The sequence below is a fragment of the Homo sapiens genome, chromosome X, assembly GCF_000001405.40.
Source record: "Homo sapiens chromosome X, GRCh38.p14 Primary Assembly".
Classification (NCBI taxonomy): Eukaryota; Metazoa; Chordata; class Mammalia; order Primates; family Hominidae; genus Homo; species Homo sapiens.
In genome coordinates, this window is record NC_000023.11 from 68,880,630 (window position 1) to 68,950,559 (window position 69,930).

Consider the following 69,930-nt stretch of genomic DNA (forward strand, 5'->3'; position numbering starts at 1 on the left):
GTGCCTACTTCTGCTAGTGCAGGGCACAAAGCAAGAAAGTAAGTTCCTTTCCCAGTTCCCAAGAACCACTGGCCTCTAAAGCTGATCCCTCTGAAGCTTCCATTTCTCCCAGGGCTCCGAACAAAAAGTCCCCACAGAGCCCCACTGTTCTGCACCTTGCCCCTCCCTGCCGCCTGCCCCCGGCGACCCCCAGCCACCTTCCAGCTCCCCCTGAACCCTCTCCCCATTTTGAAGGCTGCATTATCCTGGCTGCAGGGAAATTAGTTGTTCCCTTGAAACCCCCTGCCCCGCCCTCCCTGCCCCCCCTTCCCAGGGCTGGTGACAAGTATGTGGGACTTAATTGGCTGGCATGAAAGGCAGCACTGACATTAATTGGCTACATTTGGCAGGCAGGCCCCCAGCCTTCCCCTCCTCTCTCCAAACCCCTACCGCTTCCCAGGAACCTTATCAATCCCACCACAGGGACCAAGAGCTTCGAGGCCCCTGCCAATTAGGCACTTTTTGCTCCTTTTCTTCCCCTGATGGGGTTTCGTTAGAATTTATGACACTCTATAGGGCTGGGGCTGAGGGGGGTGGGAAGCAGGAGATGGGAAGGCTGGGGGGCCCATTCCTATGGAGAACAGGCTGGGGGAGGGGAGGGGAGGGTGCGGACGTGAAAAGGACACTTGGGATTAGGCCCTGAGGCTGGAGGGGAGGGGGTCTGAGATGCAGGATGTAGGGCTGTGGGGGAAGGGGAAGGCGCTTTGGCCAGGCCAAGCAGACTGATTTAACAGGCACTGCGTGCACATTTGGAAGAAGGTTTGTACAAGTTTGAGGCCATCCTGTAACAGGGCTCCGGGCTAGAGCCAGGAGCCCTTTGCTTCCCACCTCTCCCTGCTTACCCTTAGGTCAGTCACTGGCCCTTTCTGGAACCTAAAGGGGTGAGGCAAGGTCTGTGGTTCCCATCTCAAGCTCATGCCATGAAAACAGCTGGAGAGGCATCTGAGAGTCGGCACAGCACTTCCAAAGGGTTTGGACTGTTGTGCCTGTAGCAGCTCAGTGTGTCCTGGCCAATCTCAAGCTGGCCAGAAGTGTTGACTGGCAGCCGAATCAAACTGTTGTCGACTGTACAATCAAATTGGGAAGATAAATGAATTGTTACTCCATGAATTCTGTGTGTTTGGAAGAATAAATCTTTCAAAGCCCAAAGCAGTTGGTGAAGGAGGTTCCCAATGATGCTAAGGGGGACCCAGTGGCCCAGATGGGCTGGCACAGGTCCGGAAGGAGGCAGGGACCAGGGACCACCTCTTGTCACCTTCTGAAATCACCCTTGCAGCCATCCTAGCTGCGCTGGTGGGCAATGGGAAACATACAGTGGATGTGGGACTTCCAAGTACATCTGGATACAGATGTGCTCTTTTGGCAAAGGAAGGCCTTGGGCATTTCGAATCTGTACTAGCATTTTGGTGCTGAGAAGAGGATCAGATACTATTCTTATAGGCCTGTGTCATTCACTGCTTTCACATTTACGTATGTGTCTCTTCTTCCTTGTTCTTTAAAAATATGCCTGCTTCTATTTTTGTTTTCCCTTCTTTCAGGCCACATATGAACCTCCCATTCTCCTTAGTCTCGGAATTACCTCTTCTCACGTGGGTACTGTCCCTCATTCTTTTCTTTGGCTTCTCTGAAGTCTAAGTTCCAGGTCCCCAGAGTCCATGCCCTCGGGGGCCCAGCCCTCCCTCTTAGTGAGAAGTGGCCCTGGGCAGACACGCTTATTCCTCCTAGGGGACCAGTTCCTCCCTCTCCTCAGCTGGGTCTCTCTTGTGGGCCAGAATTAGGTCCAGACAAACCACTGACCTCCCCCTCCTTCTGCCCTCTGAGAGACCCATGGTCACCAAAGGCCACCAAGAATGGCACAGCCATTTCCTCTCCAGCAGCAGGGGCCTGATACCCACTGCAGTCTGGAGAGAACATGCCCGCTCCCAACCACCCATTGCTGCTCCGTTTTCACAAGGGACAGCTTTCACCTAGGAGAAGAGATGGAAACAGCCCATGTCCCCAAGGTGTGCAGTTTCATCACCAGGATTTTTTGGTCACTCAGGACCCATTCTGGTTCTTGTCTGATGGTCTCACTGGCCCCATGCATGACTTGGCTAGACTGGGCAGTGGTGGGTGGGGCTGAAGAATCTTAACAGGCACATCTTGCACACAACTCACCTCTCACCTGTGCCCTTTGCCTCCTTGGACAGAGGTTTCCCAGTTCCCAAACTCATCTCTGTTTCTACTGAAATGCTGTTATTACTATGACTGTGACTGCTATTAGATAATTATGACAATCACCAGTTTTGAAGGTATATGATGTTCCAGGCATTATTCTAAGCACTTTATATTAACCAAATTAGTTCTTATGACAATGCTCTAAGACAGACACTTTTATCGTTCTCATTTTACAGATAAAGAAACCAAGAACAGAAATGTTGCTAGTCCCAGGCCATACAGCTAAGCAGAGGTAGAGATGGGTTTCAAATGCAGGCTGGTGTGTGTGACTTGGATTCCTGTGCCCCCGACCTTTGGGAGGGGCTGAGGGTGTCCTCCTTACCTGCTGGTTCAGATGTGTGCTGGCAGGGAGCGTCCATGGGGAACATGTCCCCTCTCTTTGTTCCCTTGATTTCATGACATTGACACTGATGCCCCTCAAGTCCTGTGAACCCTCATTATTCTTGTATGACACTCCATCTAAGAGCTCTGAACTCCCTTAGATGATGACGTGTATTCCATCTAATAAGATGGAACCTCCTCTGCACACCCTGGGATTGGCAGGGGAGAACCAGCAGAACACAAACTTGGCCACAACCTCAGGCCTCAAAGCTCACGGACAAAGACATCAGTGGCCACCAGGATTGGGTTTTAGGACCTTTAGAAGCCTTAAGCCCTAAACAGACTGCAGAGCCCTCCCCCTCTCCCACCCACTGGCCATATATAATTAAAATTAAAAACAATACTAGCTCATAAAATACATGTAAGGAAGTCCAACAAAGTTTTGATTTTTCCCAGGATACTACTTTGATGCTTGAAAAAATATATCAAATTCTTTTAAGATATTTTGTTCTCTCTTTTATGCGTGCACACATACTGCTATGCTAGGGCCTTCAACGCAGGCTGTCTGCCTATCCCAGAATCCAGCGCTGCTGTCCTCACTGTTGTCTTCGTTTTGCTGGTAAAGTGCTATCTTCTCACCTCTCCCCTGATACTGCCTTCTTGCTGAATTCCTGCCTCCAGAGCCCCATGCTCCCCTCCCCTGGTCTGCTTACCACTGCTCACCTGCCAACCTGTTGGTCAGGGTTGATAATTAACAATATATCAACCACTCCTCTAAGCCTTGTTACCCAAAGTCTGGTCAGTGGAGCAACAGTAGCACCTGGAGTCTTATTAGAAATGCAGAGTCCCAGGGCCCATCCAAGACCTACTCAACCAGAATCCAGAGTTTAACAATTTCACCAGGTGTTCTGCATGCAAGTTAAAGTTGCTGCTCCAAGGCAGTTGTTCTCCGTGTGTGGTCCCCAGACCAGCAGCTTCAACACCCCTGGGAACTTGTTAGAAATGCAAATTCTTGGGCTCCACCCTAGTCTGGACTCTAGAGTTGGAGAAATATTGCCTCTCTAAGATACACAAAGCAGGACACCCTCCTGGAAAAGTCTCAGGCCTTTGGGTCACACCCCTCCACCTCCATGAAGACGGACACCAGGCTGACTGAAGTGTCTGCGAGAGATCCTGGACTGCCTGATGATTGTTTAAGCATCTGAGGTCATGGTGCCAGCTCTGGAAAGTGGTGACAGATGTTCGGGGGATTTTTGTGGGCTGTCATTTATTGAGCACCTACTATACGCTAGGGATGACCAGACATATTCACAGATATATTCTTCATCTAATCTATAGGCCACCCTATGGGTTAAGAGTTTAAAGATGAGGAATCTGAGAGCTCGCATGAAGAATGGAAGGTTTACGCCAAGATCTGCTGGTGTCCAAGTCTAATGCCTTTTCATAGAACTTCTGCTGCCCAGGGTGTAGTGTTCTAGAAATAATAAGAATGCTTACTACATGCCAGGCACTATTTTAACTGCTTTACCAATATTAGGTCATTTAATCCCACAACAACCCCATTTTACAGATGAGGACGTTGAGTCACATAGAGGATAACTTACCCACTCAAGCTCTCACCGATACTTAAGTGGGAGAGTTGGGATTCCAACCCAGGCAGAGTGACACTAGAGGTCTTGCCTACAAACCAGAGTTATTTTGCTGTCCCTTTAGAAGCCAAGCACAGGTCAGGGAATGAGAACAAAAGAGGGAGTTTGCTGGCCTTGATAGGTTTATTGAGGTGGTTTATGTTTGATTTCCCCAATTTGCAGCTCAGCTGTTTAACTGGAATCTCCTCTCTAGCTGTTTAACTGGATACTCCCAGGCAGTATCAGCTCGGGGCTGCAGACTCCTCTCCTATTCAGTCCAGTGCTTCTCTCACTCCACTCTCTAGTCTCCTTAGAGTCCCCTGTGGCAATCACCTGCAGCTCAGGCTTATCCTCTGGGCTTCCCAGCCAGCATCCAGTTGGCCAGCCCAGGGGCCCCAATCAGCCAAGAAGGCAAGAAATAGGAATCATACTGGTCCTGGAGTCCCCAGGGGCAAAGCTTAGGTAGGATCCTGATGGATGCCTCCTCTTGGATATGTTCCATGCATCCTTCTCCTCAGCGGTCAGATTTCCCACCCCTTTCTCCGTTGGACTCCTACCTGCCCAGGAGTCAGCAGGTTCCCAGCCTGGCACAGATAGTTGGCTGCTAGCTTCCTGTGCTGACAGGTGGAAAGATAGGCAGCTGGACAGCTAGGCAAGCCGCTGGGTCAGCTGGCCTTCATCAGGGTGCCTCAGGGCCACAGCGCTCCTTCCAGTCATAATGAGATGCTCCCAGCTGACAGCTCTACAGCAACTGATGGTTTACTAAGACTCAGTGCATTCTCCCAGTGAATCCCCACAACCATCCTGTGAGGGAGGCTTTCTTACACTCATTTTTCAGGTGAGGAAACTGAAGCAGTTCAGAGAGGCAAAGCAACCAGACAGAACATACACAGACCTGCTTACACAGTCCTATGCCAATCTGGTACTCTGTAAATGCCACCAAAACCCCAACCTCAATTCCGTTTGGGAGATATTAGGGCCAATTTCTTGGCAGAAATGGAGTGGCTGGTAGAGCTGAGAAATCTCCAGGCAAAGGTGGTGGAAGGCCAACTATGCTTTATGCTGGTCAGATATGGGGATCCAGGAAGCCCTACTCTCTTGTGTCTCTCCTGTATCTGGCTCTGATGGGAAGGGAATGAACCAGTTGCTGTGGCCATGCTCCCATAGATCAACCTTACCTCCCTGATGGCCTCCTTCCCTCACTCCTGGTCCAGACACCTGCAGTGACTGCTCCAAGCACAGAGGGCTCTCAGGAACTGCCACATGCCCTGTCCTTCTCTCCCAGGTCTGGTCTTACCCTGTGAGTGCCCTGGCTATTCTATCAGAAACAAAGCCACAAACTTCTATCTTTTCACCAAAACTATCCTCCCTTTAACTCCAGATTACAAACAGAACGTCGAGTCCACTTTTAACAACTTTCTTCAATGGATGCCCTGCTTTTTGCCTTTGTCCAGCTTGGCTTCTGTCCTATGTCCAATGCCCCCTCTTTCACAGAAAGTCATGCTAATGACTCGAAGCCTCCTTCTCCTTTCTCAGCTCCACTGCCCTCCAGAATATTGGCTGGCCTTCTCCAGTTGCCATAGCCCCAGGCCCTCAGGCCTTTCCCTCCACCCCATTGTCTTCCTCACTCGCTTCGGCACCCTCATACATGTCCCCTGAGACTGATACCCAGTCATCCTACAACCTCCATGACCTACATATCCTCTCTACTGGAGCTGCCCACTGGCTTGAGCGCATCTTGGGCCTTGTCATTACTTGGGATGGCTCCAGCACCATGATTTCCAATCCCCAGTCCCCCTACCCCCAGCCTTCAGATGACTGGCTCCCTCATTCTTCTCAAACCTGGTCTTGGTCCCGGTCCTTGGCACTGGGCTATTAAGCAACGGCTTGTTTAAAAAAGAATGGTCTTCCCACCCTCAAGCATTCCAGTCCTTCTTCCCCACCCACAACCTCATTTTCCCAGCCCCTAGCTATCTCTAGGCCTTCCCCACCTCCCTGCTTCATATATTCTTAACCCTGCCACCAATTGTGACCTTCATGACTCGAAGTCATTCAAGCTTTGCACACCTTCTGCTGGTCCTGCCTTCTGTTGTCCCAGGCTTGGCCAGTTAGCTCCTGGCAATTATAAGCTTGCCAGCCTCAGTGTGAGGTCCTTGCCAATGTTCCACAATCCTTGAACTCATCCCATGGGGGCTGGCATTCCCATCTTCTACTTTTCTTACATTCCAGCCCCACAACTACGCTCTCCTAATGCTTGGCTTCCAATTTTGCTAAGATTAAGGCTGTCCATCTTGGAATCTCTCTGTATGTGTGCTCTCTTCCTTCCTCCCTCCTTCTTTCCCTCCCTCTCTGTCTCCCTCCTTCTCCCCCTCTCCCTTTTGTCTCCTAGGAAGACTTATCTATCCTCCTCTCCATAACTAACCTCTAACTCCATCAATTATCCCCTTTCTCTTGTATCTCCATCTCTGCCCCTCCTTTCAGTGCTATTTCCTCCTCAGCCTACAAGGATTTTCAGCTCTCCCCCATCCTTCAAAGAAACCCTCCCTTAACCCTGCCTCCCTCTTAAGCTATTTGCCTTCTCTCTTCCATTCCATTTTCAGTCAAACTGCTTGGAAAAGGGTTGTCTGCTCTCACTGTCTCTGCTTCCTCACCTCCCACTCTCTCCTCAGTCGACTGCAATATGTCCTCTCCCCCTCTTGCCTGAAATTGCTCTCTTAAAGGTCACTGATGACTTCTTTGTCACCAGCATAAGTGGCTTTTTCCCATCCTCACATCTGACCCTGCCAACTCTCCCTTCCTGCTTGCCATTCTCTCCTTCCTTGGCTTCGGAGTCACTGAGTGTCCTCTTCCTTCTCTTGCCTATCTCACCGCACCTTGTGGCTCTTTACTCTCCTCTCTTGCCATACAAGTGTCGGTTTGGCTCTAGCTTCTGTCTTTTGACGTCTTCTCCCTCTACACTCCTTCAATTATCCCCTCATTACTGCTTTCTTCAGAGTAATAGACAGTAATGTCCACTCTCCAGCTTTCAGTCATTGTCATGATGTCCCATTCTTTATTGTTAGCTATGATCATTCTTCAGTTCCAGACCCAGGTCCCAGGGACATGTCCATTTTATGTCATACAGGGACTTTGAATTCAATGCATCAAGCTGAACTCATCATCTTTCCCCCCAAACTGGTCCCTTCCCATACTGTTTAGTTTCATAAGTGGTTCCACTAGCTAATAAGGCCAGGAAATTGGGAGTCATCACTGCTCTTTTCCTTCCCCTCTTCCCCTACATCTACTCCATCACCAAGTCTCAACATGTCTATTTTCTCAATATCTCCCCAATTTGTTCCCTTCTCTCCAGTCCCACTTTCTTTGATTCATTTATTCATTCATTCATTCAACAGTTATTGAATTCTTTGTAACAGTCACTGGGCCAGACTCTGGAGCAACCATGGTGAACAAGACAGTAAAGGTATCTCCCTCATGACACATTCTAGTGAGGGAAATAGACAAAAAAGAAACAAATAAATACATAAAGAGACACAAAGGGAATAAATAGATCATCCTGATAGAGGATGATGGGTGTACCAATTTTATATATGACTTTCAGGAAAGGCTTTTGTTAGGATACAATACTTAAGCTAAGACCTGAAGGTTGACAAAGAGCCAGTAGTGTGAAGAGCTGAGGAGAGAACTTTTCAGCAGAGGGAACAACAACTGCAAAGACCCTGAAGCCAGAAAGAGCTCAAGTGGGCTAAGGACCAGAAAAGATGCCAGTGTGGCTGGAGTGAAGAGAACGAGGGGGGCAGTGGGACAAGATGTGGTCAGAGAGGGAGGCAGGGACCACACATCCTGGGGAACATTGTAAGCCAGTGTAAGAAACTTGCATTTTAGTCTAAGCACAGTTAAAACCCACCGCAAGGTTTTAAGTTAGGGACAATAGTCTAATATGCATTTTGATAAAAAATTACTCTGATGATTGTGAGGAGACAAGACTAGCAGGGTAAGAAAGGAAGCAGGGAGAGTGGTGAGGAGGCCTGTGCAGTTGGCTGTGAGAGAAATGATGGCGGCAGTGCAGGTGAAGATGGGGATGGACAAGATACACTGGAGACAGAACAGAGCGGGCTGATCGATTGAACATGGGGAGTGAAGGAAGGAAACAATCAAGGATGACTCCTGGGGTTTGGGCTTGGGCAACTGGTAAATAGTGGCATTTACTAAGAAAGGAAAACTGCGGGAGGAGCCGGCTTCAGGGTGAATCAATACTTTCTCTTTGGATTTGTTAAGTTTGGATGGTTCTTGAAGCATTCAAGTGAAGATATCAAGGAGGTAGCTGGTTAAATGAGGTTGGAGATCAGAGAAGCTTGGGATGGACATGGACATTTTGGAGTTGCAAACACTTCAATGGCATTTGAAGTCATGGGAGTGGCTGAGCTCACCTAGGAAAAGAGTGCAGAGAGGAAAAGAGAGAGCCCAGGATGGGTCTCTGAGGAATTCCAGTATATAGAGGTTGGGCAGAGGAGGGATGAGTGGAGGGGCCAGTGAGATAGGTAGGAGGCACACTAGAAGAGTGTGTTGTCACGGGGTTGAGAGAAGAGACTTTTTACAGAAGGAGGAAGTTGGTCAGCACTGCGGAAGTCTGCTGAGATGTCAAGTCAGACAGAAGCCACTGATGGAGCTGGCTGATTTGGAGCACCTGCTGTGCGCCAAGCACTGTGCTGATGGGCATAGCATCTATTAACTCATTTAATCCTCATCCCAATCCTACAAGGTAGGTGCTGTTAGTATCATCTCTACTTTACAGATTAGAAAGTTCGGTCTCAGAGAGGTTAAGTATCTTTCTCAAGGTCATGCAGTTGGTTAGTGGTACAACTGGGGTTCAAACCCAGGCAGGCTGGCTCCAGAAGCCCTGCTCTTAGCCACTCCACTGGCCCACCTCTCATAATTTCAGCTCCTAGAAGTGTCCACTGGATTTGGCTTTCTGGTAGTTGTTGGCAATCTTCACAAGGGTAATTTTAGTGGAGAGGTGAGGGTAGAAGTTAGAAAGCATTGGTTGATGGATGAATGAGAGGGGAGGAAGAGGAAATGGAGTTTAGATGGCTCTTTTGAGAAGTTTCCCCATGAAGGAATGCAGAGAAATGGGGCCACATCTGGAGGAAGAAACTCGTCAAAGGAAAGACTCATTTTCCTTTCCTTTCCTTTTTCTTCCCTTCCTTTTCCTTCCCTTTCCTTGTTCTATTTTTTCCCTTCTTTTCCCTGCCTCGTCTTGTCCAGAAGGAAGATACTGAACTAGTGTCTTTCTTAAAGGGAATGATTCAACACAGAGGAAGAGGAGCTACCTGAAAAAAGCCTTGGGAAGGTGAGAGGAGCGGGCTCTAGAGTACAGTGTGAAGGACTGGTCTGAGAAAAGAGAAAGGTGTCATCCTCCATGGTCACAGAAGGCAAGAAGGGACAATGCGGCAGATGACAGGCAGTAGGACTGTAAAATTTGTGGGCATAAAGGGAAGTTCCTGCCTGATGGCACCTGTTTTCTTAATGAGGTGAGGTTATCAGTGGTGAAAGGTGGGGATTGAGGAAAGAACAGATGATTGAGAGTCAGGTCCCCATCAATTTCCCCCTGAGTTATTGCAATAGCTTCCAGCAGGCCTCCCTCCTTTGACCCTTCCCTCCATCCTCTATAGAAAAGCCAGGGTACTCCATAAAGATTAGAAAGGTAACTCCTCGGCCGGGCGTGGTGGCTAATGCCTGTAATCCCAGCACTTTGGGAGGCTGAGGCGGGTGGATCACGAGGTCAGGAGATCGAGACCATCCTGGCTAACACGGTGAAACCCCATCTCTACTAAAAATAGAAAAAATTAGCCAGGCGTGGTGGTGGACGCCTGTAGTCCCAGCTACTCGGGAGGCTGAGGCGGGAGAATGGTGTGAACCTGGGAGGCGGAGCTTGCAGTGAGCCAAGATTGTGCCACTGCACTCCAGCCTGGGCAACAGATGAGACTCCATCTCAAAAAAAAAAAAAAGAAAAAGAAAGAAAGGTAACTCCTCCAAAACCTCCAATGTCTTTACCCATGTCTCCTCCTTTGCTTGGAATACCTTCTCCCTGACCCACCTCAGCCTGTTGGAGCCTCTGGTGCTCTCCAAGTGGATATCAACTTTCCGTCCAGGTGGAATGATCATTACCTCTCCTTTGTGAGTAACAGATCTACATGCCTGACTCTGAGCCCTCCTAGAGCAGGGACCCTGCCATATTCACCACTCTGCCCCTTCCATGCCAACACCCTACCAGGCACATAGTAGGTGTTTTATAAACGTGTTGATCTGACCACATGCATGAGCCTGGGATTTGGGGGACCAGGTTTCCAGCCTCTCTCCCTTTCTGTCCCTCAGTTTCCATTTTGAGTCACATGTGGATGGCACCTGATGGTTTCTAATGTCTCTCTCAGCCTGCATACTTTTATGCCCCCACTGTCAATGAAATTACCTGACTCTTCTGGGAAGTCATTGACATTGCCAACCTGTAACTTAAGTTTCCAAGCTTCTGGATGAAGAGAGATGTCTTTCAACCTGTGTGTCAGCCTCTCTGGCTGATAATAGTACTAGCAGCATTTGTTGAGCACTTACTGTGTGTCATGCTAAAATCTTCACATGTATTTTCTCATCAAATCCTCATGACAGTCATATACAGGGGTTGGATTTGACAGATAAGGAGACGGGTTTGGAGAGGTTAGGTAATCTGCCAGTGCAACACAACTAGGTGGCACAGCTTAGACTCTAACGCAGACCTCACTACTTTCAGAGCTCATGTTCTCAAACACTCTGCAGGATGCCAACCATGAGCAGTGGTCTCCACTTGGTATGCACATTAGACTCACTTGGGGAGCTTCAAAAATTATTGATGGTTGGATCCCACCCCCAGAGATCCTGAGTCAATTGGTCTGGTGTCCAGCCTGGTCCTTGGGGACTTTTTCAAAGCTCCCTAGGTGATTCCACCGGGCAGCCAGGATTGAGACCCATTGGCCTAGAGGCCCAGCCCTTAGGTCTGAAGCTCATGCTGACCTGGACTGCCGTCTCGGCCTCTTCAGATTTTGAGATAGGGGTGTGAGTAGAGCTGGGGATCCAGGCAGGACATAGGGGCAGGGTAAGGGGAGGAGGAGGTGTGATGGGAAGGGTATTTGGAATTTCTCACATTCTATAGGCTGTAGCACCCAGGGCTGGGAGAGACTCCCGGGCCAAACTTGTGTCCATTGTGATTTCCTTGCTACCCCCAGCCATACATGTGTCCAAAATGTCTGATTTGTTGCCCATCAGAGGACGTCTCTTCCCCACAGGGTAGATACTCTATCCAAAGGCCCCACCCAAAGACTTGCCAGCTCCCTTCCTGGGTCTGGATGCTACTCCCTGCATGCCAGGCCCTGGCTAGAACACTGTTGTCAATGCTCAGAGTATTTAGAATCCTATGGCTCTGCTGCCAACAGATAGTCACCCACTCTGTGGCCTCTTGTCACTGAACCTGCCCCACACTGAGGCTGACCAAGCTTCCTGCCCTGGAATCAAGTCCTGGCTCCAGCCTCCCCAGGGGCTGGTTTCCTCCTTCCCCACCAACCCTGGGGGCCGAGGTAACAGCATGCCTTGTACGGAAGCCCACCTCAATTATGGTGTGATGGAGTCAGGCAACAGTTTTCCAGAGGACTAGGATGCTCTATGGAGGGCAGGGCCAGGCTAGGGCAATCCTGTGCCCCCTAGAAACTGGCCTCTGCATGCCTATGTACCAACTAGGGTGGGGTGCCCCTGAGGTGGAAAGAGCCTGATCGGGGGAGGAAGGCTGCAAGCTGCTGGGTGGGCCAGGTGGGTGTGGAGGAATTCTCTGTCCAGCTGCACATCTTTATTCATAATGCTTGATTGTTCCTGGCTAGGGAGCTGATCATGCTGCGTTGAGGGGGGAGCCCCGGGCAGGCGGGCAGGCGGTGGGCTCACTCTTCTCCCGTCTTCTGTAACTGCAGCGGGAGTGGGGGCGGCCACGAGCACTGGGCTGTCAGGCTGCTCACAGCTGGTCCCGATTTGCGGACAATGGGAACTCAGCTCACAGAGCATCCCATCGAGCCCCAGCTCAGTCTGGGACTGCTTGAAGGCTTGCACAGGAATGTGGGGTGGAAAGGCTCAGAGGGCGCGCTGCAGAAGAGGCTGCAAGAAATGGTCCTGCCAAAGTGGGGAGTGGAGAAGCATGGGGGAGGGCAGCGGGAGGAGGCCTGCCAGCTGACCTCACTGAGTGAGGTAGGGGCTCAGCAGCGACCTCCTCTCTGGCAGCCAGGAACACTTGCAGCCTCATCTCTGGGGGAGGGGATACTGGCTGACACCCATATGGGGGCAGGGACTCAGCTGAGGGCATGCAGAGTCCTCGGCAAATCTGGGACTGGCAGCCAGGCCTACCAACCCTGGCTCATGCCCTTTCTGCTCCTAGACCTGACTACTCCCTGTGCCGAAGCCCCAGTTTCTGATCTCAGTGCTTGGGCTGGTCTGAGCCCTTGTGACCCACTTTGAGCTCCTGTGATCCTGTCCCCAGTCTCCACCAGAGAGTGTAAGGAAGAATCCTGGGACGACATGGACCCCTGCTGTCCTGTCCCAGCTCTCTCTGAGAGGGGCCTCCCTCTACCCCTTCTGCCCTGCAGGCCTGAGGACACCTGGGCTGCTCTGAGGGATGTGGTTCCAAGCTGGGCCAGATAGAGTGGGGATGACATGGGGAAAAGGAGGTGGGAGGAGTAATAATAACAGCCCAACGTATTGAGCATCTACTGTGCACCAGGCACTCTATGAAGTAGCTATGGTCATTAACCCCATTTTATAGAAGAGGAAACTAAAGTTGCAAAAGGAGAGTTGGCTTGCTCAGGGTCTTATGGCCAGTGATTTGCAAAGCAGATATTTGAATCAAGGACTGCCTGACTCCTAGATGGGTGTTCTTGCCACCAAGATGAGTTTATGAATGCTTTGAGATGAGAGAGCTTTTGAAAGGCTCTGACCTCATGCCTCTGAACCCAAGCAAGAAAGACATAATTGAACTTTGATCTCTGAAAGACCTGTCAGAAGCTGGCAAAGTCCCTCTCTCTCTGGGGGGCATGAAGTGCTGTCATGCTTGGGGCAGGCAGGGAGAGTGGAGGTTCCTTCATCTCGCAGATGGGAAGGCCGAGACACAGCAAGTGAGGGCTGGAGTGGACATTCCAAACCGAGGTCTTCTTATCCACCCAGGGCCTGGCTGAAGTGGTGTGAAAGGCAAGCTTGGCACTGAGCTGAGCTCCTGCCTTGGGATATGTGAGTTACTAAGAAACCAAGAATTCTGAGAGAGAAAGAGAGCTAGAGTTAGTTCATTAGGGATACTTGGGACCTTTGTGGAGATGCAGAGGCCTCCCTGCCCTGGGCAGCTTTGTCTGTTGCCCAAGCAATAGTCCATTAAAGCTTCCTGGGCTGGTGGTGGCGGGGCACAGGCCAACAGTGGTGGGAGGGGAGGGAGCCCAGCAGGGCCTGAGCCCTGGTACAGCACCACCCCTGGCTCTGAGAAGGGCTCAGAGGCAGAAGCGCAGCCAGGCCTGACCCGGAGAGGGCACCGCCAGCTGGAGGCTTGCTGCTGGGCCGAGACACTCCCGAACAGATGAGCCTCTCTATGTCCGGACGCCTTCCTGCCAGCCTTGCTCAGTGGACCTAGGGATTCTCCTTTGACAAACGTGGAAACCGAGAGGCTGCAGAGCTACTGAAGAGCCGGGGCAGGATTTGAATCCTGGCTGTGCTTCGTCCTTAGCCCGGCAGCCCGGGGAACCGGAAGGAAGGCTCAGGGTTCTAAGCCCAAGTCGCCCCGGCCAGGCTGGCACAGGGCAGCCCGGGGAACCGGAAGGAAGGCTCAGGGTTCTAAGCCTAAGTCGCCCCGGCCAGGCTGGCACAGGGCAGGGCTGAGCGCGGGAAGTGCTGGCGCAGGCTGCCGGGAGGGAGAGCTGTGTGTGTTTCCGTGTCTTTTTGTGGGCGTGTGTATGCCTGCGCGTTTCTGTATGTGTCTCTCCCGGCGGCTGTTCTGCTTCCTCAGCAAGCCTTTCCCTCCCCCCTCCACTTCGTTTTTCTTTCTTCTTCTCCTTATTCCTCATTGTCGTCTTCTTTTTTTTAATGAGTCTTAATTAGCGTCGAGTTCCTCCTCCCGCTCCCTACCCGCCCCCCTCTCCGCCCCTGCCCTCCCTTCCCTCCTCTCCCTCCTCCCCGAGGTACAGGCCAAGCGATCTGACAAATGCACTTGAGAACAAAGCGCCAGGCTAATTCGGGGCCTGCTCAGGAAGCAGGAGCTGAGCTGAGATAATGGGTCTGAAATAGCCCAGCATGATTATGCTTCCTCAGCCTGTGGCCAGGCGGGTGCAGGCTCAGGCGGGCAGGCAGGCAGGCAGTCGGCGGGCGGGCGGACGGGCGGGCGCCGGACGCCACTCGCCCAGGGTGGTGAGGGCCATGCTTCTGCACCCACGCCGGCCCTCCTCTGGCCTTCGCAGGAGCTGCTATCCCTCAGAGAGTCCGGTAGTCCCCAGTGGGGATGGTCCAAGGGTCAGCCAGAATCACACACTCAACCACAGTTACCCGACAGGTTGATGGCAAAGCTGAGTCACGAATCCAAGCAGCCAGGCTCCCTGACTTCAGTTCTCCTTGCTCGGTCATGCTGTCCCCAGCCTAGCTCAGTGGGAGGGGAGTGGGACAGGTGATTCAGAGCAGGGCTTGGGCCTCCTTAGCTCAGGCTTCTCTAGGAAGACAGAGCCCCCCAGGATGGCCAGAGAAGGAGGGGTCACAGATTGCTCTGGTATGCCAAGCAAGACAGGATGTTGGCATGGTGCCCACCAGAGAGATGGGTCAGATGTAACTTGTATACTTTTTGCCTTGCCTTCCTGGAGCTTGTCCAGAGCCTGAGACCAGACTGAGAGAGGAACAGTAAGGACCCAGGACGAGCAGAAATCGCCCTCCATAGGGCACTGCACCCATCCCACCTCCCTGCCCCCGCTGCTCATGCCTTCATCCCTATCCCAGACATGGCCTGGGGCCCAGCAATGAGACTAGTCATGGACCTTTACTCCCTGACCCAACTGTCAAGTTCACTGGCCTCCCAGACCCCAGGAACGAGTGACCTGTATGTGAACATGTGTCCCTTTTGCTTCATTCATCCACCCAATATGCATTTCTTAAGACCCTCCCAGTTCCAGGCTCAGTGCCAGGCCCTGGGGACTCAGAGGCAAACCAGACATAGTCTCTGCTCTCAGGGGCCCTTAGTGTGGTGGGGGTGACAGAGCAACCGAGAGATATAGTGCAGTGTGATCTGTGTGGTGACAGTTGGAATTCAAGAAGCCATGGGAGCAGAGAGGATGCCAGGGCAGGGGGTCAGGAAAGGCTTCACAGAGGAGGTGACATTTGAACTAGGCTTAAAAGATAAATAGGGCTCTGCCAGGGTAAAGATGGAGAGGGCTAGAGATTTGCTTCCTTCAAGGCGCAAGGGAACTGGGATGTGAAAGTGCTAAACAAGGCCGGGTGCGGTGGCTCACACCTGTAATCCCAGCACTTTGGGAGGCTGAGGCGGGCGGATCACAAGGTCAGGAGATCGAGACCATCCTGGTTAACACGGTGAAACCCCGTCTCTACTAAAAATACAAAAAAATTAGCCTGGCGTGGTGGCGGGCACCTGTAGTCCCAGCTACTCGGGAGGCTGAGGCAGGAGAATGGCATGGACCTGGGAGGCAGAGCTTGCAGTGAGCCGAGATCATGCCACTGCACTCCAGCCTGGCAACAGAACGACACTCCATCTCAAAAAAAAAAAAAAAAAAAAAAAAAAAAGGTGCTAAACAAATGTGTGCTGGTATTCTAAGGATTATTTACAACTTGAGATCCTGGGGCTGGAAAAAGGCAGAGGAACAGGAAGTGCTGGGCCGGGCAAATGGTCTGGGCTTGCACGCAGACCCGATTCTCTACTGCCCATGGCCTCCACACATAGTAATGATCGGACCTAAGACAAGACCGCCAGCCCTCTCCTTAGACCTGTAATGCTGACCTTTCTATTCCTTGATCAATCCTCAGTCCTGACCACACTGATGTAACCCAAATATCAGCCCTGGACTCCTGTTCTCCAGAGGTCTTCTGCCTTTGGTTTTCATTGTGAACTTTATTTCTGACTCCATTGCTCCAGCCCCCGCTCAGAATCCCAGACAGGTATGGCCCTCGCCATCTGCCTCTTTGCTTCGGACGCAGACTGCCACAGCACAGTTCACCTTCTATTGGTGCTTTTCCACCTACTGAGCTGTTCCAGGGCTTAGTATAACTTTCCTAGCTTTTCTTGCAGCAGGGTCTCTACAGGAGCCCAGTCCAGGCTTTCTGAGCATGCTTTCGAAGGCTCAGGCTGTCTCCCAGGGCCATCACATACAGTGCTACAGGTTGTGAACTGCATGAGGGTGTCTGGCCAAGGGTGTGAGTGGGAGCTGAAACTCAAGCCTGCATTATACTTATCAGTTTTGTGCACACTGGTGCAGGCTACATCTGTCTACAGAGGATACTCTTTTCTAATTAGCACAAAGGTGCTGAACGGGTGGGAGGGGCCCTGGCTCCCTTCCCTGCTGCTCCCATCCCCACCAGCACCCTGGAGGAAAAGGCTTGGAGATGAGAACTCTGGAAGGCCCTCCTGGCTGAGAAGCCTGGGTTTGTGAGCTGCAACAAGTATCTGGCAAGTGAAGCCAGCTCCGGGACAGAGGCTGTTCCGGGCTGTGCAAAGGGACTGTGTGTGAGGATTAGTGAGAGGAAATGAAAATTGGGGATGGCCCTCAGGGGAACTGGCTGCAGATGATGTCAGAAAGGAGGCTGCCTCCTGGAGAGCAAGGGACCCGAATGGCTGCAGCAGAGGTGGGGGTGCAGGGAGGTTTGGGAAGGAGGGGCTAACTCCACTGTCCCCAGCAGCTAAGCAGGCAGCCACCTTCGGACCCCCGGCAGCCCATCTGGCTGTCTGACCCTTTGCCACCTCCTAGCTCTCCTGGCGCCTCAGGAGCTGAGGAGGCACATTCCTGTTGAGGTCCTCCAAGGACCTGGGATGGGAGGACAGGGAGGAAGGGATCATCCCCACAGGGTCTTACCTCCTGGCAGCACGTTTCACAGCTTGCAAAATGAGTCGCTCTTCCAAACACATTTTGTGTAGAGTCTCTTAGTCACTTTGCAAGGTAGGTATTATTATTCCCATTTTACAGGAATGGAAAACCAAGGAAACTAGTTATCTGAGGACTCGAGGCTCAGGGAGATACGAAGTGACCTGTTGAAGGTCATTCAGCTAGTAAGATGCAGAACCCACATTTGAACTCCATTGTAAAGAACAGGCTTCTCTCATTCCACCTGATTTCCAGCCATGAACAAGAGCTGAGGGCCAGGTGTTACCTGTTAATGGTTTCCAAAACTCAAAATATTCTGTTTTGAAATGATTTGCTCCACTTTCCAAATGAGAAAAACTGAGGCTACACACAGCTAATAAGTGGCAGAGTTGACAAGATGACCTTGGGGGTATGTGTGTGTGGGGGAGTTGGTGGTGTCGAGAGAAAGAAAAATGGGGGGCAGGTGGCCAGGAGCTAGGATGTGTCATGGAGCACCCATGCCAGCTGTGTAGAAGAACAAAGACTCCAGGGCCCAGCTGTAAGTGGCTTTGGGATGGGTGGGGCGGTGGTGGGTAATATGTGGGTCTGGTGGTATTGCAGAAGGTTGTGCGGTGGAGAAAGGCAGGCTCCATTTAGTGAGATTTTTCCCTGAGTTAGAAAATAGCTCTTTCTTCTTTTTCAGGGAGGCTGGGCTTTCTCTCCAACTCACTGCCACTAGCTTCCCCCTTGATGGGGACTCTGCCTGCTCCCACGTCCCCAGCTGGAGCCCCCAGCCCTGCTCCCTAATTCCAGCGGGGCAGGCAGCGTGCCCGCATGCCCAATTGATTCTCCCAGCACACACAGGTAATTCATCTCAGCTTCCCTTCCAGGCCCCCACCCCCAGATGTGCTGCCTTCCAAGCAGCCAGAGGCCAGCTCACCCCACCCATATTGCCGGCCAGCTGCAGCCCCTCATTTCCCGGGGAAGAGAGAACTAATAAAGGACAGTCTCTGAGCTGCAGCAACCCCCCCACCCCAATTCTTTCTTGCCGCAGCCGCCCCATAAAACTGAGGGGAGAGATATAAAGGGAGCAAGTGTGAGTGGAGATAGAGTTTCCATCTGAGGAGGGGAGTGGAGAAGTGGGGACGTGTGGCTGGGGCTGTGGGCAGGGCTGAGACAAGAGTGGGCCGAAGCTGGGGCCCAGCAGAGATCGAAGGCCCCATTCACAGCTGCTTGGGCCCCACTGTCGGCTCTTGAAGAAGTAAGAAGGGGAATATGGTGGTTAGAGGATGTGAGGTGTGCCACAGACTGGTAGGCCTGGTATGGACACTTAGGATGGGCAACCCCGAAGGCCTACTTTCTGCCTTCTTCTTCCCTCCCCCTCCCTGATCCCTCACAGAACCCAGCAGGAGAGCCGGAGCCCTGACCTCCAAACCTAGCTCCACCCCCAACCCTCCGAATGACCTTGATCTGGCTCCTTTAGTCTCTGCAGGCCTCAGTCTCCTCGGCTGGGGAATGGGCTTCAGTACTCCACTCACCACACAACCTACAAGTCTATGAGTTAGGACCAAGATGTGCTATTGGCTGTGCTGTGTGGGAACATGTGGGAAGTGCTCTTGTTCCTTATCCCTGACCTGGCAGGGCCCTTGGGAGAAGGTGGGGTCTTACATGGGTATGTGCCAGGTGCTCTGGAATGGCACTGAGTCTGAACTCTGGGGGAGGTAGGCCCTCTTCCGATCTTCCCAAGAGAAGGAGGTGGGCAAATCTTAGGCTATACAACTCTCTTCTGCCTCCCTTACGGGGCTCCTGATATAACAATATTTGTTCAATTCAACAATTGTTCATTGTGTACCTTCTATTTGCCAGGCACTGTTGTAGGAACTGGGGATACAGCAATGAGCAAAACTCAAAAATCCCTCACCTCCTGCACTTTCTTTTATCTCTATGTTTCTTTTTTAAGAGATAGGGTCTTGCTTTGTGGCTCAGGCTGGAGTGCAGTGGGAACAATCATGGCTCACTGCAGCCTTGACCTTCTGGGCTCAAGTGATCCTCCTGCCTTAGCCTCCTGATTAGCTGGGACTACAGGTGTGCACCTCCACACCTGGTTTATTTTATTTTATTTTATTTTATGCTTTTCATTATTTTTATTTATTTTTATTTTTTTGAGACAGGTCTTACTTTGTTGTCCAGGCTGGAGTGCAGTGGTATAATCACGGCTCACTGCAGCCTCTACTTCTTGGGCTCAATTGATACTTCCACCTCAGCCTCCTGAGTAGCAGGGACTGCAGGTGCATGCCACCACACCTAGCTAATTTTTGTGTTTTTTGTAGAGATGGGTTTTTTGCCATGTTGCCCAGGCTGGTCTCGAATTCCCAGGCTCAAGAGATCCACTGGCCTCAGCCTCCCAAAGTGCTGGGATTACAGGCATGAGACACTGCGCCCGGCCTAATTTTTAATTTGTTTATTATTTATTTTTTGGTAGAGACAGGATCTTGCTATGTTGCCCAGGCTGGTATTGCACTCTTAGTCTTAAGCAGTCCTCCTACCTCGGCCTCCTAAAGTTCTGGGATTACAGGCATGAGCCACTGTGCCTGGCCTTGAAGCTGAAGTTATAGTGGGGAGAAAGATAAACAATAAACAGGTGAGTCTTCTTTAATAAACCAGAGTTTAGGAAGCAAGGTCAAGCGTCTTTGGGCCACCTTAGGACCTCTCCTCCCTGACATTGCTGTCAGAAGCCCCATGCACCTCTCCCACAAAAGCTCCTTTGTCAGCACTTGGCCAGTTTCGGCTGGGTTCAGAATTTAAGGGTAGGATACAATGACCAATCCCTTGTGTCTGGGTTCTGGAAAGAGAGCCAACCACATCCTGGACTTAGAGCATCCTCCTACCCTGCCCACTGGGCTCTGCCTGCTTGGGAAGGAACAGAGATTCTGCCCTGTGAGTGAAGCCTGAGCTGGCCCTGGCATTGGCCCCATGGCCAATATCAACCTTTCTAGTCACAGAGGGCCTAGGCAGCTTGGGCCCTCATTACCTGGGTTCACAGCAGGAAGAGCTGTGGATTAGGTGCTGGATGACTAAACTCTAATCTCCTCTTTGCCACTAACTCCCTAGCAGACAGTGGGCATGAGATTAATCGTTACTTACCTTGGTTATCAGGAATATGGCAAATGCAACCATGTATGAGGAAGTACTTTGCAAACTGTAAGGCTCTTGCCAGATATGAGAGTTTATTAGTGTCTGTCTTTGCATTTCCCAGGTTTTTGCTCAAAGCAGGACCTCAGTAAGTGCTTAACTGAGTCCTTACATCAGAGAGCACCCTGCCAGCTCCTCTGCCCAGTGTGCTCATGGCTCAAGGAGCAGAATTGGGGTGAGGATGGTCCAGAACAGTTGATCTTTGCTCAGCAGTTTTTGCCCTTTTTCTGGACCTGTCATTGCCTGGCTATATGTCCTGGGCCAAATCCTTTGACTTCTTGGAGCTCAGGGTCCTTGTCTTTCAAGCAGGAAGAAGAGTCTCCTGCTCTGCCTCCCCCTGAGGTTTCTAGTGAGGATCAAATCAGACACTATCAATCAGAGCACTTGGCCAGTTGTATAGTGGGAAACAGATGACACCAACTCCCAGGCCCACAGGGCCAACAGAGCACCAGGACCATACCTTCCTCCCAGCAGCCCTGATGTTTAATTGAGATGGTTATTCCCAGGGCCTGACTCAGGAGGGGCCTAGCATGGGGGAAGGGGATTTCCCAAGCAGAGCCAGGCCTGGTGCCGCCAGTCCCCTTGTCCACCCTCCCATCCCTGCCTCTACTCAGCTTGGCTCCCTGACACGAGTCTGGTGCTATGAAAGCGTCACCTGAGCCTCTTCCAGATGCCCCTGCTCACTCCAGGGAGGGGTGGGGTGATGATCTTTCTCAGCTGTCACAGGAGGGGTAGAGAGTGAGAGAGAGAAATTCACAGAGGGTGCAAGATCCAGACACCAAGAAGAGGAAGCCCCAGCAACTGAGAGGAAGAAAGAAGGAGAAAGAGAGGAAAAGATGTGGAAAAACAGAAACCGTGTGAGAGGTGCAGAGAGGCAGTGGATACCAAGACTAAGGGAATGAGAGCATTGGGAGAGGCTGGCATTTGTGTGTGTGTGTGTGTGTGTGTGTGAGAGAGAGAGAGAGAGAGAGAGAGAGAGAGATTGAGACTAACAGATGAGAGTGAGACAAAGACCTAAAGGAATATCACACACTGATATTATGTGTGACAGAGGCAGACAAAAACAGAGAGATAGTAAGAGTGGGAGAGAGCCTGCGAGACACTTGTGCAATGGAGAGAGAGAGAGTGTGTGCATGAGAGCCCAAGTGAGTGTGAATATTGCTATCAACCAGAGGCAGAAAGCAACTAAGACAGTTTTCCTTCTGCTGCTCCCTACCAAGGTGCAGGAGAACAGTGCAGGACTGGGGGAGGCAGGCCTGGGCTGAGTCCCATGGTGTGGGGGAGTTAGGTGTGGTGGGGGGATATCCCAAAGTTCCTGACTCCCCCAGCCAGGAGAAGCCCCTGGGACTTTGCTGTCCCAGCCCCTTGCTACTTCAGAGGGAAGCTGAGACAGTGCTAGAAAGGAGACGGACCCTCAGGGTAGAGTGGGGCAGAGGGCTACCTGGCTGGCTTCAAACCTAGAGTTGGGCCTTTCCCTTTCTGGGGCCTCAGTAGGCCTTTCTGTACAGTGGGTGTCTCTGGGGGAGGATGGTGGGTGGGTGGGGGAGTGGATTTAATAATCTCTTCCAGCTCAAATGTTCTAGGATTCATCTAAGGAAAGGGAGGAGAAAATGGGACCCCTAAATCTACAGAACCCCACAGGCTGATAATTTTGTCTCCGTATGGATATTTTTCTGCAGAGAAGGTTAAGAAGTTAGATTCTCCGTTCCTAAGGGCAACACAGAGGGGTGTCTGGGAGGGGCGATCTAGGGAAGCTCTACAGAAGGCCTGCTTGGCTCTGTGCAGTAGGAGGCTCCCTGATCCCCAAGGGGTGGAGGAGAGCATAGCTTGCCTGCAGGCAGGGGAATCTGCAGGATTGCCTGCTGGGGTCCCTGCCAGGCAGCTTATAGGCTTTTTTGAGAGTCGTTGGGCAGGGTTTGGGTACCCTCGTGGCTGTGCCGCCTCCAGACAACCTGGGACTTCTCTCAGGCCTGGGGTCTGGCTGCTGTGGGGCACAGGCTTGCCCCCTGCCCTGGGCTGCCCTGATCTGCTGCCTGTCCTAGCAATTGAGACCTCAGTCAGCAGGGTAAAGGAAGATGGCGAGGGCTGGTGTTGGTTGCCAGGAGTGGGCCAGCTGAGGAGGGCTTAAGAGCTATACCACAGCCCCATTGTCTTGCCGTACTGCTGGAGTGGGGCCCCATCGGGATTATGCAACTGCTGCCCTGAGCACCATGGACCTGGAGTGTGGTAACAAAGACAACAAAGCTTTGCCTGGCTGGTGGGTGTGTGTGAGTGTAGGGGAGTGAAATGGGGGTAGCCTTGTGCAGGTTTTTCCATGTTCTGTGCTTCCTCCTCCTTACCTCACTTTGCAGGCCTGCCTTTCACTCTCCTAGAGTCCACAGGATCTTATCCTCAGGGTGGAGGCTGCTCGTGGTCCAGTGGGCAGGCCTTGCCTGGGGCTTGAAGGCTTTGCCCAGCCCAGGAGCCTCGCCCGTCCCTAGCTCCATGGCATAGAGGTCTGACCTGGTCACGACACTTATTTTCCAGATTGATAAACTGAGGCCACAAAGAGGTCCCAGCCACATCCTCCCTTCAGTTGTTCTGTTTGAGTCTAAGGGCCCCATCCAGTGCTTGCTTGCATCCTGGTGGCTTTGTCTGGGGATAAAGATGCCAGTTCCTTCACCTTTGTTCTCCATCTGCCTTGAGGGATCATGTAGCCAGGAGGAAGTGTGGCCATGATCGAGCCTCTGTACCTGTCTCCAAATCTGCTGATTTTCTTGGTTGGTGGTTTCTTTTCCTTTCTTTTCTTTTCTTTTCTTTTCCTTTTCTTTCTTTCTTTCTTTCTTTCTTTCTTTCTTTCTTTCTTTCTTTCTTTCTTTCTTTCTTTCTTTCCTTTCTTTCTCTTTCTTTTCCTTTCTTTCTTTCTTTCTTTCTTTCTTTCTTTCTTTCTTTCTTTCCTTCCTTTCTTTCTCTTTCTTTTCCTTTCTTTCTTTCTTTCTTTCTTTCTTTCTTTCTTTCTTTCTTTCTTTCTTTCTTTCTTTCTTTCTCTTTCTCTCTCTCTTTCTTTCTCTTTCTCTCTCTCTTTTTTTTCTTTTTTCTTTTTTTTTTTGGCCCGGGAAGAGGGGAAATGATAAAAGTAATGCACACTCTCCATAGAAGATTTGAAAACCACAGAAGAGTATTACTAAGAAAATAAAACCTATAATCCCACTAACCAGGGAAAATCACTGTTAACTTTTTGGTATCTACATACACACACACACTTCTCCTTTTTATACATGAGATCACACTGGCTATCTTTTTTTTTTTTTAAATTGTGCTAAAACAATTTATCACATAAAAACACATAACATGAGCACGTTGGCTCAGGCCTGTAATCCCAGCACTTTGGGAGGCCAAGGCGGGTGGATCATGAGGTCAGGAGTTCGAGACCAGCCTGGCCAAGATGGTGAAACCCCATCTCTACTAAAAATACAAAAATTAGCCAGGCGTGGTGGTGCACGCCTGTAGTCCCAGCTACTTGGGAGGCCGAGGCAGGACAATCGCTTGAACCCGGGAGGCGGAGGTTGCAGTGAGCCAAGATTGTGCCATTGCACTCCAGTCTGGGCGACAAGAGCAAAACTCCGTCTAAAAAAAAGAAAAAAAAAACACCACACACATAACATGAGATCTATCCTCTGAACAGAATTTTAAGTGTACAGTACAGTATTGTTAACTATGAGCACTGTGTTGTGCAGCAGATCTCTAGAACTTTTCCATCTTGCATGACTGAAACTTTATACCCACTGAACAGTAACTCCCCATTGCCCCCTCCCCCCAGTCCCTGGTAACCACCATTCATTCTACTTTCTGCTTCTATGAGTTTGACTATTTTAGATACCTCATATACATGGAATTGTGCAGTATTTGTCCTGTGACTAGCTTATTTCACTTACCATAGTGTCCTCCTCGTTTATCCATGTTGTGTCATATGACAGGATTTTCTTCTTTTTAAAGGCTGAATAATATTCCATTATATATAAATATATATATAGGCCTGAGCAAGTTCCTTCCCCTCTCTCTGGCTTCAGTTTCTTACATGTACTATGGGGGATGGTACCAGATGTTGCCTTTCAGCTCTGATTTTCTTGAGGTCTCTGTGAATAGAGGTAGAAGGAAGGTGGGTGCTATGGACTGAGTGTCTGTGCCTGCCCCCCACCCCCGCCGCCCTACCACCAATTCCTATGCTGAAACCCTAATCCCCAATGTGATCAATGTGATGGTATTTGGAGGTGGGCCCTTGGGAGGCGATATATATATATATATATTTATTTATATATATATATTTATATATATGTGTATATATATAAATGTGTTATATATATATATCACATTTTCTTTATCCATTCATCCATTGATGGGCACTTAGGTTGATTTCATATCTTGGCTATTGTACATAATGCAGTGAATGTGGGGGTGCAGATCTCTCTTTGAGGTATTGCTTTCATTTCCTTTCAGTATATACCCACAAGTGGGATTGCTGGATTTTCTAGATTATATGGTAGTTCTACTTGTAATTTTTTTAGTAGCTTCCATACTGTTTTTCAAAGTGGCTGTACTAATTTACATTCCCGCCAACCATGTACGTAAGTGTTCCCTTTTCTCCACATCTTTGCCAACACTTGTTATCTCTCGGTTATTTTTTTTATAATAGTCATTCTAATGGATGTGGGGTGATATCTCATTGTGGTTGTGATTTGCATTCCCCTGATGATGAGTGACATTGAACACCATTGTATGTACCTGGTGGCCATTTGCATGTCTTATTCTATCCATTCTGTTTTGTATCTTGAGTTTCCCACATATCAGTGAGCTGTAAGCATTTCTCCATATCATTAAATATTATTTGCACTGCCCCTTCCTTCATCCTAAAGGCAGGGACCTGAACTGGGAGAGCCTCAAAGTCCTGCCAGGCTTCTGTCGGTGCCTGGTGCATCAGCAGTTCTGCCGGCCTGGCATGGGTAGAGATGGAAACAAATCCAGAAGAGTCACTGGAGTAGTAATAGGAGTCTAAACTTAGGTTGTGGTAGACAATCCTAGTTTCAAATCCAGATTTTGCCACTTCCAGGCTACCAGGCTCTGAGCCAATCAATTTCCCTAGCCAGTCAGTTTCCCTCTGAACCCTGGCTTCCCCATCTGTAAAATAGGGATAGTAGAATCTATTTCATGGTCCTTTTGTGTGGCCTCACTAAGCTAATGGATGTCAGGACTTGACCCACAAGGAGTCCCCTGTGAAGATCATCTATTATTATTGTGAGAATGTCAGGAGGCCCGAGTAAGTTCCTTTTCCTCTCTCTGGCTTCAATTTCTTCATGTGTACTATGGGGGATTGTACCGGATGTTGCTTTTCAGCTCTGATTTTCTTGAGGTCTCTGTGAATAGAGGTAGAAGGAAGGTGGGTGCTATGGACTGAATGTCAATGCCTGCCCCTCCACCCCCGCCGCCCTACCACCAATTCCTACGTTGAAACCCTAATCCCCAGTGTGATGGTATTTGGAGGTGGGCCTTTGGGAGGTGATTAGGTCCTAAGGGTAGAGCCCTCATGGTGGGATTAGTGCCCTTATAAAACATACAAGACAGCTTACTTCTTTACTCTCTGCTCTTTGCCGTGGGAGCACACAATGAGACAACCCTCACCAGACACCGAATCTGTGAGCACCATGATCTTGTACTTCTCAGCTTCTAGAACTGTGAGAAATAAATGTCTGTCATTGAAGTCACCCAGTCTATGGTATTCTGTTACAGCAGCCTCAGTGGACTAAGATTGTGGGTATTAGCCACAGAGGAGCCACAAACTCCTCCTCTGACCTCTTTCTCTATTCAGTGATCAGTCCTTTCCTCCAGCAGACCCCTTTTCCCTGGGGTAGAGGCCCAGATAGACCCTCATCTGGCCTTGACTTGGTGTGGCCTCTGGCCAGAGTGGGGCTAGGCTGAGCTGCACTACTACAGAGAGCACTGCTGTGGTCCTGGGATGCATCCATCAACACCCTGGAGAACATGAGCATCTGATTGTGGCACCTGTGGGGAGAGTCACAGGGAAGGGAAGACCAGGCCCCTGGAGGCTGGGATTGAGCAGAACTGGGCTCACCTCACCCCAGTTCAGAACCAGTTACCCAATTCAGCTTTATAAAGACACAGACAGCATCTAATATGGGGTTCCTGCCAGCTCTCCTCCCATTGCAAGATGGTGAGATGGGGGCTCAGAGAAGGCAAGGCATTTACCTAAGGTCACACAGCTAGTCAATAACACAGCAAGTATTCAAAGGACAACTATAACTCCTCCAGGCAGTGGGGTTGCAATCCTTGATCCCACCTCCCAGGAGATCTTTTCTACTGTAACCCTACCCACTAAGGTCAATCCTTGAGACTGGCTCTCCTCTGGCCTGCAGGAAGAACTCAACCATTGGAGGTGTGGGATGGGGGGCTTGGAAAATACTGAATTCAATTCTTCCCATTGTACAGATGGAGACACTGAGGCCAGGAAGGGAGAAAGGATCAGTCCACACTGCCCGTTTCTTCCATGTCATTGGGTAGGATGCAAAGATTAGTTCTCCTAGCCTCTCTGGAGATTATGGGTAAGTAGATCCAGAAGATACCTGGGATATAAGTTAGAAAGAGGGTGAATATCCTGGCAAGGCTCTGAGCTCATAGAACCTTAGGGTGTCAGAGCAGAAAGAAACCATGAGAAGTCATTCTAAGCCAAAAGTTTGAAGACTATTTTTAGCCACATAAACTGCATAGCTTGACACCTAAGTAGAGAACCCAACTCCCCCATTCTCTTTCAGAGCATCCTCAGACAAACCTGCAGAGAGACCCGGCTGGCTTAACAAAGAGGGAGTGGCTGGCTCAAGGTCTCATAAAGAGGCATCAGTTTGCCCATTTTGGTGTCCTTCCTAGTTTGCACACTGCCCTTCAGTTAGTCCCCAGTGGTCTCCCCACCCCCTGCAGAAATGCAAGCTCTCTGGAACTCGAGCTAACAGTTTCTTTAGTATCTCTACTCACCCCCTGCATGTGTTATGCTAGGGTCTCAGCTCTGTGTTGGTTGTCTGAGTCTGAGTGGACCAAGAGATGGCAGGCAGCGAAGGGGAAGGGCAAAGCAGCTGGCAGAGCCATAGCCCAGGGCCCCGACAGCTGTGGCCATCTGTGTCTAGACACTGGACAAGCTCTACCTCCAATAGCGGTGACGTAGGGCCTTTCCTAGGCAGCCACTGTGTGTCTAGGAGTTGCTCAGAGGACTATGCCCATTGTCTTTAGGCCACAAGATGAAGTAGAAGGGGAGAGGCTGGTCCATCCAGCCCCCATGTCTGGGGCTCACAGACCTTTGTGAAGTCCAGGCAGATGGTGGTGGGAACTGCTGACATTAAAAGCCAAACCTGGGGTGGGGAATTCTACAGCCTCCTGGGTTCACAGGTCCAGGTGGGAAGCTTTTCATTGCTCAACCAACTTTATTCAGCTGCCATTTTTGAGAATTCCTTCTTGGAACCCAGGAGTAGCTAGTCCCCTCTCTCTGGATGATATTAGAGGCAGAAAAGGAGAATAAAGTTAATGAATTGAGCACCTAATATGTGCCAGGTGTTATGCTAGGTGCATCTCTCACATGATTTTATTTAATCCTCAATCCCATGAGGCAGGTGAGATTGTCACCTTTTATAGATGAATTAACCAAAGTTGAGAAAGGTTGAGCATCCTTGTCTGGGACCCCCTTAAGCCCCTCCTTTCCGGTCCCCCCTTAAGCTCTCAGACCCTCCCCCTTTAAGCTCTCAGACCCCTTAAGCTGCATGGAGGAAAGTGGATTGGGAGGTGCAGAAAGGGGCTGGGGGAACAGCAGAAGCAGGCCTGGAGGATGCAGAGTGCCATCCCCAGCCTGAGGAACTGGAACTCCCTGCTTAGCCCCCTGCAGTGGTTGGGAGCAGCTCCAGAGAAACCTTTTGGGAATAGAGAAATTCATTAGCGGATATGCAAGTCCCAAACCGATTAACGATTTATACCATGGGCTCAAACGGCAGGTGGCTTAGGTTTATTATCTGATTTAGCCCAAAGGCCACCCAGTTCCACCCCTCCCTCCTTCTTTCCCTTCTTCCTGCGATCCTCAGACCCACTCAGCCTGACTTGTCCTGAGCCTTTCCTTTAATCCCCGAAGCCTCAGCCAGTTCCCAGGAGGGAACATGCTGGGGATGGTAGTGGAGGGGAATGATGGGTGGCAGGGTGCCAGGATTACCTTCTGAGCAGCAGGTCCATTTTTAAATCCAAGCTTTGTTCATTTCAGGGACCAAAGAGGACTTCATTTCCATTTGGGGGCAGGGTAAAAGGAAAGAGAGTGGGGTACTGCAGCAGGAAGGATGGAGGATCCATATCAAGGGGAACTTCCGGTGTGATCAAGCTTTGATTCCAGGGCCAGTATGAATGCACTGCTCGGCTGTGGGAAAAGGGCTGGGATGGAAATGACACAGGCTGGGCCTGCAGCCAATGGGAACTTCCCTACAGAAGATGCCACTTAAAAGTGTTATTAAACCCTCAGGACTTTTAAAGCAGAGAACAAGGTAACTATGAACACTCTTTAAAGTGATATTGAGAGTTCCCAAGAGAGTTCTGTGTCTTTCTCACTTCCCTCTGCCTTGGGATGCAGACACGTGTCTACCCCAATGTCCCCCTCTCCTCCCCAGCTCCTGCTCTGTCCTCTAGCCTAGTCCCCTACCCATCTTGGGTTCTGAGTCAAGGGGCCAGCATTTATTTCTCAGTTTCTCTGGAGTGAAGACAGATGATGAGCCTGGGTCTATCTGCCTCAGCTGGGTTCTACCATGTGGGGAGTAAGAGGCTATGGTGGGCCTGAGCTCCCATCTCTCATCAGCAGTGTCAGCCCTGGGCTGGGAACGTTCCTAGGTTCCATTAGCTCCAGGCTAGTAGGCAGGAAATTAGGTAGATTGACCCCACCCCTGCAATGCTGAGCTCTGATCTTAGGGATACAGGTGGAAACGTCACTCAGCTAGCCCTTGCCCAGATCTGATGTGACTTCCCTATTTCCCATGGGGCCTCCAGTTCTCCAGGGCAGAAGATTCCAGAGTCCACTTGGATTGCTGCTCCTGTGGGGAGTCCTACCTTCAGGAAGTTATTCCTGGTGTCTGACCTCAAGCCTTACTGGTATAACCAACTCATTTTTTTTTTTCCTATTGTGTCTAAAGAATTGTGAGGGGGAGTTTTCTTGTTTAAGATCAAACTGCGAGTAGAGCTCAGAAGATTGGGAAACACAGGCTGCACTAGGAAGCCTGAAGAGGCTCAGAGTCTGCAGGAGTGGGAGCTGAGGTGACTGGCCCCTCCCTCCTAGCTGCCTTTGAGGTTCCTGTCCCAGCTCCATGAAAAGAGGTCTCATGGGGTGATGGGAAAGGGCTTGGTGCAGCCTCTTCCTAGCTGTGTGACCTTGAATGGAGCTAGTCCTGGAGCCCTGGTCATTTGCCTCCTGGTTCAGGGGTCTGTCACAATCTCTCATGGCAGTGTTAGTTTCACCTGTTAGTCAATTATTCAGCTGAGTGCTGTGTGCCTATCCCAGAACTAGGCACTACTGGGGGTGGGGATGGCACTGCCAGGAATGTGACTCATGTGGCCAGACCCTACCCCTCAGAGGCTCCCAGCCCATTAGCCCTTCCTAGCCTAACCTCCTCCTCAGTAAACAACCTGGGCTGGGGCTGGGGGCTGGGGGTCCTGCCAACCCAACTGAATTAGGTAATTAAAATCTCTCCTCTCCCCCTGACAGATGACCTCTAAGGTCCGTTCCAGCCCTATGATTCTATGATTCCAGCTGGGGGTATCCAATTAACCCTTGTCATGCTTGCCTGGGCTTCGTGGGCTGTGAGGTGGGAGGGTTGGAGACGCAGAGGTCTGGGGAAGGCCCATTCTCAGCACATACCAGGATGCTCCACCTCCTTCTTCCCCTCTTCTCCCCTCCCCACCTCCCTGCCATGCCAGGGTGGTGGTCCTGGAGTTACAGTTGCCAGAGTAAGGACAGGGCTACTGGTGGATTTGGCTCTGGGGTACTGCCTCTCTCCAGCCAGGGCTAAAGGACAAGTGACAGACCAGCTGTGGCTTTGCATAGTATCTGCCTGGCTCTTTGTCAAGGCCCAGGCAGAATATATTTCCCAAGGAAGGCCTTGAAGGACTGAGGCACTGCTAGATGGGAGCTTTGTAAGCAAGACAGGGTGGGAGCAGGATCACTGGTCAGTCAACAGGCCATCAAGAAACCCTGGGTCCTGGACCATGTGTTCCCACTCACCCAATTCTAGTGCACAGCAGCCTCCTTCTGGGGGTACATTCTGTCCATTCTTCAGGGGCATGAAATTTGGGTGAGGGTTGAATTCCAACTCAGGATGGTGGTGGAGTTATATAGACGTGGTGATTGTCAGAGCTGATGTGTGCCTTAGAGACTGCCATAAACAGGCACCTTATGGGCCACTTAAGACCCTCAAAGTGTTTTCTTTGGCTCACACAGTGCCTACATTAATAAGAAATGAGCTGCCATCACTTAAAATTCAGAGTTTGATGTAAAAATTCAGATTTATAACTTCTAAAAAAATCTGAATTTCTAGTAATACCAAGCTCACATTCTCGCAGGGCAACCGACAGCTGGAGCTGAGCGACAGCTGTCTCCTGAGCCAGGGCACATGCTCTTTGCTTCTTCATGATCCCCACCTGCCTGAGTTTGCCCTTCATGTGGCAAATGGGGAAACTGAGGCCCAGAGAGAAAGGCGGGCACTTGCCCAAGGTCACTCAGCCCAGGTCGGGGACAGAGCCAATATTTGAACCCAGGCCTCCTGCCTGCTGGCCAACCCCAGACCCTTTCCCCATCCTCCTCCTCCCCAGACCTCTGCCACGGGGCCACAAGGCTCCTCTGTCAGAACCAGCCCCCTGCGTTCCCAAGGCCTGACAGCCTCTGTGGCCAGCCTTTGTCCAGCCACCTTCCTGTGTAGCCCCTTCAGCCGCCCGGGCCCCAGCCCTGGCCCAGGCCCCCTTCGGGTGAGAGCAGAGGCGCTGCGGGGCCTCTGCAGCCCGGCCCCATCTCCCGCAGCTCGGAACAAGAATCTCATTAAGTGCAGGGGGCGGCTGCCGCCGGGCCTGGGGCGCCCTGACCACAGAGCTGGCTTCCTTCTGCAAACAGCCCAGGCCAGGCCGGGCTAGACCGGGCTCGGGCTGGGCGGGCCTTGTGTGTGCGCACGGAGCGGGCACCGCAGCCGCCCCTCGGCTCCTCCTGCTGCCTCGGGCCTCCTCCCCAGCCCGGCCCTCTGCCGGCCCCATCCCTGCTTGGGTCTCCCTACCGCTCCTCCTGCCCCCCCACCCCTTTATTTCTCTCTCCCTTCCACTCCTTTCCTCTCTCGGCCCGGCTCTGTTTCTGCGGCATTCTGTCTTGGTTTTGTCATCATCTCAAGTGCAGCCCCGTTCTTCTCCGTGGTCTAGTTTCCCATCTCAGCCTCCCAGGCCGGCCTCCTCCCCTCTGTCTCCGTCTTGCTGTCTTGCTGCTCCAGAGGGGTGCCCTCGTAGGCTCTGTCACTCTCCATCTCCGAGCTCCACTCTCTGTGTCTCCTCGCCAGTCTCTCGGCTTTCTGTGTCCCTTGGGTCTCCCTCACTCGGGCTCTCTGGCCTGCTCTGAGTCTGGGTTTCTGAGGCTGCCCCAAGGCACTTCTGCGGAGGTTTGCTGTGCTGGATAAACATGGCCCCAGCAGCAGGACGTGAGGAATTCTGCTGACGGCGCTTTCCTCAGGGGCTGAGGAGGGGCAGTGTGAGCCTGCGGGCAGGGGCCTCAGGGAGAGGGCAGTGTCTTCTCCATGCCTGTGTCCCTGCCTTCTGACCCTCTCAGTCAGCTCAGGGGTGTCTCCCCAGCTGGAAAAAAAGAACAGGCCCCAAGGGGCTGCTCACCTGGCCTCGCCCGCTCCCCAACAATCTCCCCTGACACACACACACACACACACACACACACACACACACACACACGCAGCCGCAGCCGCCGCAGCCGCAGCCGCAGCCGCAGCAGCAGCAGCAGCAGCAGCACACACTTCCCTCTGGTATCTGCAGCCCAGAACCAACTAAATGGAATTCAGTCCTGTGTTTCTCCTGGCCTGGCCTGCCTAGACCTCAAGGGCAGGGTCTCTGGGAAGGGAAACAACCCAGAAGACCTTGAAGCAAAGCATTGGAGGCAAGGACCCGTTAGAGATCATTGCAGCCGTCTCTCTGCTCTCAGATAGCTCCCTGCCCTTTGCCATCATTCCATACTTACAAGCCTTACCCCCTGAGGAAAAGCTTATCCCCTACCCCCTATTTGGAGGCTTTATCCCACTGTCGGTTGGAAGGTTCTTTATTTAAACCGAAATCCTTGTCCTGAGGTTCAGATACACAGAACTTGGGCGTGCCTGGGATGCGCACGGTGTGCGGCACATGTGCGGTGGTGTGAGTGAGGCCGTGTGCCTACACAGAGTGGAGAAGGGGTGGTTTATGTGTGGGTGTGTGATGGGGGCATCAGGTGAGACGAAGGTACAGGGAGCTTAGAGGACAGATGATGGCTCCAGTGGCAGAGAGGCCGAGGGGCAGAAGGCCTGGTATAGTGGGGGAAACTGTGGATGTAAGTGTGAGGAAGGGGACGAAGAAGGAGGAGCCAAATGATGCAAGTCCGGGAGGCTTCCTGAAGAAGAGTCTGGGCCAGATTTGTGGGAAGAGCCTTTCAGACTGAGGAACATCAGGGGCTATGGAGGTGTGTGGAGATGTGAGAGGGTCGCCAATGGTAGGTAGTGGAAACTGCTTCCAGGACAAACATTCCTCTGACACCTACTCCTAGTGTGAACAACTCATCCCAGTTTGCTCAGGACTGTCCCAGTTGTAGCACCGAAAGTCCTGCATCCTGAGAAAAGCCTCAGTCCCAGATAAACCCGGACAGTTGGTTACCCTACCTACCTACTGACCTCCCTACCCACCCTACCTACCAGGCAGTGTGCACCAGATGGTTTCAACCTCACAATAACCCATAGTGGGGCGGGGAGGGGGGGCAGCTATGGTGTATTAGCCCTATTTTACAGATGAGAAAAGGGAAGCCAAGAAAATGTAAATAACTTGTTTTAATGTCACACAGTGAGTTTGAACCCAAGGTCTGTTGTTTCACTGCACTGCATTGGTTTTGTTGTTGTTTTTTGTTATACTAGTCCCTGAAACCTTCAGGGACAAACTTAGTAACCATCCCCCCTCCCGCTCCCCTCCCCCACACACATTCCAACCCCAACCGTTTCAAAGTCCTGACATGAGGCAGTGTCATTTGGACCTACTGCCCAAGTTCCACTGGGCTGCGAATGGGAGTGAGGGTGGGCTAGGGGAAGGGGGGCTTCATCTCTTTTAGCCCAAGGCCTACCAGGGCTTCACTATGGACTGCCACCTGTTGATCTTTTGGCTTCTCCCTCAGCTGGGGGCAGGACCAGCTGCTGGGGGGTGAGGGTGGGAGGCGGAAGCTGGAGGAAGTGCTGACTTGGGGGGTGTCTCTAGGGCCTTGCTGGGTTCCTGGGCTCCAGGTGGTGGGTCTGGGGAGGGCTGGCTCAACATCTGAGAGCAGGCTGGGGGTTGGGCCCCAGGAGTCCCACACTGCTGGTCAGCGCCTCCGGTGTGCTGGGGTGTGAGGAAGCGGCCACAGAGCAAACAAACAGAGCCTGTGAGGATAGGAAGCAATTACGGACCACCCGGCCTAGGCTGCTGAGGAGCTGCGAGTGGGGGGGTAGGCTGAGTCAAGAATAGGCCGCCATCTAGGTGTGGCCTGGGGCAAGGCCAGGAAGTAGAATGAGTAGGCTCTGGGCTGGTGGTGGAGTTCTGGGGAGGTGATAACCAAGTGACCCCCTACCTTGGAGAAAATCTCTCCCATTCAGAAATTACCTTGGTGGGCAGAGGATCCAGAGGCCTAGTCCAGAGGCCTTGGTCTTAGGTCTAGCTGCAGAACTTCTGAGTCTCATCTGGAGCCTGTCCCTTCTGCTCTCTCAGCCTCAGTTTTTCCATCTGTATAATGAAGTGCTTGGAATGAATGATCTCCAACAGTCCCTCCAGGTTTAATAGTCCATAATGCCATAAAGCTGCTGAGACATAAGGATTTATTTTTATTTATTTATTTGTCTTGCTCTGTTGCCCAGGCTGGTGTGTCGTGGCATATCATAGCTTGGCGTGATCATAACTCACCGTGGTCTCAAACTTGCTCAAGCGATCCTACTGCTTCAGCCTTCAGAGTAGCTGGGACTACAGGTGGTCGCCACCATGCCCAGATAGGATTTCTTAGCTTACAAGGATTTATTGAGTATCAGTTGTATGCAGACCCTGGGCTAAATGGTGGGGTTGAGGGAAGGAGTTCAGAAGTTTAAGACTGGTGCTTTTTCCTTGAGGAATAGTACTATCTTTAAAAATGCTACGTATTAAATGTTTACATGGACTGGGAAGTTTATTGAAATGCTTTCATTGAATTTCTTCCTAAATCTGCGAAGTAGGTAGGGAAATTATAATCCCCATTTCACAGATGTAGAAACTAAAACTAAGGGACATTAAGTGACTTGCCTAAGTCTACCTGTTTAGGAAAGAGAGACTCAGGAGTGATTTTTTTTTTGGTCTTTTTTCCCCCTTTTTGTGGAGAACAGGGTCTTACTATATTGCCCAGGAAGGTCTTGAGCTATCCTCCTGCCTCTGCCTCCCTAAGTGCTGGGATTACAGGCTGAAGCCACCGCACCCAGCAGAAGTTTACCTAGATCAGTTTTCCTCCAAAGTCAGTGCTCTGAACCACAGCTCTAATACTGTAGATGATAAACCAGTAACTGCCCACAATATGTATGATGTGTTTTTCTGTTCATTATCCTGTTTCAGTTTCACAATAGACCTGTGGGCCTGGTGGTTCTGTTGCCACTTGACAGATAAGGAGATTGAGGATCAGAGAGTGAAGAGCATGGCTGCCCTCTTTCCAATGCCTGGGGGGCAGCCAAACTCCCCTTTTCCCCGACCCAGTCCTGCCCTGGCTCAGCAGAAAGCCAGTAGAACTCCTGTAGTGCCTGGAAAGTGTCCCACTTTGTCAACCCCCCAGCATGGGGTAAACAGGCAGGCTGGCAGCATTTGGCCCTTTGCTCTGGCCTGGATGTCTGCAGCCTCCCTTTTTCTCCCTTCTCCAAGGGTTTATTGAGCACCTATGATGTTCCAGGCATTGAACTGGGGGGTCTCTGTGCATCATTCCCTTCATCGTCACAGCCACTCTGTGAAATAATTTAAACCCTCTTTTTGCAGACGAGAGAACTGAGGCTCAGGAGCCCCCATGGAGCCCTGGAGCATTCCGGCTTCCTTCCCTCCCCAGGACCCAGTGCAGGGGCTGCAGGGGCCTCGGGAGCCTTTTCCCTTCCAGGACTCCCTTCATGAGCTGCCTGGTGAAGGCTAGATCTTCCTCTCAGCTCCCGGAAGCAAGGGCCAGGTTCAGCCTCTCTCACAGTGCCCTCCTTCCCTCCCCCTCTCCCTCCCAACTCCAGCTCCAGTTTCTGACTTGCGTGGAGCTGGGGCTCTGGCCTGCTCAGGATGAGGCTCCTTTGGGGCCCTAGACTCAACTGCTCTTGTGTCACTGGGGCCTTAGTGTGTAGGTACTGTCATAAGCTTTTTGACCAGAATTACCTCATTTACTCCTCACTACAACATAATGAGGTAGATAGTGTTATTACCACAAGCGTTCCCATTTTCCAGATAAGGAAATTGAGACATGGGGAGGTAAACGGATTGCCCAAGGTCATGCAGCTGGTAAGTGGCAGAGCCTCAATTCACACCCAAGCCTGTGATGCAGAGCTACATGTGAAGGTCCTTAAGTGCCATCCTTAAGAAGCATGGCCTTAACCCGTAGGCAAGAGGAAGTAATTGAGGGGTTTAGCTTAGGAGGGACATAATCTGCTTTGCCTGTGACAGCAATCCTCTGGCAGCGGGGCGAGGAGGGATGCTTAGAGGGGCAGACGAGAGGCAGGGACACTGGTGGGAAGGCTGGGGCAGCGGGAATCCCAGGAGGGATGGTGGTATCCTGGTTGAAGGCAGTGACAGTGGCGGTCAACAGAGGAGGGCAGAGATGGGGAACGTTTTGGATGTGAAGGCTGCTCCTGCTCCTCAGGCTGAGATGTGTGCCCTGGACGTGAGCAGCATTTGTGCTCTATAAAGGATACCCTTTTCTAAATGTTTTGCCTAGAGGGGCACCATATGGACTAGCTGGGCCCCTGACTTTATGGATGACTGCCTGAGACCAAGGTCAGTCTCCAGGAGGTTTGGGCAGACGGAGGGTCCCACACTGACCTCTCCTCTCCTGCTCCCCGCTGTGCCCTGAAGCTCCCTCTGAGGTGGGGCAGATCATGACAATAGGGGAAAATGCAACAGACCTAAGTATGCGTGTGTGTTGGGGGGCATCTAGAAGGCTAGAAATCAAACTGTTACTAATGGCTTCTGCTGGGGAGTGGTATAGGGGATGAAGAGAACTTCACTTTCAGCCACATACACTTAGGCTTTATGGGACTTTTCTTACACAAAACATGTTTAGTTTAAAGAATAATGATAGAAGTATTTTTAAGAGAAGTAAAACCCTAATGCCCAGGGTTGATGTGAATATCAACCTGTCCAGTTGAGATAATGGACAGCTCTTTGTAAACTGAGGGCTTGGAATAACTGATTAGTGATAGTCCCACCCCCTCTAGTGAAAAAGGGAAAGGCAGAATGTCTCTGGGCTGATTGTTACCAGGCTCAGAGCTCCCTGCCTGGGCTGAGCCCTGGGAAGTAGGTGGTCAAACTCAGCTGCCCTGGGCTCCTCAATGGTTGCCCTTATCTCATCAGCCCCCTGGGGCCAGGCAGAGTTTGCACAAAAGGGAGCTTTAGGCCTTTGCTGGGGCCCTGGGAATCAGTGACAAATTGAATGGGATAATAAGTTAATTAAAGCTGTCCCATCTGTGAGGCATCCCAGGGCAGAGGAAAGAGGCTTGGCTAGGGAGCCACACAGGGCACCTAGACTCCTGAGCCACAGACTCTCTGAGGAAACTTAGACCAGTCCCTTCCCCTCTCTGGACCTCGGTTTCCCCATCTATACAATAAGGAGGCTGGCAGACATTGTCTCTTAGGGCCTTGCCAGCACTAATGTTCCAGGGGTCTCTAATTAAAACTGTCCCCTGTGTATTAATCTTCTTGTCAAGTTTTAATTAATGGCTGATGGAGCCAGAGCAGGCACCAGCTGCCACCCCCTGCTGGCAGGCAGGGGGCACCCATAGGACGCTTGACCTGATAATCACTGCTAAGTGGCCTCTATCCTCATATCCCCATACCTCCACTCCAGGCTTCCTCTCATAGGTCAATGCTTTTTTCACTACACTATACCACCTAGGGTTTTATGCTGGTGTGTATGCATGTATGTTTGTGTCTGGTGGTGGTAAAGGGTGTATCCATCATCTCAGCTCTGTGACTAACTAGCTCTGTGATCTTGGTTTATAACTTAACCTCTCTGATCTTCAGTTTCCTCTTCCATCTAATGGGAATAGCATTCGGCTGCAAGTAACAAGAAAAATCAACTCAAAATGGCTTAAACCATAAGCACATTTATTATCCCACAGAATAAGGCCTAAAGAAGGGTTCTTCAATGTTAGTTTATTCAGCATCAAGGACTCCAATTCTTTCATCTTTCTGTTCCACTAGTCTCAACTCTTGGCTTTTGTCCTCAGGTCTGTTCCTTCATGGTCATAAGGTGGCTGCAGCAGCTCCAAGTATCACACTGTAATTCAACAAAATCCAAAGACTGGAAGAAGTATCAACTTTGCCTTGTGTCATGTTTTAAGAAGAAGGCAGCCTTCCCCCAAACATCCCAGCAGCTTCCTGTCCATGCCTCTCATTGGCCAGAATGGTGTTGCATGCCAAGTTGAATCAAACCACATGGCAAGGAGGTTGGAGTTATCATGACTGACTTAGACCAGTATTCTCCACCCTGGCTACAGGGTGGTGGGGGGAGGGGGTTAAAAATACCCATGCCCAGAATGCACTCCCAGACCAATTTAATCTCTAGAGATGTGTCCCGATTACCAGTATTTTTACAAAGCTCTCCAAGTGAGTTCAATATGCAGTCAGAGGTATGAACCACTGACTTAGACTAACCAAGATTCAGCCCCTATAGTCCAGCCTCGCATGTGCTGGCTGTTCAGAGGCAGGTGAACAAAATTGGGGTTCTGATACAAAAGAGGCAGTGGTGATGAATGGTTGTTAGTGACCCAATATCCATACACACCCTTTGTCTGTTATTATCACCAGGAGTGGTGTTTAAATCCATGCAAACGTGTGTCCTCCAGAGAGCTTTCCTATCGGGACTGGCCCTGCCTTTAGACTGTAAGGCTCTGGCTACCCTAAACCGGTTGCTTCCACACCTAGCTACACAGCAGGTTCTCTGGAGATGCTTGTCAAAAAGGATGACTCCTGGGCCCACTTAATGGCTATACAATCAGAATCTTTTAGAATAGAGCTCAAGAACACACAAATGTGCATGTGTGCACATGTACACACACACACACTTGTTAATTCCTCAGAAGATTCTTAAACAGCATATCCATAGAGTGGTGTTTTGGAATGACTGTTCCACATATCTCCCTCATGGGCCTGAAATGGTGCCTGGAAGTTTAGCATTAGGTTCACTTTTCTGAGTTAAGTCATCATCTCTAGTACCACCTCTCCCCCAGCTAACACATGTGGTATTGTTGGTTGTGAAGGACAGATAGCTAGAGACTCACTGAGAGTTGCTTGGCTTTGGTTTCTTTTTTCTTAAAATGAAAGTAATAATGCTCACTTCATCTGTAACTGCAAAGGGCCCAGGAGACAGCTCAAGTGGTTTGTTACCAGAACATGTAGAGGAGATGGTGTGGAAATATCTGTACACTGGAGGTCAGTGTTCTAGTCCTGTCACTGGGTCACCTTGGGCCAACCTTTTCCACTCTCTAAACCCCCAAACCTCCATTTTATAATTTGTGAAATGTGAAGGGTTACATACGTGGGTAGATTTTTTCTGCAGCATTCTTCAGGACAACGAGAATAACCTCTTCCACAGAAGTCATTTATCACTTTAACCCTGCCATTTCTGATGAGTAGGGCAGAAGTCTTCTAAGTTTGGCAGAACGAGAGTAGAGGGAAAAGGCTGCATTGTGGTATTCTTCTCAGGGAAGCAAGGCTAGGGTGGTGGTAGGTGTGCGGGATGAGGTTTAGGGAAGCCTCAGATGAATGGGAGAGATTCCCAAAGACGCATGTCCAGGGTCTCTGAATTTCTACTGGGGTCTTTGGGGCCATTAGCTTCACTCACTGGAGCTTCCAATGTCCCCGCTGCAAAGAAGGCTCCCTCCCTTCCTCCCTCTCTCCTTCAACGACAATCTATTGAACACCTACTACGGGCCAGGCATTGAGGGGTTTGTGAGGCCTGCGGGTCACAGCTCTGGCCCCCGGGCTCTGTATCCCACTCCAGGCCCTGGATCTCCTGTTTCTCCACTTCCCTTAGCTCCACATCTGGCTCCAGGTCAAATGTGGATTTCCTTTCAGCCAGCAGTCCTGAGAGCATCCATCTGTGGAGCCAGAGACAGAGCCAGAGGCAGTCCAACAAGGAGCTCATCCATCAGCTGAGCCCAGGCCGGGGCTGGGAAAGAAGACCGCGGGTGTCAGGCCACCCAGGATGTGGGATGGGGAGGCGAGCTTCTGGATATGCCAAGGAGGTTTGTTCTGGCTGAGACAGTCTGAGGAGTGGCAGGATCCAAGATGGGGAGTGAGGAATCCTGGGTCTAGTCCTCTGAGTACTACTAACGCTTTGTGTGACCTTTAGCCTGTTCCTGCCCCTCTCTGGGCCTCATCTGTAGCATGAAGAGGCTGGATTTGAATCCCAGAGTCATGGAATCTCAGAGTTGGAAGTACCCTTAAAGGCCATCGAGTCCTGGCCCCCAACTGGTGCTTGAATCCCCTGTACAGCTCCCTGCACACATGCACTCTGCTTGCATACCTCCAGTGATGGGAAGCTCCCTTCCTCCAATAACATCCTGTTTTATCTCAGGATAGCTGTCTGTTAGAAATTTCATCTGAAATTGGTCTTCCTGTGGCTTTCTTCAAGGCTGCTACCTAACTCTTCTCCTCTGTTCTGTGCCACACATCTCCCCTGCTCTGTGACAGCCCTTCAGAGGTCTGAATTCAGAGTTCAGCCTTCTCCAGGCCAAAGAGCCCTTTTAGCTCCAACTGTCCTCACAGAGACTGGTCTGTGATCCTTTCGTGTGTGGGGCCCATAATTGGACAAATTCCACCAGGTGGGGTCTTGGAAAGGCTGCAGAGGGCCAGAACATCACCTTGCTCCTTCCAGACACAATAGTTCTTGCAGTTGGACCTAGGGTCCCATTTGGCTTATTACCTATATACAGGATTTCCACTAGCCTGTGAGCTCAGTGAAGGCGAGGCTTTTCTGATTCCTTTCTGTTACCCCAGTGCCTATTCCAGGGCCTTGCTAAGGGTTGGCATCACAACTTGTGTGTTGAGGTAGCTGAGGGCCAAAGGCCTGTGGGTGTGCATGTGCATATGTGCACGTGTGAATGCACCCTGAATGCAGTCTGAATTGGAAGAGTCTGCTGGGCCATGGAGGGATCCAGATTCTCCATAGACATCAGGTAGCTTCCCCCATTCCCCCTTGCCTGCTACATTTGGCACAGTGTGGGGCCTGGTGGCACTGGCGTTCATCAGGGCCCAAGACCCGGAGAGGCTGGTATCTTTGTATATGCAAACTCCCATGACTCCTGGGAGCCCTGTGTGTCCCTCACAGCTCTGTGTGCAAGTCACCAATGTTGTTTATGGCCCTTCGTGTCTGACAGAGGCTGGAGGAGGTGGCTGTGTCCCACCCGTTGGCAAGAATGACCTGGGGATCTGTCAGAGGCATTAGGAAATGACTGTGCCCCGTCAGTTGGCAGGGGTGTTCCTGGCTGGCTGAGGAGGGGGTAGGGTGGTGGCTGAGCTCTGTCACTTGACAGGGGGATTCCCAGCTGTCTGCATGAGGAGGGGGAGTCAGCTGCCCTGGCAGGCAGCTGGGGTATCCTGGCCATGCCTACTCTGACGTGGCTCGTGTGTGTGTATGTGTGTGTGTCCTTTTACCACTCAGCTGTCATTAGCCCCAGTCACCACAAGGGAAGTCAGCCTTACCAGAGCTCAAGGTTATGGGAAGGACACTCCAATTATTCCAAAGTCGTCTGTCTCAGTCCCAGCGGAGTGGATAGCCACTGTCTTCAGGGCTGGCTGGAAGGAGCACATGCCAGGGATGGACAGGACAGATGAAGGGAAGGAGGAGAAGGATCATAAAGGGAACCCAAAAGCCATCTTGAGCAAAGGAGCCAGCAGAGGCCTCTCTAGACCCACAGCCACAGATGGGGTATTTTTGGAGGCAATGCAGTTGCTGGAGTGACAAGGGCAAGGATAAGCTTGGGAGTTGGAGGGCCCTGGATTCTAGTCCCGGTTCTGCTGCTTTCTGGCTGCCTGGCCATTTTCTAATCTGTAAAATGGGGATGTTATGAAAAGCACCAGGTCAGGCCCATGGCACTCACCCAGGAAATGAATGGCTCCTTTATACCTTCCCTTCTTTCTGAGGCTACCCAAGTGAGGCAGGAGGTGGCTGGCAAGGGTAAGAATGGGAATTGCCTTGGGGGAGTCTCTACCAGACTCATCTGGAGCCTGGTCCAGAGTACCTTTTCTCTTGGCTCCTTCCGCTTGACTGGGAAGCAGAGTTGGCATAGAAAAAAGGAAGGGGGCAGAGTCCCTGTGAGTGACTCCTTGGCCAGCTCCAGCTGCCACCTGGAAGTTCCTGGTATTTCCCATCTATGGGATCTTTCTAGAAGACAGGGATTGAAGACACGCCAACTTCACATCCTGAAAGGCTCTTCTTTGCTCCCCTCCCTAGAGGGGAGAATGAGTGTTGGTGCAAATGAGGAAACTGAGGCTCTATCCAGCCATGACTTCTAGGTCATGCAGCTGTGGTACTGACACAGGTTTCAAATCCATCAGACCATACCTACTGTCCCTTTAATCTTCTATATAATCACCCCACCTCCCCCATCCCACCCCCAGCATCTTAAGCCCCAGTGCAATAGACAGACTACTCATGGTTTCCAAAGCACTCTGCATTTTCCTGCCTCCGTGTTTTTACCTCACCCAGCTCCTGGAATGTCCACTCCACCCAGTCCCGCCCCTCCAACTTCCACCCCTTCTCATCTCCTGGGCTTGTGGAAGTCCTTATTCTTCAGAGCTGTGACACCTCTTCTGATTCCTGAAAGCTGAAGGACTTCCTGTGCTCCTAGAGAGTTTTGGTGCTCTCTTGTCTTGTGTCACTAGATGCTGTGTCCACAGAACAAGATGAATCTTGGAGGTGGTTGAGCCAGACCTTCTCAGTGCTCTGAGAAGAAACCTGAGAGAGCCAGAGAGAGGAAAGAGCTTGAATATTCTTCTGTGTTTCTCCCTATCCTTCTGGCCACTGTTTCACAATCTCTTTGCTTGGAGGTCCTCGGAGCTCTAGACCCTCTCCCCTCTTCCCCCCTCCCTTTCTCCTTTCTTTCCTGAGGGAAGTTCATCTCTCTGATCTTGGCCTTAAAATATAGTATTTATTTCCTTTCTTTCTTTCCTTTTTTGGAAACTGTGTCTCACTCTGTCACCCAGGCTGGAGTGAAATGGCAAGATCATAGCTCATTGTAGCTTGGAACTCCCGGCTCAAGTGATCTTCCCACGGCAGTCTCCTGAGTAGCTGGGAGGTATGTACCAACACACCCAGCTAATTTTTGTGTTTTTTTTATAGAGATGGGGTTTTGCCATGTTGCCTAGGATGCTCTTGAACTCCTGAGCTGAAGCAGTCATCCCAACTCAGCCTCCCAAAGTGCTGGGATTACAGGTGTGATCCCCTGTGCCTGGCCAAGGACAATATTTCTAATTGCCTCCAGGTCATCCCCATCACATGCCCTCCCCCACTCACACTCATCTCCAGTTCAATGTGTCCCAATTAAATGTCAGCTGCTACCCTCTTTAAACCTGCTCCTGCTCTTTTCCTTGTGTTCCCTGTGCCACACTACCACATCCTCAACAGAATGCTGGAGTCATCCTCTACACCTCTTTCTCCCCAGTCCTCATCACATCCAATCAATTGCCAAATCCTGCCCATTCTACCTCCAAGGCATGCTGAGTCCACCCTCTTCTCTCTCCAGCTCCACAGCCTCCACCGTGGTCCAGGTCTCATCATCTGTTGCCTGTGGTTGCCTCCTTCCCTCTCCTCCTACTTCCACCCTTGTTCATGGCCACCAGTCCATTTACCACAAGGTAGTCAGAGGGAAGGTTTCACAAGTCAAAGCAGATAATATGACTGCCATGCTCAGCAACCCCAGTGGCTTCTCAGAGGTGGAGAATAAATGTTGAGACACTGCAAGAGCTCCCCTTGCTCCCCTCCTCTCCTGTGTTTTCTCTTCCCTGCCGTATGGAATGTGCCAGGCCTCATCTGCTCCTGAGCTTTGCCCAGGCTGCAGCTTCTGCCTGGAATACTTTTCTCTTCACTCTTCACATGGCCACCTCCTCCTCAGCCTTCAGACCTCAGATTATAGATTACTCTGATGTGTCCTTTTTTTCTTTTTTCTTTTCTTTTTATTTTTTTGTGGGAAACAGTTTGCTCTGTCACCCAGGCTAGAGTACAGTGGCATGATTATAGCTCACTGTAACCTTGAACTTCTGTGCTCAAGTGATCCTCCTGCCTTAGCCTCCCTAGTAGCTGGAACTACAGTTGTGTACCACCATGCCCAGCTAATTTTTATTTTATTTTTTTAAGAGCTAGGGTCTTGCTATGTTGCCTAGGCTAGCCTTGAACTCCCAGCCTCAAGGGATCCTTCCACCTCGGCCTCCCAAATCGCTGGGACTACAGGCATGAGCCACCACGCCCAGCCCCTGATGTGTCTTTTGGGACCCAGCTCCAGTACCACCTCTTCCTACAGGCCTTCCCAGACTTATCCTCTCCTCCAGTCTGGGTTAGGTGCCCCTTCTGTAGGCTCTGATCCTCCTCTACCACTCTCCTCTGCTGCCCTGTCAAGCTCCTATCACAGCATGGTTCATCATGGATTGTAAATACTTAAGCACCTGTTTGCCCCCCTCCCCCCACCCACCCTGACCCTGCCAACCCCTGCAACTAAACTAGGGGCCAGGAAACTACAGCCTGCAGGCCAAATCTGGCCCACTGCCTGTTTTTGTAAATAAAGTTTTATTGGAACATAGTCATGTCTATTCATTTACATGTTGTCTATGACTGCTATCATGCTACAATGGCAGAGTTGAGTAATTGTGGCAGAGACTGTAAAGCCCCAAATAATTATTATCTGGCCTTTAACAGAAAAGATTGCTGACCCTCTGCCCCACAAGGGCAGGGACAGTGTCTGTCAGTTCATTGCTGAACCCTCAGCACCCAACACAATGGCTGGTGGTTGATAGGTGGTCAAAAACAGTTGTCAAATAGTGGGTGAAATATACAAGGTCACAGAGTAAGTCCGATTAGACCCAGAATTCCTGGATCCCCAAGTATGCTCTGACCTTTGATTTCTCAGTTCTGTGTCCCTAGAGACAAGAGTGAGGTCAGATTGCTTGTGTGCTCCCAGCCTTCCCTAGAGCAGGGCCAGGCCCAGAGAGCAAGCTGACTGACTGCCCAGAGGACTAGGCCAGAGAGGAAGGCAGGACAGTGAAGCTGCTCTGAAGGGACTTTCAGTCACCTCAAGGCTGTCCCTAACACTAAGGCAGTGGTTCTCAATCAGAACTGATTTTGCACCCCAGGGGACATTTGACAATTCTTGGAGACATTTTTGCTTGTCACATATTGGGGACAGGAGAGAGGTAGCTGCTAGAGGCATCTGGTGGGTAGAGGCCAGGGTTGCTGCTAAAAATCCTACAGCCTCACACAGCCAAAATGATCTGGCCTAAAATGTCAATAGTGCTGAGGCTGGGAAATCCTGCTATAAAGTGAGGGCCCTCAGACCTGCATGCATATTAAAAACACTGGATGAGTTTTTGAAACTCACCAACATGGCCGGGCATGGTGGCTCACGCCTGTAATCCCTGCACTTTGGGAGGCCGAGGCAGGCGGACCATGAGGTCAGGAGATCAAGACCATCCTGGCTAACATGGTGAAACCCCGTCTCTACTAAAAATACAAAAAAATTAGCCGGGTGTGGTGATGGGTGCCTGTAGTCCCAGCTACTCGGGAGGCTGAGGCAGGAGAATGGCGTGAACCTGGGAGGCGGAGCTTGCAGTGAGCCGAGATTGAGCCACTGCACTCCAGCCTGGGCGACAGAGCGAGACTCCATCTCAAAAAGAAAAAAAGGAAAAAAAGAAAGAAAGAAACTCACCAACACTTGGGCTCTTGCCTAGACCAATTAGAACAGAACCTCTGGGACTGGGGCCTAGGCATCAGCATTTTATAATCTCCCCAGGTGATTCTAATGTGAAGCCAGGGTTGAGAACCTCCTCTCTGGGGGAAGTTTATAAGGACAGACCCTGCAGATATCCCCAAATCACCCAGGATGGTCTTTGCCTGAAATATTTGGCCCCACTGTCAGGCCCTGGGTCATTTCAGCAAATCTGGCTGCTATGCGTGTGGGGTATCTCTGAACACTGAGAGGGGAGAAGAGCCCTTCTCTCCCCTTCCTTTCCCTTGCCCATCTCTGAAGGAGGAGGGGTACTGTTGGAGGAGGAGGGAGGGGACTGGGGAACACAGCTGGGATTCCAATCACCTCCAACCACAAAAATCCATATCAAGCTATCTCTCCCGCTCCTCTCCTTTTCAAACTGGGCTATACAGAAGCACCCTGCTTCCTGGAAGCAGCCCAGAGGCCCCAAGCTGATGCAGAGAGAGGGGCTCAGCAGCATGGATGTTGAGGAGGAGCAGAGGGAGCCCCTGGCTTCCTGAGCTGGCCCTAGTTTGGGGAACATGTATGAATGTCCGGAGCTCTCTGTATCGCTTAAATCCAATCAACCCCTGAACTCAAGCAGGCTCCCAGGCCAGGAAAAGGAAGGTATTGGGCATGTGAGGGGAAGGTTGATTTCTTCACCATGGGACAAACTTTATCTGTCCCTCTAAAATAGCAACTCCTCAGAAGCAGACCCAGCCTGGCTCCCCTGTCCCCTCGCCAAGATGGAGCTGGGATTCCATTCCAGAGTGCGGGCCTGACCCTCCATGGAGAGCCCCACACCAGCCTCTGCTTCTCTCCTGGGCTAGGCAAGCCCCGATCACAGGTAAGGAAATTCCATTCGGCACTGCTCAGCTAGTGAGTGCTGGGAGGAGGGGAGGCCTGAGAAAGCAAGGTCAGATTTTGATGGGATTCTCTGAACACGAAGACTTCCTAAGCCCAGGGGCTGCTGGGAGTGAAGACTGGAGAGGCCACAGCTTGGCCAGAGTCTGATGGTAAAGCTGCAAGGAAGCAGGTAGGCTAGGCCAGATCTGGGCATCAAGGTGGATTCAAGCTGTTGCCAGAGGGACAGAGCAGAGGCAGAAGCGGAATGAAGCTGAGAGGCAGATTCACATGGCATAGTTATCCCTGGCAGGGTTGGGGGGTGGGCAGTACATTAAATTACAGGCAAGCTCCAGAGAGCACCTGACTTGGTGAAGGGAAAGGAAGGGGGTTGGGAAATAGCACGTGGGTAACATTAGAGTCAGACCCTGAAGCATGAGGGAGAAATCAAAGAAGAGAAAATCAGCAAGAGGATGAATGCCCAGAGCTGCATTGCATCTGGGACATGCTGCACCGGGCCTTGTGGATAGAGCACCCAGAGTGAGTAGACCAGACCTGGTGCTGAGGCCAGAGAGGGGAAGATCTGTGTGTTCACCTGGCTGAGAAATGAGACTTTATTCCAAAAGTCATGGGGGAGCTATGGCTGTACTTGAAGTGGGATAAGTGATAGGATGTGATTGGATCTGTATGTGTACATATACAACATTAGCTCCCTTCTTGATTGGAGGCTGGCTTGGGGCATGGGTGGGTCCATGACCTGAAGATGAGGGACCATCTGGAGGCTGTGCAATGGTCTGAGCCCACGAGATTGGTGAAAGAAGGCATAGTAAGTGGTGGAGAGTCACTGTGGAGCTAGACAATTTGAAAGGCAGGGTGAAGAAGACTGCAATTTGGAAACTCACGTCAGAGTTTCATTTGCTTAAAACATTCGAATGGCTCCTGACAGTCTTTGGATAAAGGTTAAACCCCTTCCAATGACCTACAAGGCCCGGGTGCTCTGGTGCCTAGGTATTTCTTCTGCCTCATCTCCAACCGGGCATGACCTCTACCTCCCAATTCTTAGCTTCAGCTCTCTCTCTTTACTGTGACTTCTTTCAGTTGCTCCACTGATCGCTGCAAGACACCTCACCCCCCACCGGCCCCTTACCTCTGGCCTTTGCATCTGCTCTTCTCTCTACCTGGGATACTCCAGCCCTCCCGCTCCCCGAACCCTGAGCCTAACTCAGTGACCCTACATGCTGGGGCTCAGTCAGCTTTCTGGGAGGTGTTCCATGATCCCCACCCCAAGCCAGAATCAGATACTTCTCTTATGGGCTCCCCCAGCCCCTTGTACTACTCTCATCTCAGCCCTTAGTAACCTGCCCAGCGATTTTCTGTTTATTCTTCTGACCAAACTGTAAGCTGAAGGAGGGCAGGGATCACAACTGACTTTCTCATTGCCAACCTCCACTTCCTCGCACAGTGCCTGGCACATGCTCAGTAAATGTGGAAGGCAGGCAGGAAGGCAGGAGGAAAGGAGGGAGGAAGGACGGAAGGGAGGGAGGGAGGAAACCAAGAATGATGCCCAGCTGAAGAATGGTGACATACCTCCTAGAGACAGAGGTTGGAATTTTTTTTCATGGGTCGTGGATGGGTGAGGGAGAGAGGAGTTTTAGTTTAGGCCCTGTTGAGCTAGAAGTATCTGAGGGTTACCCCTGTGGAGGACAGATCGAGTAGGCTGTCAACTCTGTGGGCCTGGAGCTCAGGAGAGCAGTTTAGACGGGAATGGTCTGCCGAGAGGTGAGAGCTAAAGCTGTGGGAATGAATTTGAAACTTGATGTTTTTGATTCCTAAGTAAACAGCCAGCCAAGAGCCAGTATATTTTGAAACACTGGTGGCCAAAGACGTGACAGGAAGAGGTAGAGGGAGGCGGCGGGAGGTGGCGCCCTCCCCCTGTGGGGTCGAGGGGGTTCCCTTCTCTGGAACTGTCCCAGCTGTCACACAGCTCTGCAGGGAGAGAGGGCCTTGGCTGGGACAGGAGTGGGGGCGAGGGGGTGCTGGCTTGGGAAGGAAGACTGGAGAGAATAAAGGTCCTACTGGCATCTCTGTGTTCCCCTCCCCCACCCAGGTGCCCTGAGGCTGCCTGGGTCCTTCCCCCTGCCTAGAGCCTGTGGACCCTGGTTTGCTGTTAGTTTCCCATCTCCATGGACTCAACCAACACCCCCTTCCTCACCACCTCTTCCCTGGCCTAAGGTGGCTCTGTAACTCAATGCTCCTGCTCCTTCCTTAGCTGGGCCCAGGAACCCTGCCAAACATTGTGCTTCCTGGCCTGGAGATGACTCAGGCTCCCCTCCCCAGTACCATTCCAGCCCCTAGCCTCTGAGCCATGTCATAGGCTGAGCAGGGACAGGAGCTGAGGGGCAGCTTGACTCCAGGAGCCAGGGTGCTGGGAAGCGGGCCCAGGCCCCTGCTCCTGATGCCAAGCAGGTAGCATTCCAGTAGAGAGTATAGGGAGAGACAGGGACTGTGGGTATTACAGACAAGGTGTCAGGGCTGGGGATTGCCCAGAGGTCTGACTGGCTAGTGTTCATTAGTACCCTAGGAATAAGTATGTCAATCAGTACTGATTCAGCTGCATGCTCCAGTCTTGTTTGCAGCAGGCCAGGCCTTCTCACGTCCAGTCTCAGAGTTTGTCACTGAAAACGGAGGGGCCACCCAAGGGTCCTAGGGGCTTCAGGCCCGCCATCAAATCCTGGCGTCTCCTCTTCCTTGCTGGGTGATCTGGGGCAACTAAGTCACTTTGTCTGTGCCAGCCTCAGCTTGCTCATCTGTACAATGAGGATGAGAATAATACCTTCCTCCTGGGGTTGCTGGGAGGATTAAATGAAGGAACATATGGGTAGCACTTTGTAAACAGTCAAGGGCTGTAATAGGAGGGGTGTTATATTTATCTACATGCTAGGATGGAGAAGAAGAAACAGGTGGCTCTCTGCTTCTCTGTCATCCTGGGGCACATTCCCCCATTCTTTCCAGCTGATACTATGGGATTCCTTGAGGCCTTGGCCCATGGAAGGTCAGGGCTCAGAACTTTGGTTTCATCTTTTGCTAGAGGACCTTCAGCAAGAGGCTTGCCTTTTCTGAGCCTCAGTAAGCTGTACACAGAGGGGCAAAGAAAGGGAGAATTTCTCCTCCCTCCCCTTCCCCCACAACTTCTCTCCCTCCCTGTGGCTGGTGTGGTGATCAAAGGAGAGGTTCACACAGAGGTGAGGCCCAAAGGCCCAGAGCCCTTCCCCAGATGTGGTGTGTGTGTGGTGGGGGATACAGAAGAAATGTGGACATGTGGAGGGCAGGGCCAGGGCTGGTCTGTGTGTGTGTGTGTGTGATCAAAGGAGCAGGGTGGGGTGGGGCAGGGGGTGGGGGGTGAGTTCTTTGCATTGCTGAGGGTTTAGTCCTTTCTCTTGGTTGCCTAGATGCCTTGGTATTCACCCCCTCCTCAGTGATCACCACGGGGCTGTGCCTGCAGCCCCCATTCAGGCCTAGTATGAATGAAGAGCAGGCTGGTTGGTGGCTCACCTGCCTTGCCAGCTGCCCAGGCCCCAGCCTAGCTGAGTGCCACCTTACCTTGCTGTTGCATGTGCACCCATGAGCCGCTGGCTCCCTGGACTGACTGTTGGAGGACTATACTGCCGACAGTGAGCCCATGCCCAACTATCTGAGAAGGTGTCCCACTGCCCCACTGCCTGGCTGCTGGCTTTCACTAGCCTCTTGCATGTGTGCCATTGGGAGGGTCGAGCCTCCTGGCTCAGTGTAGCAACCCCTGTGTGGCAGTGTGGGTGTGTGTAAGCCCGTGTTCTGCCCTGGGGTGGATAAGGCAGAGCTCAGCTCTGCAGCCTGGGGCCTCCTCCAAGGGAAGATGGAAGCAGAAATAGCAGCTTTGTTCTGGAGGAGAGGAAGAAAGATGCAGGCCCTCCTGGGCCCACTCCAGTGTCCCAGGGGCTCTGGCTGCCAGCTCAACCAGGAAATGTGCCTTCTAAACAATGCCCAGGCCAGCCTGTCTTGAGCCCTACTTCCCATCCTTGGTCAGAGTCCTGGGGGAGACGCCTCTGACCATTGTTCCGAGGGACAGCTCATCAGGGTCAGGCCTAGGCCAAGCTGGGTCCACAGACCCCACACCCTGGGAGGAGGCACATGATGTCCCAGAGAAGTGGTTCCTCCAGCCTTTGTTCTTGGCTGGGCAGGAAGCCACACGTGACACCATGGTTTGGGGTGGGGAGTAGGGGAGAGGCGAGCTTTGGGGTAAACAGTTTTCCTTTTTATTTCCCTTGGGAAGGGTTTATGATGGGGGTAAACTGAGGTAGAGAACAGACACTTGGCCCAGGATCATGACAGAGTTAGAACGGTACCACAAACTGGAAGGGACCGCAAAGTGGACTTAGTTAGGCTCCATGGGGGCAGGGACTTTGTCCTGCTGTATCCTTAGTGCCTGGAACAATGCCTGGTACATAGGAAGTGCTCAATGCATCTTTGTTGGAAGTAGGAACCCCTCTGCTTTCCCATCTGGTGCTCCACTCACGTGATTGAAGGTTGCCAATGCTTATAGTGCTCTGGAGTCGCAGACAAACCTGGCTTCCAATTCTGTCCACATCACTTTTTAGCTGGGTGACCCCAGGACTCAGTTTTCTTATCTGTGTGATGGAAACAGTTATTCCCACCTCTGAGTTGTTGGGAGAATTTTTTGGAGACAGCTTTGGTAGCTTTCCAGGCACATGGTAGGTACTCCTTCGTTGTAAGTTCTCTTCCCGTTTCTTCTCACCAAGTCTTCTCTTTTCCAGGCTAGACAGCCTGGCTCGGCAGTCACAGACATTCCTTATTCTCTCAATGAATCCTCACAAAAGGCCCTGTCAGGTGTGGTACAGTTAATATCCCCATCTTACAGATATGGAAACTGAGGCCTGATGAGAGAGATTCTGGCCATGCAGTAAGTGGTGTAGTCAGGATTTGAACAGCGTTCTGTCTGGCTACTCGTCTTTTTCTCTAACATAACACTTGATCTACCCATTGATAAATCGCTTACGCCTCATACTCTAGCCATGTGACCTCAGGCACCTCACTACATCTCTATGATCCTCCCTTTCTTCAGCTGTCCAATGGGTTAATCATCCCAAGTCCCCCAGCCTTGATGACAATCCAGGGGGCTGGGGTATATCTGCCATTGTTTGCCTTTCCCTTGCTTCTCTCTGAGTGATTGGCAGACAGCAGGCCTCTGAATGCCATCCTCCCCAGCATTCTTGGCAAGGCGGCTGAAACTCCAGCACTTTTGCTCTCTTTCCAGGAAGCATATCTGAATGCAAGTGAGTGAGCAGGACATTATTAGAGGGATAACATTGGGTCAACTCTCGTTTATTAAAACAGCAGTAAATCATTTCTTACAACTATTATTAGCAACAAATGACTTTTGACACACTGTGCAATTGATTGTGACACACCAGTAGGTCATGACTCCTCAGGGAGAACTGTTGGTATTTCTGATAGTTCTTTTGGGAATGTGTAAAGTCCTATGGAAACGCAAGCAACGATTAGTATTGTTATAATAATTATCATTGTTCTTAGTCTGGAAGGCATGTAGTGTAAAGGTTAAGATCATGGATTCAGGAACCAAACTGCTTAGTTTCAAATACTGGCTCTGTCATTTCCTAGCTATATGACATTGGGCAAGTTACTTAACTGCTCTGTGCCTCAGTTTCCTCACCTATCAAACAGGGATAATAATAATAGCATCGACTTCCCAGGGTTGTTTGAGGATCAAATGAGATCATGAAAATAAAGTGCTTTCAGAGTCTAGTTCAAGAGTCAGCAAAGTACAACCAGAAGGCCAAGTCTGGCTTACTGCCTACTTTTGTAAATAAAATTTTATTGGAACACAGTCATGTTAATATGTTTACCTATTTTCTTTCTTTCTTCCTTCCTTCCTTTCTTTCTTTCTTTCTCTTTCTTCCTTCCTTCCTTCCTTCCTTCCTTCCTTCCTTCCTTCCTTCCTTCCTTCCTTTCTTTCTTTCTTTCTTTCTTTCTTTCTTTCTTTCTTTCTTTCTTTCTTTCTTTCTTTCTTTCTTTTTTCTTTTCTTTCTTTTTATTTTTTTTGAGAGAGTCTTGCTCTGCTGCCCAGGCTGGAGTGCAGTGGCACAATCTCAGCTCACTGCTACCTCTGCCTCCCCAGTTCAACCAATTTTCATGCCTCAGCCTCCTGAGTAGCTGGGACTACAGGCATGCACCACCACGTTTATGTAATTTTTGTATTTTTAGTAGAGATGGGGTTTCACCATATTGACCAGGCTGGTCTCGAACTCCTGACCTCAGGTGATTCACTTGTCTCGGCCTCCCAAAGTGCTGAGATTACAGGTATAAGCCACCATGCCCAGCTGTTTACCTATTTTCCATGGCTAATTTTGTGCTACAACAGCAGAGTTGAGCAGTTGCAGCAGAGACTGTTGGCTTGTGAAGTCTAAAATATTTCTTTTCAACCAGGCATAGTGGCTCACACCTGAAATTCCAGCACTTTGGGAGGTGAAGGAAGGAGGACCGCTTGAGGCCAGGAGTTCAAGGCCAGCCTGGGCAACATGGTGAGACCTCATCTCTATTAAAAATTAAAATATTAGCTGGGCATGGTGGTGTGCACCTGTAGTCCTAGCTACTCGGGAGGCTAAGGCAGGAGGGTTGCTTGAGCCCAGGAGGTCTAGGCTGCAATGAGCTATGATCACATCACTGTGCTCCAGCCTTGGTGACAGAGTCTTGCTCTGTCCCTAAAACATAATAAAATAAAGTAAAATAAAATATTTATTCTCTGGTGCCTTGCAGAAGAAAAAAAAATCTGCCAATCCTTGTGCTAGTACATAGAGGAATTGCTCAATAAATGTTGGTTGTTATTATTTCATTTTATTCTTCAAAAACCCATTCATTGTAGACATGAGGATGCAAGTTCAGAGAGGGGAAATGATTTGTTCAAGGCCACTCAGCTAGGATGATACAGGACTGAGAGTGGAACCTAGGCCCCTTGACTCCCAGTTCAGGGAACTTTCCAATATATGATACTGACCAAGGATCCTCCATGCCTGAAGTCCTTGGGCTCAAAGTTCTTCCGTTAGAATGCAAAAGGAGTTGGCTTAGCTCCCAAGCCACGAGATGCCAGCTGCCAAGCCCAGCAACACCTCCTTCCTCCTTGTGCCAGGGGCCCCACCAAGCCAGTAGGCACAGAGCAGCTTCTTTGCCCCACAGAGGTCTTTCAGGACCCTTCTCTGCCTTCCTATCCTTGGGCCCATTGCCTTGCTAGGCCGGGCTGGGGTAGCAGCCTTGTTGGGTGATTAATGTTTTTGTCCCACACTCAGGATTCTGTTATCTGCTTGCTGGCCTTGCCCTTGTTCTTGTAATTGGCTGGCTTGAGGTCATTTACATTTCCTTTGGTGTGCTCTCCTGTCTGATAGCAACTATGACATGATTATGCTGCTCTCCCTTATTCTTAATCCTCTCAAACTGCCTAGTTATCTTTAATTTCCTGTTCATTTCCCTTATTGGGGAGTTAAGTAGAACTAAGTCAGGCCAAAAGTGACGGGGTAGCGTGGGAAAGCTCATGGATGCTCACCCTGGGTCCCTGGAGCCCAAAGAGGTAGCTTGGGCTCCAGAGCCTGTGGAGGCTGGCAGGATACACCACTTCTCGGCCTGGACCCACTCTGTTAACAAATATAAGTCATTGGCAGTGGGCCGGGATGGGAGATCTCTGACATCCCTTCCTCCCAGCTTGGACAGTCTAAGATTCCTGAGACCTAGTTTCAGTGGGCTCAATAACCCCCAGCCTTTCCACCTCCCCTAGCTACCCGTATTGAATACGGGTACTGTACCATCAAATACCTGTCCCAGCTGTCTCTAGGTCTCATGGACCCAAGAGTACCAGGCCTGGGAATAATCTAGCTAGAGTGTTTGTGTGTGTGTGTGTGTGTGTGTATGTGTGTGTGGGGTGTGTGCATGCATATATGTGCAGGCTCACACATGTTCCCATGACCACAGACTCTCTTTGGCATAGGGTCTGGCATATGGTAGAGACTCTAGGTGTGGCACTTCCTTCCTCTCTTGAGTGATCATAGTGTCTAACACTGGGCAGAGCTAGTCGGGTTGGCACATTCAATTAATGGTTATCAAATGACTGGATTGAGTAGGTGCATTCTTCCTGCGGGTGTGTTCTGTGTTTGTGAGTGTGTGTAGCATGTGAAATGGGCACAGTCTGGGTAATGATGACAGAGGAGTATGTGCTCTGTGTGTGTATGGTGTGTGCCACATGTGGGCATGAGTGTGTGTGCTGTGCTGCTGTGTCTGTCTCCATGGGAGTAGGTACAGGCAGGAAAATGCAGTAGTACTTTTAGAAATCAGGGCACAAGCTCAGAAGTCAGACTGGCCTGGGTTTGAGTCCCAGCTCTACACTTTCTCATGGTATTACTTTGGTCCCTGAATTTATCTAAATCCCAGTTTCTTCACCTGTAAAAAGGGTGGAGGGTGTTAAAAATGGTGAACTCACAGGGATGTAGGGAGCATTAAATGTGCTAGTGTAGGCAAAACTCTTAGCACATGAATTGGCACATAGTGAGTTCACAATAGATGGTGACTGTTGATGGTGATGATAATAAATGAAATGCAGAGAGCTTGGCTGTCAGGGGCATATGTTCCCTGTGGGGATTGTGAGTGTGTGCGTGTGTGTGTGTGTGTGCATGCCAGTGTGGGACACAGTGTGTAAATGAAGACCTAATGGGAGAGGTTGCAAATGTTGGGCAGCCCCTGGGGATGCCTGCCTGAAAGCAAAGCCCAGAAAGCAGGGGCAAAGGCCATGCGCAAGCACAGAGGAAGCTGAGAGAAGCCCAGACTTGGGTGGAAGGATCTGATGACTTAATGAGCCTCTTCCCCTCTCAGCAGCAGGATTAATGGGATGAAGTGGGCAAAGGACGATTTAGCTGGAGATTCAGGAAACAGCTCCTGACAGGGCAGCCTATTAACTTAAGAAACGGTCTCTCCCAGGACCCTCCATGGCTCTCACCCAAGGCATTTCAAACCCTTGCCTGCCCCAGAGAAGGGAGGAGAGAGCTGGGGATGTGAAGAAGAGAGAGTAGGGAGCCAATGCTGGGAGGCAGGCTGAAAGGCAGACTGGGAAGGATGAAAAGTTTGTAGGGGGTGCTGGAAGATGAGGTTTGAAAAGAAAGGAAGTCTGAGAAGGAGGAAGAGGAGAATGGTGGCTCTGGAGGAGACAAAAGGGAAGAGGAAGGTAGCAGTACTGGGAGAGCCACCTCCTCCTTCTCCCTGTGCCTGGTGGAATCTCCTTTAGGCCAGGCATTGCAGGCTGTCAGTGAGTCATGAGGGCCTGTTCTAGGGCTGTTCCAAGCTCCAGTGACTGGGCTTGCAGCTGAGTACATGGAAGATGACCACAACTTCAGGGTGATTCAGAGGCATCTGGATATGTGGAAGACATGTCCCTTAACCAGAGACTGAATCTAGGAGCCAGACACTCTACAACAACTTAGTTCTCCTCCATGGCATCTTCAGCCTGCCTCTATGCCTGTTCCTTTGACTTGAGTCTGTTGGAACACCATCTAGCCTGGCTATGGCACCTGGTCACTTCTGAGGTTCAGCTGAGACTGGTCTGTGAGTCGCACATACTCTGAGTTGGTGGCTGGTTGCCCTTAACACCTGCTACTCTAAGTTTAGAGTCCTGTCCCATTTCCCTGCACTCTCCAGGATAAACCTGCACCCTGAATGGGGGTGCCTTCTTTGGCCACAGTTGAAATGGACATCTGGGAACTCCATATATCCACACCGTGGGTCTCTGCCCTCATTCTCTTTATTTTCTGTTCAAGGACCTATCTATTGTTTGTGGGCCTTTGAAGGTGGGGACCACAATGATACATTTCATTAATGGTAAAAATGGTAGTGGTGAGCATATTACTGCCAATAAAGATGTTGACAGTGTCAATGGTAGTGATGAAGGTGTTAATAATAATAGCACTGATGGTGGCAGTGGTGATGAAGGTAATGGTGAGGATGACAATAGAGATGATTATAATAGAGGTGGTGATGAAGTTGAGGATGGTGATGCACTCGTGGTAATGGCAATGATGTTAATGGACTTGGTAATGATGACAGAGGTAGTAATGATGATGAAGGGAATGATGATGGCGGAGGTGATGATGGTTATGTTAGAGGTAGAAATGGTGGCAAAGAAGAGGATGAGGGTGATGATGATTGAAGTGGTAACAATAGTAATAATGATAGTAGTGGAGATAATAAGGTAGAGGTAGTGATAGTGGTAATGATAGATGTGGTACTTGTGATGCTGAAGGTGGTGATGGTGGTGATTGGTGAAGGTATTAGTGATGTTGAGAGTAATTGTGGTGGCAGTGACAGTGATAATGGTAGTGGAAGTGATGGTGAGGATGGTCATGTGATAGCAATAAAAATGGTGATAGGGATAGAGATGATCGTGGGAGTGGTAATAGTAATGGTTATGATAAAGACTGGAGCAATTAAACATGGTGATAATTATGATAGCCAAGAAACCAATAGATCTACTCACTGGGTCTGTATCTTCTACCTTACTTTTATTTAAATATTTTTCTGGCAATACTCTCCATCTTAGCTTTACTTTACTTTCCATCTTTCACTTTTTCTGATGAATTAGACAATTGAGCCAATCAATAAAGACATAGTGCAGCTGCTGGTGTCTAGAAGAGTAGTTGGGTTCTCTGGTTTCGTTTGTTGTTGGGAAAGTCATAATTTAGGTAGTATCATTCCCCCATTTCCACTAAAGTCAAAACAGGAAAGAATTGGCATTAGGAAATAAAGTTAAAAATTACAAAGAGCCTCCTGATGGTAAAGAATGCAACACTGAAAAGTTACCTGAGAATGGCCGTGGAATGTCCTACCTTTGAGGTGGCTTAAAACAAGACAGAGACCCCCACTGGCCTGTATGACTCATGCCTAAAGGCAGGGGGTGAACATAATGAGCTCTGTAGATTAGGACCAGTTTCAGGAGTCTGATTCTTTTGCTTGCTAGGCAGAAAAAGAAAGTGGATTTGTCTGCTGAAACCTGGGGTTCCACCTCTGAGGCTAATGGGTGAGGAGATGAGAAAAGAAGGGCAGGGAAGAGAAGAGGCAATGCATTCTGGCAGTTTAGAGAAATGTTAGAGTTCTTGTCCAGATTCTTTGTGGTTCTGAGTGGGAGGTGACCCAGGATGTGGGCCTTTGTGGTTCTGCCTCCAGCTTTGCATCTGCCAAGAGGCCGCCCTTCAGGGACATGGCTTTCCTGCCCCAGCCAGGCTGTGGTAAGAGGGAGGGGGAGAGGAAGGAAAGAGGGAGGGGACACTGCTCACAATTCCCGGGAGGAATCTGGTTTCTCCCACAAACTCTTGGAGCTCTTACCTCCCCCGCAGTTCCCCTTTCCCCTCCCTCTTCTCAGTTTCCTGATTTCTGAAGGCCACTCACTAAAGCCCCACCAGGGACAAGCTTCCTGCAGCAACTGGATGGGTACCAAGGCAGATGGTCACATGTCAAGGAAGGGGACACAGAATCTTGCCCAAATAACATAGGCTTTAGAGTGAGAAGCAGGGCCAAGTCATAACTCCATTACTTACACACTGTGTGACTTTAGGCCTAGCAAGGCCATTCTCTGAGCCTCAGTTTCTCCCTCTGTAAAATGGGAACTGACCTCACAGAGTTTTAGAAGGATTAAATGAGATAATGTATGTAAGGCGTCTAATACACTACTTGGCACCTAGTAGATATTCAAGAAATATTCATTTTCTTCCTCCCTTACCCCCATCCCTTTTAGGGGAGAGTAAACATAGCTTAATCCTCTTACCAGGCTTCTACCTGGGCACAGACCCTTCTCATCTCACTTGCTCTGCCATCTGAGGCTCCTCCCCACATCCTCCATGAGACTGGCGACATCCACATTTTAAGATTAAAGGGGCCATGCATCCCTTCTTAACTTGGGTGCTGGATTTGGAGTTGGAGGACTTGCTAATGGTGTGACCCTGGTAATTGCTTAACTTTTCTAGGCCTCAGTTTCCTCATCTGAAAATAGGGATAATCATCCCTGCTTTGCCAGCCTTGCAGGGTTGTTATGAGATTCCAATGAGATCATTCTTTGGGAAGTGCAAAGCAGTGGATATGTGTGGGTGTTATTAGCTCGGTCCAGGAGGGAGGGAGGGGAGGCTTAATCCCTGGAGACTGAATTAGCACCCACCTCAGGGGATTTTCTCATTGGGGACACCAGGGCCAAAGTATTCAGAGGTTCAGGGGTGGCTGGGGGCATAGAATTGGAGCTCAGCCATGAGGCTATCCATGTACAGCTTGGGTGGGGTGGGACGGGGGAGTTCATTTATGTCTTTTGGCATAAGTCACATGTAAATATGTCAATTATGGGGTTTGAGTCAACTGTCTGTGGACCGCTTGAGCCAGATGGCAACCCCAAAAGGCCGATGGCCTCTCTCCCTTTCTTTCTCCCACCTTCTGCTTCTCCTGAGGTCAGAACTTGAGTTGACCAGTGTCTGAAGTTGGCCGATTCTTCCCCACCTGCCACAGAGAATTGTCAGCTATGCCCTTGTGGGTGACCTGAAGTCTGAGTCGGGTTTTTGCTGAGTTGAGAGTTTTGACAGCTGCAGATATTGATGGTACTCTCTGCCCGCATGACACGGGCTCAGTGTCTGAGGCCTCACAGCCCTCAAGCCCGCATGGATAGCCTTCTTTCTCACATGCGTCCTTCTCCCTGGTTGTCCTCACCAATGGCCCACTCTTCTTTCTCACAGTAATGGCCAAGTTCTTCCCACCTTAAGGTCTCATCAGTGGGTCCTCTTCTTCCTGACCAGCATCTAATTCTCTACCCTCTTTTGGGGCAGCCAGGGGGCCCCGTGCCTGCCACATGCCCTAGGCTGACCACTCAGCCTCCAAGGACATTTCTTTGTCCTTTGCCCCAGCCTCTCACTATCCTCTGAAAGCCTCTTTTCAAAGCCCCACCCCATGCCAACCTCCAGCTCTGGCTCCTCCCCACCCCCAACCCTGCCTCCCCTCCCAATCCCTGCCGCTGTCATTTTCCTGAGGGAAGAGTCTCAGGGAGCCTGGAGAGTCTCCTTCCACCCTCTCTTTCCTTCCACCCATCTTCCTGTCTTTCCACCACAGCCTCTCCTCTTACCTCATGACTCAGCTTCTATCTCAGGCCCTGCCGGTGATGCATTCTTGAGCCCCCTACCCCCAAGCAGCCTGAACTCTGGACGCCCCCTCACCCCAAGTCAGCATGGGCCCTGCCTGGCCCCCACCCACAAAGCTCAGTCCTGTTAGCTCCTCCTCGTGGGGCGACCCACAGCAGGCAGCTGCTGCCTGCAATTCATTGGTGGGGACCACATACCAGCCACCCCTTGAGCCGGAGTTCAAACGCAGACCTCCTAGCATGTGTTTGATCAGCTGAGGCCAAATCCACAGCCTTCTAGGAAATGGCGCCTACCAGCTCAGCTGTGCTCTGGAGCCAGGGTCCTAAGGCAGGCATGGCATGGCCCAGCAGCAAAGACATGGGGAGGGGAGGAAGGGTGAGGAGGGAGAGCTCTTTTCTCTCTCTCTCTCTCTGTGTGTGTGTGTGTGTGTGTGTGTGTGTGTGTGTGTGTGTGTAGCAGGGGTGGTGAGTGGGGGGCTGGTGGTGATGTGTGTGTTGTGTCACTGTGTTGGAAATTGCTGAGTGAAACTGGGTCACTGGGATGCAAGAGTGCTGTGCAGTTGTTTGGTGTGTTGTATGGTAGAGGGTTGGAATCATGGAGTGTGGTGCTGTGGGAGTGGTATGTATGTTATGTGTCACTATGGGGTGTGTGTGTGTGTATGTAGTGTGGTGGGGTCTGGTGTTATATCACTGAGTTGGGGGTACTGTAGTGGGCATGTGTCACACGGCTGCAAGTGTGACTTGGCTGTGCTTGGAGACTTGGGTGTCATGATGTTGGTGTGGGGTGGGGACATGCTATGTGTCAGCAGATGTATGGGTCTGTTGGGAGACTGTGACCTGTGTGGTGCAAGGTTCAAGAACCCCAGACTCAGTTCCCAGTCCTGGCAGCTCACAGCTAGGAGTCTCCAATTTCAGATGAATTGGGGCCAAAGTCTTGTATAAGTTGTCCCGCTTCCCACCCCACCCCCGCCCTGCAGGTTGGGTCACCCTCAGTTCCTGTGGTTTAATCCAAACCATCGGCTGAAGTTCCCTGAATACTGTGCTTATGATGACCAGAGTAGGAGGAGGCAGAGGCGAAGCAATGGGAGGAGAAGAAGAGGGAGGAGGAGAGAAGAAGAGAAGGAGGAGAAAGGAGGAGGCAGAGGCAAAGCAATGGGAGGAGAAGAAGAGGGAGGAGGAGAGAAGAAGAGAAGGAGGAGAAAGGAGGAGGAGGAAGGGAAGGAACAGGAGGAGAGAGACAGAGTGAAGCATGGAGAACCAATTGGAGGGATTGCCCAAGCCCCAAAACACTAGTCTAGGCTCTGGAGATGCAGTAAGTGCAAGGGAGAACAGCACGCCTAAGGCCAAGTTCAGGGAGCCAAGGGAGGACCAAGGGAGGGCCAACCGGGTGGACCTTGTTTGATGTGGGGAAGCAGGAAAGACCTTCTAAAGTAAGTGGTGTTTGAGCTGATGTCTGAAGGTGCAATGTGTATGAAATCTTCCCTGGTTTCTGATTCCAGCACTTGGGAACATTTCTACTTGCTTCCTGGGCTACCCAGGCTCAAGCTGAGGGTGTTATGTTTGAATTATTCCTCTTCTGCAACGTCCAATCGACTTGGCAGACCTCACAATGGCTCGTGTATTTAATCGTTCACTCGACAAATAGTCCTTGTGCCTGGACGCTGCCAGGCACTGTGCCAAGTACCTGAGAATCCATCCACAAGCAAGCAGGACTAGGTTCCTGCTCTCATAGATCCTGCCTTCTTCCTCAGCACTGCCTTCCCACTGCCACTGTTCAGGGTCAGCCTCCTCCCTGTTCTCCCCACCTCTGGGCTCACCCCTTTAGCCCACCATCCTAACTGCAGCCCCAGGAGCTCTCAGAGCTGTGTCCATTCTGTGTTCATTCAACAGAAACCATTGTGACCCTACTGTGTGCCTGTAGTCCCAGCTACTAGGGACGCTGAGATGGGAGGATCGCTTGAGCTGGAGAGGTCGAGGCTGCAGGGAGCCATGATCATGCCACTGTACACCAGCCTGGGCGACAGAGTGAGACCTTGTGTCTAAAGAAAATAAAAAAATAAAGTAAACAATAATATATTTGGTATGTGAGAAGGTGGTACATGCTTTATAAAAATAAAAGAGAGATGTAACAAGGACTGGACATGCGAGAGTGAGAGGCAAGATGCAGAATTACTTCAGATGGCCAGAGTAGGCCTCATTGAGAAGGTGATATTTGAGCAAAGACTTTAAGGAGGTGAGAGAATTAGCTATGCAGATATCTGGGGAAAGGTCATTCAGGGAAGAGGGAGCAGCCAGTGTTTAAGGCTGTGAGGCAGGAGCAGGCCTGGCGTATCTCAACCCCAATGACAAGGGTTTAAGAACAGGCCACTGAGCACTTTGCAGGGGCACAGGAAGCCCTGAAATGTTACATGGAGCTCTTGCTGTTCAGGCCAAGCCTTTAGCCTCATTCCAACCTTGGACTCCATCCAGCCGCACATTATTACTATTGCACATTTATCACTAGAGTTTATGTGGCCCTTGCTAAGCCACTATCTTATATACTCTTTCCACAACCCTGTGCAGTAGAGATTTGCATCCTCATTTTACAACAGTGACAATAATAACTGCCACTTACATGGTTCTTACTATCGTCCAAGAATCCCTGTGCAGTAGAGATTTGCATCCTCATTTTACAACAGTGACAATAATAACTGCCACTTACATGGTTCTTACTATCGTCCAAGAATTTATGTATTTATTCTAAGAGCTTTGCTTACGTCAAGTCATTTAATCCTCATGTCCATGCTGTGAGCTAGAGTATGTTATCAACTCCATTATGCAGGTGATGAAATTGAGGCACAAAGAGGTTAAATGACTTGTCCAAGGTCACGCAGTTGGTAAACGCAGAGCTGAATTCAAACGGAGGCATTCAGGCTCCAGGATACGTGCCCTTAACTCGTATGCTAACAGGAAAACCAAAGCTCAGAGACTGGAGTAACTTGCCCAAGGTCACACAGAAAATTGGTGTTGAAGTTCATATTTGCACTAACACACCTGACTCAGTCCAGCAATTCCTCCAATGTGCCCTGTACTTCCCCTAGCTTTCCACCCTAACACTCCAAGCTGCCACAGACTCTGAAGGTCAACTATTATCTTTGGGCTTAATCTTCATTTTAAAATATTTTTCACCTCATCCCTTCCCCCACCTGCAAGTTTCCAAGCAGAAACTTGGAGGTTTCCCAACAGGCCATGCCCTGAATGGCAGAGACCAGGAAAGAGGGCTGAGTTGCCACCAAGTGGGTGGCATTTGCTGTAGGCATTTTTCCGTTCATAAGTGTCTTCTTTCCCCAAAGACGAAAGGAGAGATCTGAGGGAGGAGTGCTATGGGCTGGGCTGGAACAACCCTTCCGAAGCCTCCCCAGAAGGGGCACATGTTTGTGGAGTGTTCACATGTGTGTGTGCCTGTGTTCATACGTGTGTCTGTATGAACAAGGGCTTTGGGGGACAAGGTGTGTAGGTGCTGGATTGTGCATCTATGGGTGTATGCCAGTTTATCCATGTCTCCGTGTGTGAGTAACTGTAGCTGGGTGAGTGTCCATGTGGGTGTGTGTCTGCCTGGGTGTGAGTATGATGGGGGGTGTGCATGTGTCTGTGTGTGGGGATGAGTGCAGGGGGCTCTGGAGCACAGGGCTAACCTCTGGGCCCTTCTGCTGACCTGACTGGCCTCAGCCTGCCCTACCCACCTTGGGCACACCTGTTGGTCTACAGCCCACATCAGAGGTCCCCTGGCCCTCTGCTTCAACTTCAGCCTCCTTGTCACTCTCTGTCTGGCGCACTGCCTCTCCCTCCAGGCCTCCAGGCCTTGCCCAGGGGAAGCAGAGAGCATTGGAAGGGACGGACACAGTAGCCCAGGATCCTGGGACCCCACATGAGAGTGTTCCTAGGGGCCTGGGTTTGGGCATAGGCTGTCACCATCAGAATGGGAAGAGTTATTAATGTTGAAGCAATTGGACACTCCTCTATTCTCCTCCGTGGCACAGATGGGGACTGTGTCCATCAGGGTATAGTCAGGAAAACAGAAATCACATTAAGTCTTTCAACACAGAGAATTTTATCCAGTGATTTTAATCCAGGTAGTGTAGACTCTGGACCCAGACAGCTCGGGCTCATGGCCTAGCTCTGCTATTTATTTGCTGTGTGGCTTGGGTAAGTCAATTAACCTCTCTGTGCTTCCGTGTCTTTATCTGGGAATAAGAGATGATAACAGCATGTAGCTCACAGGCTTGTAGTCAGGGTTAAATTAAACCAATGTAGGTAAATGTGTTTAGGGCAGTGCCTGGCCACATAACAAGTGTTCGGTAAGTGTGGGTTGTTCTTAGCAGTAGGACAGTGGCTGTGGAGTAAAGACGGAATTTCTGGGTTTCTAGGATTTATCCCACCTTAGGCAGGCACTTTCCTCTCTCTAAATCTCCACCTGCCCCAGCATCAGGAGGTCCTTGCAGGGAGTGGGCACTGCCCACACAGATAGGATGGTGGCAGAAACATGCAGTGAACAGCATCTTGCCACCAGCCTCTGAGCCAGGGCCCCTCACTGTCTTTTGCCCAGAGCACTGTTATTCCACTTCCATAGGTGCCTGCACATCGGGATGCACCCTAGAGACTCAGCCCATTCCAGGTGTGGCCTCAACCGTTTAATCCCAGCTCCTTGGAACATCCCTGCACACCTGCACAGCTGATAATTCACAAAGGACTCACCAGCCATTAGCTCATTTGGCAGGCATGAAAATCCTGAGAGATTGAGATTTTTTAAGCCATTTTCTCCCTCCCTACAGACAGAAGCTGGGTCTCAGAGAGGTTAAGCAACTTGCCCAGGGACACACAGCTAGTACAAGTCAAAGCCATGACATGAACTCACATCTGCCTGACTGTAGGCCCACATTCATAATCACACCAGCCATAGCCCCTGTGGGTCTATAGACATGTCTGCCTCCCCGAGAGGAATCCAAGTCCTCTGAGACCTCTGTGTCCCTTTGCCCAGCAGTGCCTAGCAGTGCTTGGCACGGAGCTGAGTGCCCAATGGAGTGCTCGGTGAACATCTGCAGAATTTGAGTGGTGGTGAATTGGCAGCCCATATCTCAGCCTAGAGATATGTTTTGTTTAGCTTGCAGAATGTTTCCAGGAAGTTTAAGATTAGTCACCAGGATTGCAAAAGAGGGCAATTTTATATAAAAATCCAGATTTCCTGCTCTCAAAAATTCAGGAGCCCTGAGAACCCTAGGCTTGTATTCCAACGTGACGACAATCAACTCCATTTGAGTAGCCAATGCTCCAGAAGACGGGGCACATGCTCACCACTTCACCACAGCCCCCACCACTCCCTGTTGTCACCCCGGCTGCCGCCATTCCTCAACCCGCTTGTATCCTTATTTCCTGTCACTAGTTGTTTCCTGCCATTCCCCACTTGGCCTGAAGGGGCAGTTGGGCTGGTGCCTTCTGGGGCAGAGTGTGAGCCCAAGGGAAGCCCTGGGGGTCAAGACAGCTGTCTACCCACACAAGCTTTCCAATATCGGTTATTACTAGTATTCATTTACCCCTCTGCCCATCCTCCTGAGCCTCTTTCCCTCCACCCCATGCAGAGGAGGACACATGCCTGGGGCACAGTTTTGTTGCTCTTAAATAGAGCCCTGGGATGGTAGTAGAAAGGACAGTTCTCTGGCCAGAGTGAAATCAGGGGAAGCTCCCAGGAAGAGGCTGCCTCTGAGTCTGGAAGAATTGGAGCTGAAGGAAGGATAGAATTAGCAGCTAGAGCAACAAAGCAGGGAGGCAGCCATGTCTGGGTTGTGTACTGAGACCCTTGAATGGGCTAAAATGACTAGATCTAGGGTTGATGAAGGACAGCTGGGGAAAGTGGGGAAGGGAACAAACATTTGCTGACCCCTCATTTCCGGAGACTCCTAATCCGTGCCTGGCCCCCTGTGAGGGTATCACGTACAGGAGCTTGTTTAGTTCTCACAGCAATCCTGTGAATCCAAGGACCACTGAGTCCGTTGTTACAAATGAGTAAACTGGAGCTCAGACGTTGGGGGACTTGCCCAAAGCCACACAGCCAGGAAGTAAAAGAGCTGGAATTCCCTACAGGCCTGCCTCCATGTTGGGAGAAAGAGGGCTGAGGAGTTATAGAAGGCTACGAGAAGAAGAGTGGCTGGGTCTGCCATGACTTCTGGACCACAGGCAGGTGGCCCGGGGACATGGAAGGGGAATCCTGGCCTCTGCTGCCTCCTTCTCCCCCGCTGTCTCACCCTCTCCAAATCTGTTGTTTCCACCTCCTAAACAGCAATCCATCCTACTGCCTTGCCTTGAATCCAGGCCTCCCTCACCTCTTCTGGACTATGCAGGAGGCTCCTAACTAATCTCCCTGCTTGTATTCTTCCTCACTTCCAATCCACCCTGCAGCCTCAGCCAGAGTGAACTGAAAAGTTAGAGTTAACTGTGTCACCCCCCCGCCCCCTCAAGCTCACCCCCACTGGGTAGATAGGAACTCTCCAAACAGCTCCCTTTGCCTGGAGGGTTTGCTCTCCTGCCAACTCCCTCTGCCCGAACTATCCTTTCAGTGCCTTCACCCCTTATGTCCCTAAGAACTCAGTCCAGGTGCTACTTCCTCCAGGAAGCTTTCTCTGACTTTTCTTCTTCTCCTGTGTGCCCCTCCTTGGGCCTCCCACAGCCTCCTGGGCTCTCTTTCACCACAGCCCTTTCCCCATGTAACCCAAAATAAAGCACCTTCCTTAGCTGTCTATTCTATGACTGGAAGTTTCTCCAGGTCAGGGCTGAGGGGCAGTAGATCACAGTGGCTATGAGCATGAACTCTGGACTCAGACTGCCTGGCTTTGAATTCTGGTACTGCGATTTAGTAGATGTGTGCACCTACTAAAAGGGAAGTCCCTTTGACACTCTAGGCCTCAGTTTCCTTCTGCTAAATGTGGATTATGAAAGCATCAATCCTCCAGAGGGCCTTTGTGAGAAAAAAGGAGAGTCCACATAAAACGCTCGAACAGCACCCGGCTTATAGTAAGTGCTTAATAAAGGCAGCTATCATGACTCACTTCTGTATATCCAGAGCCCAGCACAGAGTAGGTATTTGGTGGCAGAATTGGGGACCTGGAGTACCCTGGGTAAGGGGAGACTGGACTTCTTGGAGGAGGTCCTAGTTGGAAGATGAGCCCCTTGCTAACTGGTTAGGGAGAGGGTGAGGGCAGACATGGCCCCCAGGGAGCTATTACTGGAAGCACAGCAACTTCAGAGCTAATGGCTGTTGCATGTGGTGGCTCCTATCTGATCCAGTCACCAGCCTCCCCCATCAATGTGGTTTTAATAGTCAGCTGACACCTCATTAGCCTAAGTCCAGTACCAATTCTGCTGCCACGCAGTGAGTGAGCAAGCCGCTGGGGGGCCAGAGTCTCGTTAGGGCCTGGCCTTCACCAGGGCCAGAGGGCCCACAACATGATACCAGCTCAGGGCCCAGTCAATGTGTTTCCAATCAGCAATTAGTCTTTAATTAATGGGGCTGCAAAATGATTGCTTTCCCGTCTGAATGGTGGTATGGGCAGGGAGCCGGCAGGAATGGCCATCTGGGGAGTGTTAAGCTGGAGTTACAAGAGGAGACATAAAGGAACCAAACACCCCAATTTGGGCCAGAATCACGGCCCTGGGCAAGTTGCATGGAGCCCAGCCCAGTGGCAAATGAAAGCCAGACCTAGGTTCTTGGTGGCACCTGTTCTTGCCCAGGCTCCTGTGTCCCCAGGATTTGGGGATGGCCAAGAATATAGCCTCTCAGGGCCTCAGTTTTCCCAGGTACAACTTGAGGGGCTTACTGGAGGGTCTCTAAGGGCCCTCACAGCTCCAGTGCTCTGAAAGGCTTGTCCAAGTTACACATGACTCAGGGGGAAAGCTGGCCTCATGGGAGGATGTGCCTCAACACCCCAGCTGAGCCTCATCTGTAAAATGGTGATAATTGTTTCTACCTCCTAGACTTGTTGAGGTGGAACAGAATTCCATAAACGATGAAGTGCTGTGTTTGGCAGCTACAGCTTGGGGCTGGGAAGCCATGCCATCAGCTCCTGGGGGTTCCAGTGTCTCAGTGCCTCTGAACCTGGTTCTCACCCTCTACTCTCACCCACGAGAGGAGGGAGAGCTAACGAAGATGGAAGCCACCACATGTATTGAGCAGCTGCTGAGCATGTACACGTGCATTATCTCATTGAGTCTTCATTACAGCCATCTGAAGTAGGTATTGTTCTGATCATCCCCAGCTTACAGAAGAGGAACCTCAGCTACTGGGCAGTTAACTGAGTGGGAATCAAACCCAAGGAGGCCCTACTCTGGACCCCGTGCTCTTAATCATTATTTAAGGGGCAGTTTTTCTTGGTTTGAGGAGGTTTCGTCTTTGATAATGGTTTGGCATTCTCCCCTGACATCAAGAACCACAGGTGAAGGACGTCAGCCCTGGCTAGACATTAGCAATAAACATATTCAGCCTTCTCATGGTGTGGATGGGAAGACTGAGACTGAGAGGTCCAGGAACATGACCAAGAGCATACAGTATGTTGCTGGTGGTTCTGGGCTTGGGACCCAGGTTATCAACTCCCAGGTCCATTGGACTGGAGCAAAATCCCATCCCCTTGGACTCCTCCCTCTCCCTCATCCCTGACATCCTATTGATTTCACCTCCTAAATGTGCCACTGATCTACCAGTCCCTCTCCAACCCATCTGTGTCAAGTAGGGTCAAGTTCTCCCCTGCTGCCCCCTGTGCTGCTGACTCACCCTCCTCAGTGGCTTCAGGATGAATCTTCCAAATGTACACTTTTGACCCTATTGCACACTTGCTTAGAAGCCCTCAATGATTCCCTACTGCTCACTGAATTAAGCACAAACTCCTTGGTCTGCCATCCAGGGCCTTCTATGTAAAGTTCAAATCTACTTTTCCAGCTTTAACTCCATTTTTTTTTTCTGCTTATGAATTTTATGTTTTAGATTTATAAGCCAAACTGGACTCATCGAAGACTGATTTCCTGCTCCACAGAGTTGTTGTGAGGATTACATTAGTTGCTGTACATAAGGCCCTTGGAACAGTGCTTGGCACAAAGCAAGTGCCATATCAGTGTTTGTTAAACAGATACAAAAAGAAATATGTGGACTTGCCTTATCTATGCTCACCTCCAGACTTCTTTCTGCTAATGGGGTTTCCTCTACCTGAATTCCATTTCCACCACTCTCTCTGCACGTCCAAATTCTACTGAGCCTTCAAGGTCTTTGACTTCCCCATGTCACCCCCTCCAGGAAGGCTTTGTTGATGTCTACTGCCTTGGTCTCCCACCAGCACTCTCTTTGTCCTTTCTTGTGGCTGCCTTTTATTTCCAGAGTGTGTGCATTTGTTCTCGAGTAGTCTTTAAACTCCTTGAGGGTAGGCAGTGAGGAATAAGGTAAAGAACACAGGTATGTGCATCAGACTGACTAGAGGTTCAATCCTGGCCCTGCCACTTTCCAGCTTTTTGACCTTGGACAGGTGACCAAGCTTAATTCTCAGTTTCCTTAGCAGTAAAATCATCCTTACTTGTCAGGGGATTGTAGAAGAGTTTGCCCTGAGAGGGCATAGACTTTCTGGCACATAATGGGAGCTCTCACCTCCTACCTGTTTGTTCTAACAAACTAGAAAGGAGCCCTAGTGGTTATGAGTTGAGGCCTGGCCTACTTCCGACCTGAAAGATATTTCACAGGTGACTTGACTTGTTCCTGTGTCCTGAGGCCCAAGTGACTGCATCCTTTCCCAGTCCTTCCCTGGCCCAGCCTTCAGCACATGCATAAGTGACCTGAGCTTCAGAACAAGAGTCAACTGCTCTTGTGTTTCTTAAAATGAAATTTGCCATTTACTGAGGAGGGATGGCTACCC

General features: G+C 50.7%; 6 annotated features.

Moving 5' to 3' along the window:
* Positions 14,169 to 14,682: an enhancer, noted in NCBI's record as "H3K4me1 hESC enhancer chrX:68114641-68115154 (GRCh37/hg19 assembly coordinates)". NCBI's record gives its function as "activates a minimal SCP1, AML or CMV promoter by ChIP-STARR-seq in naive H9 embryonic stem cells {active_cell/tissue: H9 hESC(naive)}" and the evidence as "EXISTENCE:reporter gene assay evidence [ECO:0000049][PMID:30033119]".
* Positions 14,683 to 15,194: an enhancer, noted in NCBI's record as "H3K4me1 hESC enhancer chrX:68115155-68115666 (GRCh37/hg19 assembly coordinates)". NCBI's record gives its function as "activates a minimal SCP1, AML or CMV promoter by ChIP-STARR-seq in primed H9 embryonic stem cells {active_cell/tissue: H9 hESC(primed)}" and the evidence as "EXISTENCE:reporter gene assay evidence [ECO:0000049][PMID:30033119]".
* Positions 22,661 to 23,160: an enhancer, noted in NCBI's record as "H3K4me1 hESC enhancer chrX:68123133-68123632 (GRCh37/hg19 assembly coordinates)". NCBI's record gives its function as "activates a minimal SCP1, AML or CMV promoter by ChIP-STARR-seq in naive H9 embryonic stem cells {active_cell/tissue: H9 hESC(naive)}" and the evidence as "EXISTENCE:reporter gene assay evidence [ECO:0000049][PMID:30033119]".
* Positions 31,455 to 32,119: an enhancer, noted in NCBI's record as "H3K4me1 hESC enhancer chrX:68131927-68132591 (GRCh37/hg19 assembly coordinates)". NCBI's record gives its function as "activates a minimal SCP1, AML or CMV promoter by ChIP-STARR-seq in naive H9 embryonic stem cells {active_cell/tissue: H9 hESC(naive)}" and the evidence as "EXISTENCE:reporter gene assay evidence [ECO:0000049][PMID:30033119]".
* Positions 32,120 to 32,784: an enhancer, noted in NCBI's record as "H3K4me1 hESC enhancer chrX:68132592-68133256 (GRCh37/hg19 assembly coordinates)". NCBI's record gives its function as "activates a minimal SCP1, AML or CMV promoter by ChIP-STARR-seq in naive H9 embryonic stem cells {active_cell/tissue: H9 hESC(naive)}" and the evidence as "EXISTENCE:reporter gene assay evidence [ECO:0000049][PMID:30033119]".
* Positions 48,990 to 49,193: a silencer, noted in NCBI's record as "fragment chrX:68149462-68149665 (GRCh37/hg19 assembly coordinates)". NCBI's record gives its function as "represses an EF-1alpha promoter that drives an FKBP-Casp9 reporter gene in an ReSE screen in HepG2 liver carcinoma cells {active_cell/tissue: HepG2}" and the evidence as "EXISTENCE:reporter gene assay evidence [ECO:0000049][PMID:32094911]".